The sequence below is a fragment of the Taudactylus pleione genome, unplaced genomic scaffold (genome assembly GCF_031769625.1).
Source record: "Taudactylus pleione unplaced genomic scaffold, aTauple2 ptg000707l, whole genome shotgun sequence".
NCBI classification, from domain to species: domain Eukaryota; kingdom Metazoa; phylum Chordata; class Amphibia; order Anura; family Myobatrachidae; genus Taudactylus; species Taudactylus pleione.
Window position 1 is genome coordinate 16,957,011 of NW_028285109.1, and position 52,165 is coordinate 17,009,175.

The window sequence follows — 52,165 nt, forward strand, 5'->3', positions numbered from 1 at the left end:
AAAGGATGGCCGGCCTATAACCAAATGTTGGCTTGGATGGCCTCGTAGGTCTTCCTCAGGGGCCTACCCATGGGTAGGCCTTCCTGTTGTTGATGCTTGTTTTTTCTCGGGCCATGTGACCCTCGTGTGCGGCTCGCTGTGGCGCCTCGGCTGTTTTGCCTTACTAGGTGGCCACGTGGTCTTCTGTCCACACCTTTTTAAGGTTCTAGGCATTGGTTTCCTTTGCCTCTCAGGATGCTTCCTTTTTGGCGACGGATTCTCCTCTCAGCACAGGAGCGTCCCCACCCTTGGTTGAACTGCTTTGGGACATCCCCAAGGTCAACCCTGTGGACCCCCTATGGACCCTGAAGTAGAAAACAAGAGATATGGTAAGAACTTACCTTTGTTATCTCTGTTTCTACGAAGTCCACAGGGCGCCCGCCCTGACGCACCTGGCTTCATATGGGCTGTGTGGCTGGTCACCGGTTTTCCGTCTCCCATTTCGGTGAGTATGGTTATTGAGTGTTCCAGTTTTCTCTCTCTTTTTCTCTCCTCCTCCGGCCTTTGGCTACTTACAAACTGAGGTGCCTCTGGCTTGGGGGTGGGGTTATAGGGAGAGTGGACCCAGTGCATCCTGGGAGCTAAAAGCTTTAACTGCGTGGTGCCCGGATTTGGTTCCCAACCTATACCCCCAAGGTCAACCCTGTGGACCCTATGGACTTCGTAGAAACAGAGATAACAAAGGTAAGTTCTTACCATATCTCTTGTTTTTGTATGGTTCCACAAGTGTAGCTCCTATCTGACTTGCAGATACAGCTTGTATTGGCTTTTCTTTTATATACCCCAAGAGATGTTTGTTAGGTGGCTGCCGCTGATGCTTTTAGATTTCTTATACAGGCCTCTTTTGATGTATGTTAGAGGTTTCCGGAGAACCAGATTACAGGAGGGTCAGCTACGTTGCTGGCTCTGAGGTCCCCATGCACCCCATTCTGGCAGGTGATTCAGGTACAGGAATTGACCTCTGCTACGATGAATCTTTAGTCACTCTCCGTGGCTAGTTCCTCTTTCTGTTGAGGAAATTCTAATGTCACTGGCACATCACATTATCATGTGGCTATGCCTGCCACATGGTCAGATATCAGGTGAGGAATGGGGGCATATAGGGCTATGGTTGGGCAATAATACAAATGATATAGTGTGGTCACAATTGGTGGTAGGGGGAGCTTGTATAATTTGTATAACAGCAGAATTGGTGTATGGGTTTTGTTTTTTGTATGACCTGAAACTAGTATTTCAAACAGTCCCGTCACACACTACCTGCCTGTCTCCCAGTGCTTTGTGTGCTGACCAGAGAGTAGTGTGTGTCCACTGCCTGCACTAGTTTCAGTTTGACAAGTTTTGCTGTCAGCAGCCCCCACAAATATTAGCCCAGCTCTGTGTTTCTATTGAATATATTCTTGGTTGCTAAAGCTGCAGGCAAAACGTAACTCTACAAAATATATATAATTTCTTCTTCAGGGTCCATAGGGCTCCACAGGGAGACATTGGGGTGTAGGTGGGACCTGGACGACCGGACACAAACAGCACAGCTTTTCAAACCCATGATGCTCCAGTCCTTCCCCCTATACCCCGCCCACAGCCTGAGTGCACTTCAGTTTTATTGGCGTCCGGCAAGGAGCTGAACCACCATTATAACAGGGGTCTGCCTTATGCAGCCCAAGCTTTTATTTTCAGTTATTGAATTTTTATTTCTACCAGACGGGTGAGCGGCACCAGACTGTCCTCCGGACATCTATGCTGCCACCCCATCGCCAGCAAGCTCCCAGGACCCCCAGACTGCAGCCCAGAATCCAGGGGACTGGTAAGGCCAATTCGCGGGGACCCGCATAATAGTGCAGTCTTGCCTCTGGTCTCCGGAGACAGACTGGAGGCGCTGATGTGGAAACTGGGGAGGCAGCCCACCACTCCACTAGACCACCGGGGCATTAACATACTGGTGCAGAGGCATAATTTAAGACCAGGGGACCCGGTGGTTAACGTCAGCCAGAGGAAAAAGGCCCTCTCCGTGCAGCCCCTCCCCCAGCTTAGGGTGCCGTTCCACTGCGGTCCTGGTGTTCCCTGGGCTCCTCCTTCACCCCCTCAGACACACTGCAGCTATTTTAGGCAAGCAGGCCTCCGGGAATCGCTGGGTCCAGTCTCCCTATATACCTCTCTCAAGGGCCAGGTCGTACAGCGATATTTCCTACCAGCCACTGTGGTCTGTGTAGTTATTAGTGCCCATTGCAGAAAATGTGATTTTGTTTTCTTTCAGATTTGTGTGACTTGTGCTAGCGCTAACTTCTCCTTTTTTATACTGTAAGGGTACAGTAGAAGAAAGGGCTAGATATAATTGTCATACTAAGGTATAGAGGGTCATTGTACCTCACATTTGTGAGGGCTATCGCATACTTGACACCGCGTTGCACACTACATGGTGCCATATCTAACGCGGTTGCACGCTCCCTGGTATTGGATGTAGTGCTTTGCAACTAACTTGTGCCTTATAAAGCGCTGCCACTCCAGAGGGGCTACCAGCAGTGCAGTTGCACACTAAATTGTGCTACCTTTATATACATATATTGTGCTGTTGCACCTTGTGCCATATATAGCGTTGCATACTAGATGCTGGCATTTTTAACACTGTTGTATTCTACATTGTGAGATAGATAATAAGAGTTATGGTATAACATACCTTTTGTTAACTCTTTTTTTTTTTTCTTCGAGGTCCATGGAGTCCACAGCCATTACGTTGGGGTATGAATCCTGGTCACCAAACAGTTAACACAAACGAGCTCTCTGCTCCCAGGATGCATCGGGGTTCCTCATATACCCCCCTCCTTGCCTCAGGTAGCCAGTTCGTTACCAAGCTCAAGCAGGCGGAGACTAACAAAGGGTAAGAAAGAAGAAACCCATAACTCATGAGTCCAGACTCTCAAGAGGAGAAACTACTGAAACCTCCCCCAGAACTACAGGTGCGTCTGGGTGGGTGTCCTGTGGACCCCATGGACCTCGAAGAAAAACTTAACAAAGGTGTGTTATACCATAACTCTTATTTTCTTCTTCGGGGTCCACAGCCATTACGTTGGGGATATCCCAAAGCACTAAACCTACGGGCGGGGACGCTCCTGACTCTCGGAAGAGAGGAGAACCCTACGCCCGAAGGAGGCATCCTGAGAGGCAAAAGTGTCAAAGGCATAACAATTGACAAAGGTGTGGACGGAAGACCATGTGGCTGCCCTGCAGAACTATTCAGCAGAGGCACCCCAGCAGGCCGCCCACGAAGGCCCCACTGACCGTGTGGATGTACCTTTACTGAGTCTGGCACTTCCAGACTAGTCTGACCTGAGGATTTGTCATATGAATCCATCTGACCTGCGTCCGCTTATCGGCTGGACAGCCTTATGACTGTCCTACAGTACAAAAAGGAACTTACTTCCTCATGCTGTTGGCGCGATCCACATAATTATGTAGCGCACGGCCAACATCCAAGGAAGCCTCACCTACCGAGAGGCTTGTAGTCTGAAAGCTGGGACCACAATCTCTACATTCATATAGAACCAGAATACCACTCTTGGAAGGTATTCCGCCCTAGTATGAAATACCGCTGTCTCCCGATGACTTATTAAAACGGGGAAGCGGGAAGAAAGTGCTGCTAGATCAGTGACCATCCAGTCTGACGAAAAGAACATACTCGACAAAACCTAACCCCCTAGGGCCACATTTTCTCAGTTCACAAAGCTTTGTAATAAATACAGCCAGAAGTAAGTTTCTTGTCCTCTGAATTACAGAACATCCTTTCTTCAAGGCGGAGGCCAAATCTCCTGAGAACATTTGCAAGTAACCCACAACAAGCGTCGGTTTACAGAAAACCTACATGTGAAGCACTCTAATCCCAAACTGCAGTTTAGGGGTTTCAGGAAAGTACATTTTTGAACAGTAGAACATTCATGCCTAACTAACCAGTTTTGCAAAATCTACCTGTAGATTTACCTCAATTGGTACTGAATCCAAGCAACAAAAGTTGGTAGGATTCCAATGTTATGCACTTTCCTGGGAACAAGGCATACTCAGGGATAGCCAACTTCCCTCCCCTTTTTTTTAGTTACTCGTCTGCAGGACTGCTCCAGCAGTCCCACTGTCTTATGTGGTCAGCACACCAAACAGGAAGAACTGGCTACCTGAGGCAGGGGGTGGGGTAAATGTGGAGGAACCCCGGTGCATCCTGGGAGCAGAGAGCTCGTTTGTGTTAACTGTTTGGTGACCCCAACGTAATGGCTATGGACCCCGAAGAAGATAGATAGATATATCTATCTCTTTCTATTTATTTAGCTGTTTCATATAATATTGAGTCATATATAGGGGATGCAGTCAGGAAGCCAACAGTCGAAATGCCGACCGCCGGCTTCCCGACTGTCTAATCCCAGCAGGGGTGGCAAAATCCTGACGACTATCATTTTCCCTATGCCGGGAGCCTGATGCCCGGCTTACCGAACTAAGGTAAGCCGGGCGGCGGGCGCGGACAGCTACGGGGGGATAGGGTTAGGAGCTCCTGTGGCAAGGTGCTCTTTCATGCTGGAAAAGGCATTGTTCGTCACCACACTGTTCTTGGATGGTTGGGAGAAGTCGCTCTTGGAGGATGTTTTGGTACCATTCTTTATTCATAATCGAGGCAGTGTTACCAATCAATATCCTGGAACTTCGAGCCTTCTACAGAGCTCTCACTTTGGCTCAGAATATTCTGAAAAACTGGCCAGTACAAATGCAGTCCGACAACACCATGGCTGTGGCCTACCTCAATCATCAAGGGGGCACTTGAAGTCAGTCAGCAATAAGAGAAGTGTCCTGCATTCTCCCAGCTATCTCCGCAGTGTTCATCCCGGGGATTTTCAATTGGGAAGCTTTTCTTCAACCGCCACGATCTGGATGTAGAGAGCATTCTCATGCATGCACAAGTATTTCAGCTTCCAGGGGACAAATGGGGTCTAACGGAAGTGGATCTCATGGCTTCAAGAAATAACAGCAAATTTCCAATTTATGGAGCCAGAACACAGGACCCCGATGTGGCCTTCATAGTTGCATTGTCGGTGAAATAGAACTTCATATCTCTTCCCTCCAAAATCCCAACTTCCTCGAGTGCTTTGAAAGTTCAAACAGGAGGTGGGCACATAGCTCCGACTTGCCCAAGACGTCAGTGGTCCTCCGATCTTCAATAGCTCTCCATAGACATTCCTCTTCAAATTCCTTTACGGGTAGATCTGTTGTCTGAGTCCATGTCTACATCCAGACCTAGCCCGTCTGTCTTTATCTACCTGGCTCTTAAGACATCCATCCTAACGGCTAAGGGTTTCTCCAGCTCTGTGGTCCAGAGCATGCAAACCGGCATCAGCCAGGATATACCACAGAATATGGCATTCGTATTTCCAGTCGTGTGCCACAAGAAACTATGACCCGCAGTCTTTAAGGTTTCTTGAATGCATGCCTTCTTCAGGCTGGACTAGATTTAGGTCTCCACCTAGCATCTCTGAAAGTGCGGGTCTCTGCTTTGTCTATCTGGTTTCAGAGCAGAATTGCTACTATACTGGATGTTCACACCCTCAAGGTGTACTACATATACAACCTCTCTTTGTCCCTCCTGTGGCTCCATGGGATTTGTGAGTGGTGCTCCAAGCACTTCAGGAACCTCCATTCGAACCCCTGGCAGCAGTGGATGTCAAGTGGCTCATTGCGAAGACTGTTTGTTTCTTGTGGCTATAGCATCTGGTATAAGATTTAGGGGCACTTTCATGTTGCTCCCCCTTCTTAAGCTTTGATCAGGGACAGGACTGATCTTCATACACACCCAGGTGTCCTTCCCAAGGTGGTTTCTCTTCCACCTGAATGAGGAAAATGTGGTTCCGGCATTTAATTCACCAGATCTCTCGGCAGGTGAGTCCTCGTTGCATGTGGTCCGTGATCTGAAGATCTACATGGACTGCACTACTTTCTTCAGGAGATCGGACTCCCTCTTTGTCCTATATGGATTCCACAAGAAGGGATGGTCAGCTAACAGTTATGCAAATCCATCTGGCCAGAGTATCTCACAGGCTTACACGCAGACTGACCTTGTTGTGCCGGCTTCAGTATCTGCTCATTGTACTCATTCTGTGGGCAGCCCGGCGTGAAGCCTCAGCTGAACAGCTATGCAAGGCAGCCACCTGGTCTTCTGTCCACACCTTTCTTTTATGCCTTTGATACATTTGCCTCTCAGAATGCTTCCTTCGGGCGTAGGGTTCTCCTGTCAGCTCAGGTGCGTTCCCGCCTGTGAACAACTGCTTTAGGATTCCCCTCCCCCCTTCCCTCCCTCCCCCTGTGCTGTAGCGCTTAGAACTAATAATAATTGAATTAGTTTAATATATTTATTAAAACAGAAATCTAAACTCTCGGGAGTATACGGCAATCAATACAATCATATAATATTCCTTAATCTCAAATAGGGAGTACAAGTTATTAGTATACTATTCTTATAGCGGATATAACCCACTAAGGGGCATATTCAATTCGGATCGAAAAGTTCCATACTTTTTTGCATGCCGGACTTTTCGCTTGAATCGAAAAAGTATCGCGCTTATCCCCGTATTCAATTAGAAATCAGCGAAAACGGGACCTAGCGAAACGAACATGCGAAAAGTCCTGTCAGATTTGGGGAAATCAGCTTGACACCCCCCAAAAGATGCAATGACACTGGGGATCACTGTAGATACCCCCCGAATAAGCCTGCTGAAGGTATTTGGGGTACTTAAATGTTCTCAATGGCTGCTATTTAGCGTCTTAGCATAAGTGGTGAAGAATAGCATTTAGCAGTATTTTTTGCAGAAAATAAGTAGTCCCAGCAAATTTGCAGTACATGAAAAATGGGTGCAAGCATATTTTAAAGTTGCTAAAGTGAACTTTTAAAAAAAAATGAAAAAAATAAATCCACCTGCAAACTTAAAAACATCTGGGGAATACTTAGGGGCCCCCCTGGAGTCTATTTCTCTAGTTTTTGACTTTTTCACTCCCCAAAATGAAAACATTTTTGGGGTGATCTAAAGTGTTTTTTTTTTTTTTTACTTTTTTGACACAGTTTACCTTTGGGAGACTGTCCTAAGGGTGCAGGGTGGTTTTCTGAAGTTTGCACCCATAAATCCCAATTCTGCACTTTTCATAGGCGAAACTTTTTTGCCGGTTCCATTGCATTGAGTTTCCACACCAACGAAAAGTCTCCGGAATTGAATACAGAGAAAACTTTTCGCATGGCGAAATGACGTCACTCATGAAACTTTTCGCACCTAATTGAATACGGCCCAATGAGTGTGCAAATATAGCAGTAGTATTCCAAGTGTTACAAACTTGCAATGGAAAAATGTGACACTTTAAAAATGTATCAAATTGACAGTGTTTTCTCAAAGGAAAATATTTTCTTTTTCCTCGCACCCTTTAAAAAAATGTAGCAATGTTCTCCAGAGAAAAAAACGTAGGGAAACAGGACAAGCATTTAAAACATTCAGCATTAGATCAGTCCTCCATGGAATAAATCTAGGTAATCTTTGTTAGAAAAAAATTTAAATATATATATATAGTCCGGTCTAATTAGACTCTGTAGAGGGATAACCATTCATATCAAGCTGCTAGTTGGATTTAGCAATTTATCCTCAGTGGTAATCCTCACTGGATTTAAACTCCTCCTTACTATCGCAATCTATAGAAAGCGGGAGCCCCAACTGACTACAACTGCTAGTAGAATGGATGTGGGGAGCGGACTTGCTCCTGGATGATCGCTATACCAGCAAATTGTCCCCAATAACACTCACTGGCTTTAAATCCCTCCAAGCCACACCGCGATCAACAGCAAGCGGAAGCCCCAGAAGACTGCAACCGCCAATATAGGTGCATGGGGAGGCTGGATAACTCCTGGGTAGTGAGCAGGCAATAGCCAGGTCCGTTCTGGGCGACCACGCCTATATTTAGTGCAAGGAAAGGAACCCCAGCGAGTCAAGCCACCAGGATAGAGCCGGCATACAGCTCAAATGTAAATCCCAGTAGGGGCACAGTCAGCGCAATGTTGTGCTTGTAATAGGCAGCACCTGTAATCCTCAACGCGTTTCTCCATATTGAACGTCTTTCTCAAGAAGCAGGTACATGGTAAGTTTACCATAACTCTTCTTTTTAGCCAGCTATGCAATACCCCATCATACTGCATGTAAATGCTGCAGCACTGACCTAAGATCTCAGGACAGGTGTGATCTGGATTATTTAGAGCAGTGATGGGTAACATGATTTACACTTAGGGCCATTTTCAATTTGGAGCGAAATGTCGGAATCGGCGATAATTTACGTCATTGTTGCCTATTTCAATTATCCCCATATTCAATTTCAGACTCTTCGCAGGTTCAAAAAGTCTTTGAAAAAAACGGGGATAACTTTTCACCATGTTGTACATGTTGGAAATAAAAGTGCAGAATTGGGATTTAGGGGTGCAGGCTTAAAAAAAAATAGCCTGCATCCCTGGGAATGTCATTTAAAAATTCTGTGTACTTAGCTGCGGCAGGTGCATTTTTGCAAAATTTTTAAAAATCATTTTAGGGACTTTAAAAAAAATGCTTAACCCCATTTTCATGTACCCCAAATTTGATAAATTTTTTTTTTTTTTTTGTAACAATAACTATTCCTAAGTGCTATTCTTCACCCCTTCTTCATAGCCGCAAATATGCACCTGCCGCGGCTATTAGAAACCCCGACTTCCTTCAGCAGGTAAAACTGGGGGTACCCATAGAGATCCCCCATGTCTAAACATCTTAAGGGGGGGTCCCTGGAATAATTCCTAAAAATTCCCGTTTTTTTCGGTGATACTTAACCTTTCCGCCGGCTCCCGTTTTCGTTGATTTCTAATGGAATACGGGGATAAAGCGGGCACGCGCCCGATACTTTATCCCCGGAAAACCTGCGATGTGGAGCGAAAAGTCCAGCACTAACTTTTTGCTCCCAAATTGAATATGGCCCTTAGAGCCATATTCAATTAGAGGCGAAGTTTTCGCCTGTCCGACTGTTCGCTTAATTCGCCTGTTTCAGAGGCGAATTTATTCCGTGCTCGTCCCCGCTTTTCGCCTAATTCAATTGCAAAACAGGCGAACACGGAAACAGGCGAATACGGAACAGGTGAAAAGTATTGAAAGAACTGGGGAAATCAGTCCGTACCCCAGAAAAAGATGCACTAGCATAGGGAATCAGTATAGATGTGTACTAATAACCCTAATAAAGCTATTTTGTGTACTTAAGTTGTGTAAATTGCTTGCTATTAGCGTTTTTGTAAAAGTGGTGAAGAATAGCATAAAGCTGTAGTTTTTGGTGAAAATAAGAATTCCTGTCAAATTTGGGGTGCTTGAAAAATGGGTGCAAGCATGTTTTTATGTCTCTAAAGTGAACTTTTAAAAAACGTGAAAAATCCACCTGCTGCATGCACCTGCAATCCCAAAAACACCTGACCCATACTTGTGGACCCCCAAGAAGTCTTTTTCGCTACTTTTAATGTTTATCCCCCCACTTTTTAAATTTACACCCCAAAAATATGTCTTTTTTGGGGTGTTCTTAGGTTTTAGTTTCTGGTTTTTTTGCGTATTTGTCCTTTGGGGGGCTGTCCCAAGGGGTCTGAGTTGTTTCCCCACGTTTGCACCCCAAAATAAAGATTTTGCATTTCTTTTCACCAGCTATTGCTTGGAGAATAATTTTTGGAGAATTGTTTCCACTTAGGCGAAATTGTCCTGGAATTGAATTTGGCGAATTTTTCTTTTAGGCGAATTTTTCACAAAAAAACAGGCGAATATGGCTTTTCGCCTCTAATTGAATTCCCCTCTTAATCTCAGTAATAGTTTAACTAAAAAAAAAAAAATGTAAACAAAATAACTACACCTATAATAAGTATTAGCAGAGATTTTAAACGTGTTATGGTGCATACACACGGTCAGATGAACGATTTTTACCAATGCTTTGAACGATTTCAGACTGTATTAAAATAAATGAAATTGTTCAAATCTGACTGCAAACACTTCAGATGTAATATGTTTCTAAATTATACCTTGTAGTCCTTGATACATGAATGATAGATGTGGTGACGTGTGTCTGCCTAGACAAGAGGGGTGTGACACTGCAGGTTTAGTTATTGGTGCATTTCTTTCTCTCTCCAGCTGTCATGAGCTAAATCAGGCTTGTACCACTAATGTGCTCTAGCTGCCACTTACTGATGATGAATAAAGCAGTAGTATAGAATCTGCAATTGTAAAGTAAGTTTTTATGGAGAAAAATTATTTAATTGCAGTAACTGATTTACATGCATAGTGTCTTGTTTGCCGAGGAATACGGACTCTCCAAACTGCAGTAATGTCACATGACTAAGAGTTGCAGACTGGCACTAGAAAGAGGTAACACAAAGGGTCCATCAAATTTCCAAATTGTTTCATTTATTACAGAGGAACTTTTCCACCAGTACTCTTGATTTCAGAGTACTGTATGTGGGCATCTGCTTCCTCCCGTGCTATTGTACAACAAACAGCAACAATGGAACAGAGCCAAGTGCTTTTGACAGTAGTTCAGGGTGATTTCCACATCCAAGCCATTCTAGATAATATCTTCATAGCTCTATACCGCCACCTAGTGGCTACACTTTTGGTAACAGCTGCTGGGGTTGTGGGATGGTTTTATTGGTTTGCTTTAGCACTAGATAAACATTTGAGCTAAATCATTGCTACAGCTGGTGTATATTTTTCTATAAAGCAACAATATGCTGAATGGGACACTCCTGGAGCTCTGTGTATGGAAACCTACAAGTGAATATATAGCCTATTGTGCTGCAAGTGCTAAAAGCTTCTGAATTAGTAAAAAATAAGTCACTATTGGGTCAGAGAACTGCCCCTTATCAAGTGAAACAATGAGGCTCAAAGGTAGTTAAAATATAATTTTACTATTGTTTGCATGTAAATTACAGTATATATAAAACAAATATTAGCTAGAAATCACTTGCTATACTATTGCATCAACTACACTTTTGGTCTTAAATATAAAAAAAATTTTTTTTTTTTTTATTTCTTGAAGTAATAGAACATATGAAAAACAATTGTCACTTTCTTCAATATATGTGTTCCAAATGGCAATATGTAAATAAACAAAAGGTATAGAACCTTTGTATAAAGTAGGGGTGATAACTCCCAAATAAACGCATAGGTTCTCTCCATAATCCTTGATGTGTACCATTTACTATATAACTGCAGGAAACTAATTTATATGAATACTACATTTACTGTTAACCCTGGCGACCTGACAGGAATTATTGGTGTCATACATTCTGGGACTCTCAGCTGAGAGCAATCTAAATTTAGAGAACAAAAGTTTCCTAAAATCCCTTGATAGGGATCGCCATCGACCATTCAAAATTATTATTTGAATGTTTTTGACATCGATGGAGGGAGAACGAGATGGCTTCCCTCCATCAATGGTAAAAAAAGCAAAAAGAAAACCCATTTGGTTATACTTTTACAAGTGCTGAGATATGGAGCATAGCTCTGGCACCTGTGCCCCCATGTTTTGATTGGCCTAGGGGCCAGTCTGTGAAAAGACAGATGACCATCGGTTGGTGAAACCATTGATGGTCATCCAGTGAATATTTTGTAATCATTGATGATTACTTGCTATTTTACTATCAATGATAACCATTGATGGCTATGCCTACCCCCGTATGGGAACTTCTGGTCACTGATATCTAGCTGCATGATGGCAGCTCTCTGGCTGTGATGCCAATCAGACATGGGGATATGCACCCAACTATTTTAGACCAAGGTGATATTTGTTTTCGTATATTTGAATGGAGTATGGACTCATCGGTAACTTCCCGTCTGTGGACTGGAACTGCTGCCGTTTTTTCATTGCTGGGCACTATTTAAGCTGGATGGCTTTTACTTCCCTTCATGCCTTATTAAAGAGAGCCCAATCTCGAAATGCGTTGGCTGGCAGGTGGGTATTGTTTGGGGGGGGACGTCGACCTTGCATTGGATTAAAGCATGTCTTTTTTTTTTTTTTTGAAAGTTTGCCCTCTACTAAATTTATAACCATACAGAAACCAAACCTGAGCTGTTGTGTGACACACTCATTTCCAGTGCAAATATTCTTGTCCTCCTTTACAATGCTTCAATTTTCATTTATATGTCAATACCTGTTATGTTTCATTATAGCAGTCTGTTCATCTGGACCAAAAGATACCTTTACACACTTGAATACTTCACATTAGGAGTATTGGTACGCACCAACACACTTTCTACAGAAACAGTTATATACACCATTAGCATTTTAAAAGTGTAAGCAAGGTTTGCTACCTCAAACTGCATTCATTATGTTATGATACAAGGAGAATGTTTCTATATAATAAAACACCTCCCAGAAATGTTCTCTCCCACTTAGAAGAAAATAATTTAAAAAAAGATACCATTATAGGAGTCCACCCAAACTCTGCTTAGCGAGTTTGTGTGCTCTATATATTCAACTTATGCTTTCATTGTAAAGCTGGTCACACACTAGACCAACTTACAGCCAACTTGTTGATTGGTTGGAATGAAAATCTGGTAACGGATGGGAGTAACTGATGATCAGCAATTTGCTCCTAAATGCCAGAAAACAGATGAAAATGGGAGTTCAGACAAGTTTGAACAAATTGTTTAGATCAAACAGTTTTTAGACCATTTTCCAGCGTTTGGGAGCAAATTGCTGATTGGTTGGAATGAAAATCTGGTAAGGTATACATACAATCAACTAGTTGGCTGGTTGGACAGATAATCCTTAGATGTGTGGCCAGCTTACCTCTTGAGACTGGTTTACACATTGTGCATATTTCACTTTTATCTTCCATGTCCTCATGAGAGAAATCTCAAATTGATGAATAAAAGGAACATATTCAAAAAGAGGTGCATTCACTCATTTTAAATTTTTTTTAAACTAATTTTAATATTTATTACAGTGTATAAATCCCGCATTTGTCACTCAAGAGTCTACACCACATTAATACTCACCACAGACATGATTCTGGAGCTTTGGGGATAGATCCACAGATGGTGAGGTTAGGCAGAAGCCTCTTGTACTGAGGCGCCCACTCTCACTCAACCTTTTTTCTATTTACCTTCTATATCTGTCACTTCCCACCAGTAGTCAGAATACTTACTGTAATCTCACTGAGTGAGCAAATGCTAGTGTCCCACCAGTGGTGGTAATACATCAATCAGCTTCCTATCCAGTACAGGGTGTAAGGCATTCAGCCCTCCAATATACTGTGTGGGCACCGGTTGGAGTATATTAATTAGAGTAGTGGGGTACCTGGCTCCTGCTGTAAGCTTGTGAAGGCAGAACAGGCTATAGTTGTAAAGTCTGCCACAACCAAAGCAATAAATAAGTGGTTGGGGCATTGTGAGTGTGCAGAGCAGTGTGACTGCAGTCAAGCAAATTATCCAGAGCACATGTGTCCTGACTGTAGGTGTCAATGTGTTTGGGCAACTAAAGCTGGGTACACACTAGGACAATGGATCAGTTATCTGGCCGATCCGCCGTCCTATCTGACAATTGGTAAGGGTGTATGCACTTACCAATCGTTGGCCCAATGTGCTGTGCCTGATGTCACAACTGGGTGTGCCTGCCCAGTTGAGCTGTCAGTAACCAGAGGCCTCTGCATCAAGTGTACAGGCGGTTGGCTGACCCATACACAATGCACCAATAGATCTGCCATTGCCTGTGCTGCACAGTTGTTGCAATGTCTGTAAATGACATCATTCACAGACATATTATCTATACACTCTGGCTGACGATATATATCTTCCAGTGTGACTCTCAAGACTGAATTACACCATTAGGGCCCAGTTTCATCTGGAGTTGGATTTTGAAATTGTTCCATTAATTAATGCCCAACATGATCACTGCACAAGCTGCAATGCATAGATTTAGCCATGACATTTATGGCTGTGCAGTGTTTTACACTGCATCATTAGCTGCCGTTTTGTGATAAGCAGTTGCTTAAAGAAGGAAAAACAAAAACCCTCTGCCATCTATCTTATACCTTTTCATCCGCTATTCAGTATCCTGGTCTCTGGCTCTGTACTGCATTCATTTTGCCCTAATTCATGAATAGGTAGTTGTCATCTGGAATGCATTTAGTCTTCCCCAATGCTAAAATGAAGATTACGTTTTAATCCTGTGGTGTGATATCACATGAGTGTAACATTAAGGAAGTAATACTTTGCAACAGTATTACAGCTCTACAATGTATATTATTTGTATCGAGAAGCAGGGGGTCTCCAAAACATGCATGCACCCCAGTTGGTGGTTTTGTCTCTAAACAATGTTCTAGTGGTAACTGCAATTACATTACTTTATCCATAAATCCTCCAACAAGGGTTACTTATATATTTTATTTTGCTTAAATTACTGTACTGATTGCACCTTCAACAGGGAGACTGGTGGGCACTTTACCATTTGGAAACTTCTAACGGCCATTAACAATGGCATTTATATCCTTTATGTGTAAGTCCCACATTAATGGTAAAGCTGTCATCTAGTATTACGGGGATGCTAAACAATGTATTACAGAGCTTAATGAGTTTACCCTTTAATGGGTCCACTTCACACACTAGGAACCAGTTGCTTTTCTACTGTATTAGTCGAACAGTATATGGTTATAGCACGGGATAGGTATGAATGACCGCCGGACAAAATCCCGAAGCCGGCAGGCTGAACAGCGGAGATCCTGACTGAGGCGAGTAAACTACCTAACCCTCTCCCTCTACGGGTGCCTTTCCTACCCCCTGGCTATGAGCACGCGTGGACCGTACTTGCCTCGTTCGGTCCCGCGTTGGGATTATGATAGGCATTGAAATACCGAAGCCTATCAATAATCCCTAGCCAGCATTCTGCCGTTGGGATTGTGACCTGCGGCTGCCGGTTACATCCTGATAGAACACCTGTTTTCTGCGCTATATCCCCTCAGGATACTACAGCAGATGTGTGAGGTAGGTCAGCTTTCAGATTCTGCAGATTATTTCTCAGATTTAGGTTTGTTCGTACAATGCAAGGATTTTTCTTTTGGCGGTGGTCAGAATTTAATTTACCATAACAGCTATGGCATATCTTGGTCAGTCTGAAACAGATTTCCCCTAGGTATGTGTATTATGGTCTCTGAATATCACACCAAGAATGATTAAACAATTTGGTCAAAAGTAAAAATGGTAGGTGCAGTGCCACATAAGGCCAGTACTTCAAAATTATAATTTCCAAATCCTGACAGAATGGGCAAAGGTGCGTAGCAGCACATCACTGACTTTCCCACACATAGGGATCCTGCAATGTGCTGTTCCTGGATGTACAGCAGACAATTCACCCTGACTAGATCAAATACTGCACAAGATCACTTCCTGTAATAACTAAGGTTGCTTTTTTTTTTTTTAATATAAATAATATACCCATACCTCTAATTCTATGATCTTTACCAAAAAAAAAAAAAGCCCTGTTAATCTACAATTATAGCCTAATTTCCCAAAAAATGTTAATACCAGCAGTATACTTTGTTTAGTATCGCAGTGATCCGAATATGCCACTGGTATTCATCATTACTTACCTCACCAGTGAGGTCCAGCAACATCACCCTTGTCGGTGGCATCCTCTGCTCAGCTGCTGGCAGCCTAGCGCTCCCAGTAATGGACGTTTGTGTCATGGGTGATGGCCAGCCTGCACATGTGCATTGCAGGCAATGGGGACCATATTACTTTTGCCAACAATAGATGGCGTAAGCAATATAGTGACAAACAGTAATTTTTAATGCTGTTTGTTAGATATTGAAAGGACATAATTCCTTTAGCAAGTGTCTCGATGAAAAAATGGGGCCCTTAGTATATTTGAATATGTGCAGAAAAGAGAATTGATATAAGCGGCCCACAGCCATTAATTGTTTTAAAGAACTGCTTTCAAACATTGAAAGTAAGAGCTTTTGTCTAATCACGTGACGAAAGATTCAGTTCAGGGTTTCAGAATATCCATGCTTAAGCACAGATGAGGTCATTAGTACCTCAGTCAATCTGATTATACACAAGCATGGATAAAACCTAGATTATTAGGGTGCCTTGAGGACCAAGTTTGAAAAACCCTAGGCTATTTTTGGGGGGATTGAAGGTGTACCACCAATGCATAAGGTCTACACCACAGAAGCATGCCAAAGGGACCTTCAGTAGTGTTCCTGGCTATGTTTAAGTTTTAGGTACAGAAATCATCCAATGGATAGAAGTGCTAATAAGCCAATTCACCCAAAAGTAGACATGTACCCAATGCGGATAGACCACTATACATTCACACCAAGCTTGTCAGGTAACACACAATATGTAAACAGTGGTTTTATTGCCAGTTGACATGGTCTGTTCAGGGTAATACATATATAAAAACAGTAATTAGAGTAAGGGTGACATAGCCAAGCAGAACAAAAGAAAAAACACAGAGTGACGTTACATATTGTCATCATCAGAGTCATCCTCTTCTTCTAAAGATTCCTGGTAGAAAGAGAACAACACTGGTTTAGCACCAACTATCAGATAAGCACACCACAACTGGAGGCAATGGATACATTTACCTTTGCATATTTCTCTGCTTCTTCCCGAATGTCTTTGGGTACCGTTTCATGTCTTCCATTAGTTACTGAAAATAGTTTTTTGTAGTAACAGTTAAAGAAAAGCTAGGCAATAATAAATCTGTAACCCAAGTACCAGACCCTCCTTCTACAGGGAGGGGTCACCACAAGACAGAGAATGGGTCTTTTTGACATACAAACATCCGCTGTGCACATGGCCCATATATAGAACCTTCATCATAACGTGTACATAGGTTTGGCAATGTAATCCATAAGCAATTGAGTGCAACTAAAAGGCCCCTACAAACTAGACGACCTGCAAACAATGCAATGTCGTCAATGATTTCCCCTGAACTCCCAGACAAACGATCTGGTGCAAACACACTGTGCAATGTAACAAACGACCAAACAATAAATCTTGCATCGTTTGGTGGTTAGATCATGTAACCATATCGCCTGGTCATCCAGTAGAGCGTACACTGCATGATCTGCGGGGAATCATTAACGAGATAGACAGATCTTCCTGTATGTACAAAAGATCTGATGAACGACGCCATGCATAGTGCGCACACTTGGCGATTTGTTGCTCCAATGCAACAAATCATTCCAAATATCATCTAGTGTGTAGGGGCCATAACAGTATACTATATTGTATACTTACTTTCTCCAACCCAGCTCAGTTCCAGTTCAAAGGCTTTATCTTTTACTTCATCATGGACAATATAGATTCTATAAAAGAAAAAAAAGAGTAACTCCAAAATTAAAAAAAAAAAAAAAACAACTAGTTCTGAAGATACTAAAACCACGAATACCTATTTTCCACCAAAAACCCAGGTCCGACCTGGGTTTTCAGACATGGTTCCAACCCTGGTCAGACACAGTTTACACAGCACCATCGATCTGGGTTATTCTCAGGTCAGCCCCGTTCACACTGAACCTGACTAGTGAGCTCATAAAAAGTGGGAGGTGACTGCTCCACAACCACCAATCACCTAATTTTAGGGATAACCCAGGTCCACCCCGGGTTGGATTGCCGGGTCACTTGACCCAGGTTATTTTTCAGGGACCCTTTTACATTGAGCTGCGACCCGGGTAGACCCAGCAAAAACCCAGGTTTATGCACTGGTGTAAAAGGGGTATTAGATGGCCCTGCTCCTGAGAGCTTACAATCTACAGCGGAGGGCAGACAGTGGGGAGAGTGTATGAGGAGCACAATTCTTGGTACCTCATTTGGGACCCATGTCCGCTGCCTAACACAAAGGTTTGTTGCTTTTATAAATTGTATGGTAATTGTTCCCACACTGCTCTGCACTCTATTGCTTCCATGCCAGAGAATCGCTTCCATATTTTCCCAGCACTACAGAATTCATCCTCCTGAAATCTAACACCTCTGTTCTTGTGTATTTGCCATGGTCTGTCATTATTCAGCATATGCATGTCGGCATATATATTCTCATGAATGTTTAATAGCCACTTTGCAAACACTTAAGGAACATGGCACTAAAACACTAGTGATCCCTACTCAGGGGCAATTCATATCAGCAGGAATTTCTGAGCACGAAATTGCAACTTAAATATTGCACACGTCGCAATTAATTTTCATGAAGTGCGCTCCTGCACTCCTCGAAAATCAACTGTAAACAACCATTCCTAGGAATTGCAGCCAAGTCGCATGATAATTCTACAAAGCGTGAGCTGGGAGTAATGCTGGACAAAGTGGGAAAAATCACCCTGAGCCCCCCAAAAGTGCCAAATAACATAGCAGAAGTAACATAGTATTAGAAGGCGGTTAGTAGCCGTAAGCAAAGTTCTGGATGTTCAAAGTTGTAAATGGTTGATTTTTACATTTTTTAGTAAGAGTAAAAATGGAGTGTAGGGAGGGTTGAGGAGCTAGCACTTAATAGGTTTTTTTATTTACGTTATATAAACTCCTTCCCTCCAACCCCTTCCTCAGTTTGAACTTAAAAAGCCCCAAGGGTAGTTTGAAGGAAATAATGACAGGCTAGCATCCTTCTCACACGCAACAACCCAGTAAGGGAGAGATCGTAGTGGCTCCTAGATGGACTCGTTAAATCTTTCTCAATCAGGGGAACACAATAAGCAGCACTCCAGCTGTTGAACTACAAATCTCAGCATGCCTTGCAACAATTTTATGACTAAATAGCAAGACTGTGGCATTGCATGCTGGGATGTGTAGTTCTACAACAGATGGAGTGCCGCTTATTGCCCACCCCTACTCTAGATGTACAAAAGCTGCCCCATGGGAGGGTATGTTCAGCCTTGGCTGAACCTAATACTTTCAATCAAAATGAAGTATCCCTGGACGCCAAGTCATGAAATCCGGCTACATGTACGCACTGAGGACCATAGAGTTGCTGTACATAACAGCTCTGCGGAAGCTCCATGCCGCGTCACCCACGAAGTTCCAACTCAACAAGTGGAATGAGCGGAGATCCTAGCCGAATTGTATTGCCCCCATAGTGTCAAGCCCAAAACTGGCTGCTTCCACTGCATGTAGCTGAGAGGGGAATGTCAAACAAAGATTTTTCTGCAGGGTTAAAATGGGCAATTAATACATTTTCATTGCAATCCCCCCAAAAGGAGTACTTCAAAGCTTGAGCTTTGACAATTTTGTTTTTCCTTTCTATTTTATCTTAGTGCATACTTACATTTTTGCTACTTCTTTCACTACTTCTCGGCATGTCATGTCCTTCATCTGAGAAACACACACTCACACCATGGGTTGGTTATACACTGATAAATGCACCCGTATCATGATCATACAGCATCAAAGTACAATTCAGTGACCCCTGCTTGCACTTTTTCCATATTTTCTTATGTTACAGCCTTATTCCAAAATGGAATAAATTCATTTTTGTCCTCAAAATTCTACACACAATATCCCATGACGACAACGTGTAAGACATTTGCTTTTGAGATTTTTGCAAATTTATTTAAAAAACAAACGAAATCACATGTATATAAGTATTCACAGCCTTTGCCATGAAACTCAAAATTGAGCTCAGGTACATCCTGTTTCCACTGATCATCCCCGAGACGTTCCTACATCTTAATTGGAGTCTACCTGTGGTAAATTCAATTGTTTGGACATGATTTTGAAAGGCATACACCTGTCTATATAAGGTCCCACACTTGACAGTGCATGTCAGAGCACAAACCAAGCATATAAGCTTACCATACTATCCCTTTAAACTGGGGCACTCATTGATTACATTTTTGGCTGATTAAAACCAGGTGAAATTCAGGCTTGAAGTCAGCCAGCCACCCACAGAACCTGTGTAATTCGTGAGTGTCTCGGTTTAAAAAGGATCATCAGGAGGGTGTCTGAGTGGTTCCAAATTTATTATGCAGCAGGAAAACTACCCCAAAACATACAGCCAATGTCATTAAGAACTATCTTAAGCGTAAAGAAGAACAAGGAGTCCTGGAAGTGATGATATGGCCACCACAGAGCCCTGATCTGAATATCATCAAGTCTGTCTGGGACTACATGAAGAGACAGAAGGATTTGAGCAAGCCTACATCCACAGCAGCTCTGAGGTTAGTTCTCCAAGATGTTTGGAACAACCTCCCTGCCGAGTTCCTTCAAAAACTGTGTGCAAGTGTATCTAGAAGAATTGATGCTGTTTTGAAGGCAAAGGGTGGTCACACCAAATATTGATTTGACTTAGATTTCTCTTCTGTTCATTCACTTTGCATTTTGTTAATTGATAAAAATAAACCATTAACACTTCTATTTTTTAAAGCATTCTTACTTTGCAGCATTTTTTACTCACCTGCCTAAAACTTTAATACTGTATATATGTATAGTTTTATTTATTCTTGCATAACAGTGATTTTTAAAAATTATAGTATGTTCATAGAGCAAGTGTTTGTGCCACCTGCAAGTAATGTGTGTGTGTATAGTCATTAAGAATAATTGCATTTTGTTAGTCTTTTGGTGGACTAGGTGGGATGGAGAGGTTGATGTAAATATCTTGTGTGTTTTGCTTTCCTCATTTGCAATAAAATAATTCAGGGATTGTATTATTACAGAACTTAAAGAGCAGACACTGAGTTACCAACACATAATCTGCATTACAGCCAGTCAGAAGTGTACAACACAACACATGTGCTGCTGTATATACCATTAACACACTCACCTGCAGTTTTTCGATCTCTGTTTTGGCTGCCTGTTTGGCTTTACCAATTGAGCATCCCCAATAGCCCTAGAACACATAGAAATGTTAATCTTTATTTACCATATCTTGGCTTTGAGCACAAAAAGCATACGCTGCTCATCTAAACCCTTTATACAGCACAGTCAAAAGTGGCAGCCAGATGACGATACTTCCCATGTTAACAGAAACTGGGTATGAACAAAACGATTAAAGGACCACTACATTGAAAATTCAAGTTGATGGTTTTATAATCAAACTTGTTCTTTTGGTTATTTCCTTTATTTTTAGTGGTGCTTAGTATGAATGAGGATTAAAGAGGATGGGTCATGTTTCAGGGGGGAGGGGGAGATGGAGAGTCCATTTTACACCACCTGGTAGAAAGCCCAAAATAGATCAGTGAGCTATAATGTGAAAGCCAGCTGCAAAGTCCTATGTGACTCCCTCCTCAAACAGGTCTGCATGCTCTAGGCAGGGGAGCGAGCGGTATCCGGCCATTAGGTCTACAGTAAAATGGTAGACAGACAATGTTTAGGTAGACAATACAAGTTAGGCAATAGGTCGACACACTAAAGGTCAACTAGTAAGAAGTTGAACACAGAAATGGTTGACATTTTTTTGTTAGGATTAGGCACTTACCCAGATGGCTAGGGGATAGGCACCAGGAGGGAGGGTTAGGGTGAAGATTAGGGCTAGAAAAAAAAAAGTCGACCTTTTTACATGTCGACTTTTAGTGTGTTGACCTATTGCCTGTCTAACTAGTATAGTCTACCTTTTCATTGTAGACCTAATGAGCCACACCTGGAGCGAGCTGGAGTCAGACAGCTCCTTCTGGCTGGCAGAGAGAATGTGTTCTTTTACTGAACCTACAAAGCACTATGTAATATAGACTTCGTCTGAAACATGACAAAAATTCTTTAATTAGGTTTCAATGCATGTTTAATTATATAAAATGTATAGGATAATACCAGGCAAATGCTTAAATGTACAGATGTGCCTAAAGCTGCATACACACCTAAAGATTTTCTATCCAACCAGCCAACTAGTTGATTGGTTGGAATGAAAATCTGGTAAATTATGAAAGCAAATGACAACCAGCAATTTGCTCCCAAACGCCGGAAAATGGACTAAAACTGTTTGAACAATTTGTTTAGATCAAACATTTAACAAAGTTGTCTGACCGACCATTTTCATCTGTTTTCTGGCATTTAGGAGCAAATTGCTGATCATCAGTTACTCCCATACATTACCAGATTTTCATTCCAACCAATCAACTAGTTGGTTGGTTGGACAGAAAATCTTTAGGCATGTACCCAGCTTTACATTTAAGCAACATACAGATTGCAGTCACACACAGGTATTCGTAGTTCTTACTATAAACACTAGCTAGATATCTGCTGGTTTTATGACCATTCATACACAATTTGAATTTCCCTTTTCATCACACAAAAATCATTCCATGTATTGTTAGGTTTGGGGTGTTGAGGCTGCCTTATAAATATTTGTATTTCTTATAACATTCCTTTTTTTAATGCGATATATGTTTGTTTATTGGTGACCAATACATAATACAAATGTCAAACCGTCACATAGAATACCATCCAATAAAGTATGGGACTTCTTGTAACATTCTAAGTGCCAAGAACCCTAGAGACATGTCCGCCCAATAACCAGTTCACATAATACTTATTTGGTGCATCATTTGGAAAAGGTCTTCATATACTGTAATATAGTATTCATTAGCTACATGAACATAAACCAAAATAAATGTAAACTTACATAGGATATACCAGATGGGTCAACCATATACAATTGAGCGCCATCGTCTTCATTATAAGATCCCAACATGAAACTGCAAGAAAAATCATGTGAAGACAAATGCAGAACAGGACTTTGCTATGGTTTAAAAATATAGTTGTATTATTTCATCAGTTTTGAACGTTTATAGTAATGTGTGCTTGATGGGATCAACATATGGTTTTTAATTTATGCCATGTAAAATTAGACTTACGCAACTTAGTTAGTAATAAAAAAGGTTTACGTTTTTTGTTTTATTCTTATTTAGTGTGATAAGAAATGCAATATCTTCTTTTAAAGGCCCAAGAGAAGTCAAATAAATGTGTTTGACATACGCTGGTGAGCGAGCACTTGATGCAGAGGGTTCAGTCTACAGCAGATCCTTCATTGTGCCTCGTATTCTTGTGCTAAAATCCATTCAATAGATTAGGCAGCATTGCAAATGCTGTCATCTGTAAGTGCTCTTTGTGTTCTAATCTCCTTTATATGCTTTTACTAGTATAAAAAGAAACCCGAGGCATTACACAGCAGTCACAGCTGTGATACATAGCTAAAGCTCTATTTTTCAGCTACCTAGATCTCCCCAATAGACAGTGACTTCTGTAGGCGGCAAAATGCGTTGTTCATTTTGAATTTTACAAAGATAGAACCACTACAATAAAAAACAATAGCTGTGATATCTTTTTAATTATGAAGTCGACAACCAATTCCTATAATCTGTACACATTTACTAGTGGTGACTGAAAGCCTGTTTCATTTCTTACCTGCAGCCAAACGGCCTGACAGCACTATACAGTGTATACGCATGTACGTACATGGCCACTCTGTCGGAGAGATGCTAACAGGAGGCAGAAGACAACTACATTAATAATTAACAAGGACAATAATCGGTTTTACACCCATCATTGATAAAAATGGAAGACTGTACCTTTAATGGAATGTCATAGCCATAATTTGATCTGAAGTTAGAAGCTTCCTCTCTAGCAATGTCTGCCAAGGAACGTGCATCTGCCAGGAGCCCAGCAACAGCCTGCAATTCATACACAGAGTGTCATTACGTTGGTAGGTTATGTCATTCTGATTTTACACCATACCAAGTTCTTATACAGTAGTATTTACTTTTATATTCAAGCTATTCTTTAGTTTGTGCTTGAAAATGTATAAACAATCATTTCACATGAGTAAAGTGGCAATTAAAGACTATCCACTGAGTAATGGAGAGTCATGCAACCTGTGGTTCTTCCATTACTGGGGAACCTCATGTCCCAGACAGTTTTTCAAATATTACAAAGTCTTAAGGAGCTTCGATCACTCATAGGGGTATATTTACTAAAGTGAGAGTTTTTAGAGGTGGAGATGTTGTCCACAGCAACCAATCAGATTCTAGCTATTATCTTCCAGAAGGTGCTAGTTAAATGTTCAGTCAAATCTCCACTTCTATGGGCAACATCTCCACTTCTAAATGCTCACCTTTAGTAAATATACCCCATATAGTCTAATGGCACACAAATTGTTCATGCAAACAGCTGACTTAATGGATCAGAGGTGCAAGGAATGAATCCAATTTTACTGTATTAATCCAGCCCACCCAATGGTAAAACTTCTACCATCTGTCTTTGTTTGAATTGAACAGCATAAACTAGTGCTGGATCTTTTACAGAAGTATCACACTTGCATGTACATGCTGTAATGCTCAGTCACCCCCCCTGCACAGAAGGAGCGCACACAGCACACGTAACAATTTTGTAACCAACGATTTTCTGTCAGATTTTCCCTTGAAAAAGTGAACGATTTCTTGAAGTGTAATGAACGATTTTTTGAACGATGAACGAATGTTTCTTCCCTTAATGAAAATCATCATGTTGGATAGTCTGAAATGGACGATGAACGATAACTACAAACGGGAGTGCGCATTTGTGATTATCATTCATAGTTATAAAAACTCATAAACTGAATGATTTTTTTGAACGATTTAACGATAACGACGTCGACGAATTGTTAAAAAAAAAAAAAAAAAATCGGTAAGTGTGTATGCACCATTACATTTAAGTACAAGCTCCTCTGTCAGCAATTGTTGTAAAGGGAGTCCTAGTGCATGAATTAGAACCACACTGCTGGTGTGCGAGTGACCCCTTGTACCACGGAGCATGAACAATCAATACAATATCGTTTGAAGAACAATTGTAATCATGGTTATATTCTATTATGTCACGTCCAAACAAAATCCATGCAGTGTACTAGAGACCTCACCATCCCAATGGCCATGGAATAAATGGTCACACATGAAATTTGAGAAGAACTGGAAGCCACCTCATAGGTGGGAAGTCAATTGTTGTTGGGTGATTAATAACTGAATATTGTTCAAGCGCTGTAACAAAACTGTGATATGTGGGATACCAAATAAATAAAACAAGATCCTTCACCATCCAAAACGATCATCAGCATAGAGAGGATATTGGAGGCCAAAAAAGCGGATGAGTTTACCTAAAGAGGACACCTACCATTAGAGAGGGGGGGGGGGGGCGGGGGGAGAAGAGAGAGGAGACAGAAGGAACGGTCAGAGAGGTAAGAGGACAGCCAGGCGAGGGCAGTATCACATAGACCAAGGGAGAGGGGTCGAGGAGAATGAGCATAGTACCCTATGGGGCCAATTAATTGCTTGGTCAGCAGGGCACATTTAGCCTTTTAATATCGGCCAGGGTGCGGCGTTCTGCTTAAAGAGCCTAGCAAGCAGGCTAACACAGTTTTCACACTACAGAATTAATGAGCAACATCTATGACTTGCTGTTTCTAATTGAACTGCAAGGGCATTGGCAGCGCACTTCATGAAAATATCCCACAAGATGCAGGTAATGTTAATTTGCAAGCACAGGGCACTGAACACGTGGCTCATTGAATCAGCTCTATGTACTCCACATGAGAATAATCTGGCCTCAAATAATGCTGCCTTAATACATTTACCAAAAAGAACATTTTACTTGATCAAACATTGCCAACAATTTAGAGCCCTGAGCAGCATATGAAGCATTATATTTCTCTACCAACAATTCTATCCATGTTTATAGGAACCAAAGCTGATTTCTACAGAGTACAACTTCCATCATGATCTATCAGCCCAGGTTATAACATGATACACTGCAGGTACAGAAGAGATATCGTGGGACTAGTTAACACTGGGAATATTAGGGAGAAGTCTTCCATACTTTATAATGCACCAATGAAAAAAAAAAGAATTGCAATTTTAGTACAATATGGAGAGCTGGAGTGTAGATTTAAAGAGCATTTGAATTGTACCACTTCTTTACAAAGACAATAAAACAACCAACATTGTTCCACTACAATATAGTTGTTTAAAAACACCAACAAACTACGAGACAGTGTTTATGATGCATTTATAACACCTGTAATTCCTATTTTCTGAGTGAACAGTCACAAGGGATTTTCTCCTTACCATTCCGACATGCCGATCCACATTAAAGATGCGCTTGTTAGAACCTTCTTCATAAAGTTTAGACAGCACAAGTTTTTCTACACCAAACACAACTCCGTCCTTACATCTGATGCCAATGGCAGTGCTGAAACATGAAAAGAATGAAGAGATGGAATTCCCAATCCAGACTACACAAGAAATATTGGGCTCGATTCAATTGAGCGCTATGTAAATTGCGCCGTGAGATAGCTCCCGGAGCTATTCAATCCATCGCGGTGTTAGGTCGGGGAAGGCTCATTCTCGCGCCTTAAACATGGCTTTTAGCTGCGAGAACAGGCATTCCCCGACCTAACTTCCCGGCGAGATGCTGTTTTCCAGGCACGGCACGAAGGGCAGAAAACAGCCTCGCGCCAGGACTTTTGTCGGATTTCTGCTCGCATCCCCGGAGGAATGCGAGAAGAAATCCTTAGTCGGGGTTAGCTGCGCAGTGTATTGAATAGCTCCGGGAGCTGATTCCTGGCGCTATTCACATCGCGTAGAATAGAATTGTGCCCTTTATCTGGTTAAAATGGTAAATACAGAAAGGGTGGCTACATAAAATAATTACTTATCAGTCTTAAATGTCAACATTGACCATGTCGACATCTATCATGTAGACAGTGGTGAAATATCGACATATCATCCCTGGTGGCCCAGCGGTGACTTACCTGCTCTGAGCACTGCAGCTACTCCAGTGCAGCTTCTGGGTCCAGGCGGTCATGTGACCGTCACTTCCGTGTCAGACCTCTGATTCACCTGTGTTAGGGTATTTTTCTGCTATCCCTAATGCCTACCACAAACCTTCCCTCTACCCTAACGTCAACACTAAGAATGTTGACATTTCATATGTCAGCATTGTGAGAATGTCGACACAGTGACGGTCGATATATTGTGTCAAATTCATAAGTGTCTACATTGTAGTATTGACATTACAATAGTTGACATGGTCAGCCTTTTGAATACATCCCATCAGGGCTAACCCATCTCTAACTTAGGGGGAGATGTACCTTGGAGAGAGATAAAGCACCAACTAATCAGCTCCTGTTAATTTTCAGACACAGCCTGTAAAGTGACAGCTAGGAGTAGATTGGTTGGTAATTTATCTCCAAGGCTTAGTTCATCTCTCCTTTAGTCATTACAAATAACCTAAAGGCTGTTACACACTAGATGCTGTCTAGTGTATGTAAGACCTCGTTAGCGACGGAACCTGGCGGGGGTGCCGGCATCAGCAAGTGCATACACACTTGCCGATGCCGGCAGCGAGGGCGGGTGGACATGCTGATAGCCCATCGGACCTGCATCCATGTTAGACGGAGAATGTCGCTGACGAAGCACCAGAGTACGAATCATCAGCGACATAGCGGGTACACACAGGCCGATGTGGACAATATATTGGGCGACATATCGTCTAGTGTGTATCCAGCACAACTCAGCAAAGCTTGGGATATTTTTGGAAAACAGTTTGATACAGTTTACAAGTAGCCCCACGTGTAAGATGGTACATTCAAATTCTATATTCCAAACAGTATTAAAGTAATGATGTGTAAATTTTATTTAAAATGTTAATTTCACATAAGTAAGAAAAAAATAATCTGTGATTTGATGCAGTTTTAATTACAAAGTTTCCTCGAACCGCCAATTCTAATAAGAGTGAAACAGACTACAGATGGTATTTTAATGAATTTGGGGTTGCTGAATTCAAAAATGAAAGTATTTTTTTTCGAATTGTCTCTAGTTCTTGAGAGAATAGATGCCCTCAAGTCATAATGAACTTTTCCATATGCACGCATTATGGCTATCTATCGGAACATTCTAGAAGGAGAGACACGCAAATATTCTAGGTGCTCACTCTGCAATCATTCTAGAATATTCCCGCTCTGTATACCAGTGATCGGCCACCCAGCCAGCAGTCAGATGACCGTTGTCTATTGTGTTTTTCTTGTTTCATATCAGTGTAGCTCAAAAATTCGAGCCAAGCTAGGAAAACAGATGTCATATTCACAATCAGTACCACAAAGTTACCCCAAAATTGCTCTATGATTGGCAATAAAAATTAGTGTTGATCAGGTTTATAAATCTTACTGTAAAAAATAGTTTCATATTACAAAGGTGCAAAAGCTGCTGTTTGAAAACAAATACAATAAGGGATTGTTAAAAAATTTTCCCAACTAAATGAACACAAGTCACATTTTAAAACTGGCTTGGTCATGAAAGGAAGGGGTGACTGGACCCTCCAATCAATAAGTCATCACAATCTTTAAGATGAAAGGTAGGCATACTATACTATTCAAGCAGTCATTCTGTTTGTGTTTAACATTACACAGAATGCACCCCCCCCCACACACATACATTAGATCAATACTGAAGTCATAAATATCACCTTGAGAGAAAATAAATTAACTATTTCCTTACCTACTGTTTTCCACTGCTTTAGCAGCATATTCAACCTGAAACACTCTGCCATCTGGAGAGAATGTAGAGGCCGACAGGTCATACTGTAATCATAACAAAAAACAAAAGCCAGTGTATGTTAAAGGTTAATTTCCAGTACAAAAAGACATCCGTAATAAAGGTAAACATTGGCAGGTCAAAAAAGATACCATTTATAAGACCTTCCATGAAAGTCACTGGTTCATGCTTTTTACATTTTCAAAATGCAGTCTATGGTGGGAGAGACATTACTGTGACATTTTTATGCCTTATAATCACACAGTGATGTTAATTTATTATATTGTAAATGTTTGACTGTACCACAATGACTATGCACATCATATTAATATCTGTCATAGGGGGAATTCAATTATCTGCAATGTTCCACTGGAACCTCATGCGTTACTATTAAGAGGGCTATCTGGGCAGGATTACCTTGCTTGTTTTGTCCGCACCCCAGTGAGGTGCAAGTGAGGTATTCCCTATCTTTATTATCTGAAATTTTATCATCTGCACATCAGTTAAGGTTCTGACAGAACATTGAGCTCAATTGAATGTTCCCCCATATAAATCAAGCTATGGCTAATTCTATCCGATAAATCGCTCCATTCCCTTCGGTACACTGTGTGGGCTTCTGTTGAAATCGGATTGTTGCATTAGGTATCTCATCATGTTAATACAGACCACCACACAGCAGTATCCAAACTGAGCCATCATTTGGGCCCAATTTCTTCAGGGACTAAAACAGATTTGACCCCGAGAGTTCCAGTGGAATGATCCATACAGTTCAGGGAAAGGGGGGTGAGGTTACTATTCAAAATAACCCTTGTGCTGCAACCTGGTCATCTACAGGCTAAAGGCTTGATTCAGAGATTTACACAATGCAGATCGAGCGAATTTTAGCCATTGCACATGCTAGGAAGCCATAATGTGCATGCACAGCGATTGGTTTGCGATTATGCTCGCACAGGGGATTCATTTGCAAAGTGAGTGTCATGTAGTCAGCATTTGGGAGAGCCAGCAGGGGGGGGGCTAGGCAAACGCAGGCGTGATCTCCTTTGCAGCATGAGAGTTCTCAGTGTTAGGAGAGACACAAGTCAGACTTACTCAGCAGCTGTGTGGCTGCGTTAATCTTACAAATGTTTACGCTGTTGCATGTCATTCAGTGGATATGAGAAGGCAGCAGTGGGCGTCCCTAAGTTGCCGACATCTCATGGCTATCTGTAACTTGCAGGTTATTATATTTACCAAATTAAGTTTATACAAATAGCAAGAAGGCAGGGCTGTGCAGTCTAAATGGATAACCAAAAATTAAAGCAGTATTTCAATTGCATGGCTCATAATTTATAGAGCTCAATATTAGTGGTCTCTCAACACTTTGTTGGGCGGTCCGCCTGGCAAAAGTCCCCTGCCACCCAGCACCATGACACGGATGAAAGTTTTGCTGCACTGACCCCTGCCGTCCGGCACTGTGACAAAGATGAAAAGTAAGCTGCACTGACGTATCATATAGACGTGCCGGGCAGCATCAGACTGGAGAACAGAGAAGATCTCTCTATCTAGGGCACTGTTAAAAAAAATAATTTGGTTTCAAAAAGAAGAATATATAAAATGTTCATCTCGAGTTTAAATCAATATAAGGCCATCCATTTCATGAATTTTTTGATAAGCTTTCGTCTTTAAAGCGGTTCAGAGTACTACGGGCACGTACGAGTCGCTTGAGGGTTAGTTTTCTTCCATCTGCTGTGCGCATGCTGAATGCTATGAATGTATCTCTTAGTTAATTTAACATCATTATTTTATGTAACTGTCTGTAATAACCTCTACCATGGATTGCTATTTCACTGGTTTTTTAGCGTGTTTTTGTCAACGTAATTTTGTCTGTCAAACTTGTTTTGCTGATGATAACAAATAAATACAATTCAACATTTTCATTATTAATGCCGCTATAACTCTTCCTGCTACGCCTTTTACCAAGGCGAAGCAGAAAGCACTACTGATGAGATCTCATCTGCTGGAGTGAAAACTCATCCCTCCGGCGATCCCTGCCTGAGCACACAGCTTTGTCTCCCTTGCTGTCCGACTCCACTGGGCAAGCGCTAGATCTCGCGTGCAGCCCCCTGGAGACATCAGCCGCCACAGCTGGGACAGTGCTGTCCCTGCTCTGGTTGTAGGGCAATGATACTGATATCGAGCTGTCAATATTGAAAGCTGCAGCTGTCGGGTGGTCAGTACCACTGACCGTTCATATATTGCCCAGCACATCAGTGCTATTATCTTACCGATAATGATAAGAGCGCATTGCGCCCCTATCATTTACCACCATACCCCACTTTAAAACATTGGGGAGAAGCGGTATCAGTGCTGATACCACTCCTTCCCCAGATCGCAGGTTACCCCAATGTTTGTAACTGGCAGCATTCTGATGAATTACTTAAGCTACACTATTTGTTATCAGTTACTTATATAGCGCACACATATTACACAGCGCTTTACAGAGAATATTTGTCCATTCACATCAGTCCCTGCCCCAGTGGAGCTTACAATCTATATTCCCTACCACATGCTCACATACACACTAGGGTTAATTTTTGTTGGGACCCAATTAACCTACCAATATATTTTTTTTGAGTGTGTGAGAAAACCAGAGCTCCCAGAGGAGCACAGGGAGAATATACAAACTCCACATAGTTAGGGCTGTAGTGGGTACAATACTGAAGATCTACAAATGCAGCATATTTTGATGCTACATTTAACTAGCCAACTAATTAGGGAGCTCTATGGTAAACTCTTTCATTAGAACACAGGTTCTCAAACTTGGTCCTCAGGACCCCAAACAGTGCATGTTTTCCATGTCTCCTCACAGAATCACAAGTGAAATAATTAGCTCCACCCGTGGATCTTTTACAATGTATCAGTGAGTAATGAAACCTGTGCACCTGCTGGGTGACCTGGAAAATGTGAACTGTGTGGGATCCTGAGGACTGAATTTGAGAACCACTGCACTAGAAGGTTTCTCCACCAAGACTGATCTGTGCAGGATCCATTAGACTAATGGGCCCCATCCATCTGCTATGGATTGCCACGATGCTGCAACCCAGCATCGCAGAAATCCAACATGTTGGAATTTGCCAATTTGACGATCGCAAACAAAAAATTATCGCGATCATCAAATCTCCAACATTTAACATGCCAAATGTCTGCGATCCGACGATGGATTGCAGAACATCGATGGTGGGCGATCGGACATTTCCGATCGCATCCAGACGATCCGTCGCAGATGTATGGCCTCCTTAAGCTCTCATGTGCGTCCTTATATAATGCCTCTTGCGTGTTCTTTACATTTGTTTGCTATATGTATTGTTGTCTATTGTACAGTAATACGCTACATTTATCACTACTCTTGCATTTATGCTTTTTGAGGTTGGTGCTGGTTAGTCTTCCACAATTTTGCTTTACTCCCTAAAGCTGGGTACACACTAGACGATATCTTGAGCGATTTGGCCAATTCCGATGCATCGGAACGACAAATATGTACCCACTATCGAGATTCCGATGCGCGCTTTGTTTTCTGTACATGCAGAAAGATCTGAGGATGTCGCTAGCAATGCCATGCTGCCGCATGCAGCATGGACCCCACTACCTGCCACCGTCGCTCTGTCACTGCCGGCACCCCCGATGGGTCTGACGCTTAAGAGGTCGGAACACGCTAGACATTGTCTAGTGTGTACCGGCCTTTACTGTAAAGCACTGCAGATTTTTGTGCTACGTTATAAATTAAATAATAATAATGATGCAGGCGCACCAGGAGGATTACCGAGCCTATATCAAACACAAATATCTGCCAGCATTCTATACAGTTGTAACAACGAAGAGCATGATTTCGGGGAAGTTACTATGTATTAACAGTTATTTATATAATGCACACATACTATGCAGTGCGTTCCAGAAGATATTTGAGCCATTCACATAAGTCCTCGTCCCAGTGGAGCTTACAATCTGTTGGGAAGATGTACTATAGCAGCACTTACCGTGCCGCTATCGCTCTTCCGGCTTCGCCTCTTATCAAGTCATTAAAAAAGCAGGATACAACAACATTGAGAAGTATTAAAATCTCACCCGCCAAAGTGGGGGAGAGAAAACTCCAACCCTCCAGGGAGTCCCTTTAAGACCTAGAGTATAAGCCTAGTGCTGATGTGCTGTGTCATACCCACTGGCATGCCCAAGATCTCGCAATCATTGCAAAATCTCATGCGCAGCAGACACGCTAGAAAAAAAAAAAAAAGCACGCTTATCATTTTTTAATAACATCTGGAAGATTTCCATTCGCCAAGCAATAATATGGCAATGGCAAAACCATTAGAAGTTCACAGATAAAGTAGAGAAAAGCAATTTCTCTCCTTTACATTGAACATCTGTATGTATGAAAGTAGGCAAGCGTCAAATAATGCATGGTTATAGCGCATTTGCCACCTCTTACATCTCCCCCTATATTCTACTTTTTAGATTGTGAGTGGAAATCGGAGAACCTGGAGTAAACCCTCACACAGCAGAGCATACAAACTCAACGCATACAGCATCCTGGTTGCGAATCGAACTCAAGATGGGATGAACTTTAAATCCTGGCTGTCAGGTTGCTGGCGCCAGAATCCCATCACCAGTCACAATCTCAGCACCAGCATCCTGCCAGTAAGTAGTGGGGTTAGGGTTAAGGTTAGGCACTGGGGGGGGGGGGGGGGGGTTAGGATACTTACTGACAGGTGGCGATATCCTAACCCTATCGGAATGCCATTGTCTGGTTTCTGACCACCGGGATCCCAAGCGCTGGCATCCCATACCCAACCCCCGGAGTGAGGCAGCAAGCTAACCACTGTGCCGCCGCACTGCATTAAATGCACAAATCTAACGAGGAAAGGAGCTGGGATATCTAGAATCAAGAAGATGGAAGGGAAGTGTGCCTATGATATCCCATACATCCTGACATTTCCCAGAAAAGCCGGGACAGTTGGGAGTTACGGATATGCAGGGACATACAGTAATGTGCACTGAAGCCTGCGCATCCTGCACCAGCGTCCCCGGCTGCGCCCTCCCGGAGACTAGTTTCACTTTCACCTGCAGCCAACGAGTCAGCACCGTGTGCACTCCCGGCCGGGCCCGCTGCACATACACTAGAGGCCGGGGTTCAGTCCTTCCAGCTCCCGCCGCACACAGAGGAAGGGAAGGGAAGGGGGGGGGGGGGGGCGCTGGGAAGCCCCGCATTATGAATAAGCCGCTGCACCAGGCTCGGGCAGAGCAGCCAGCTGGCCCCCAGGGACACACCCCACTACCCAGTTACAAAGCAGCCACTCACCCCGGTCCCGATGGAGCTCATGTCTGACAGTACCCGGCGGCGGCAGGCGGTGATACTGCACTTTCACACTCCTCACTTCCTCCGTACACACGCACCAGCCAGTATCCCGTAATGTGATTGGCCAGCCTTAATCGAATCAGCAGTTGCGTTCACTTGCGCAGGCCCAGTATATCGCACTCTAGATAATAATGGGGGACGGAGCTCAAGAGACAACCGATCAAGCCGCAGGTAATGTATCTGGCAGCGCCCCCCTGTGGCCGGAGGCCTGTAAGGCTGGCTGTCAATTGTCAGTCACTGCATTTTGAAAGAAGCATTTTGTGTGTCAGCAAAAAGCAACATAAAGGGTTCATGTCCGGCTAATTCCTTAGTTACCTTCCCAGTACAGTGGGTAGACAAATTTAAATATTTGGGTCTTAAATACATTATATTCAGTTGGACGTTAAAAGCCAATTGGAATATTTAAAAACAAAGGCAATAAGCTGAATAAAACTACCCTTATCTCTGACGAGTCGATACTCCTGAAACTATTGCATGTTTTTTGTAATTCTCCTATAGATCTCCCAATAGCAATCTTTAGATAGACGGATAGTTTGGTTTTGTCTCTGATTTGGGCTGAAAAGCGGGCCCGAATAAAGCTTAACGTACTGACAATACCTAGAAAACGGGGTGGACTTGCGCTACCCCATTCTTGTTTATATTATTATGCCGCCCAGTTGGCTCACCTATGGTAGTGGATTAGAGATCTGGACCCATTAGCATTGCCTAAGTTAATGGTTGCACAGCTATGGATTTCTCACACACCGTTACAGATGTTGTTGAGCGGTAAGGTGTTTCATAATAACATTCCTCTTATTGCTCAGGTGACTCGAGTTTGGGAATCTGTTGGGAGAAGGGGGCTTAGATTCGGCATTCCAAGATGTTGCCCGAATTACAGGGTTTTCAGGTCCGTGAGGTTTAGAGTGAGTGGGGACTGGTCTGATAAAGCCAGAATATGTGACCGTACATATTCCTTCAGCAATTCACGAATATATGCATGTTTATGTCGTTCATTATTTTCATTGCAATTAAGAGTACATAGAAATGATTCAGAATATATATTAGTTGTAAGTTGCGGAGGACCGTCACATGTGTCGAATGGCCTCAGGCCTAGAGATGAGGTCTACCCTCTCTCTAAAGTGGGCAGGTGTTTGTCTGAAGCAACAGTTATTATTGGTTAATATTGTATAATCTAAAGGTATAAGTGTTATTACAGGAATAGGTATAAATTAGAATTGATGAAACAATTTCTTCACTAGCAAGACAGAATCATGGGTTAGTTTAATACTAGCAGACTAGAAGACAGCATGTCTCAGATCTGTCTAAACAAGAAGGGAGCTAATCAGAATAGCCTTGGCCTATAAGCGGTCACCAGTATTTTGAGAACATAGAAAGGAGTTTGTAGGTTTTGTTATGATTAAAAACATAGTATCAGTGAAGTGTGTAGTGCGCATGAAGATTCACTTAATTAATTAATATTGTCCATTTTATAATATGTCAGTAGCAGAGAGGAAAAAAGTATAAAAGATTGATCAAAAAGGGGAGGGGTCGGTCAGTCGGGTTGAGCAGGAGAGAACATAGGTAGAGTCGCGGGGCGCTGGGCTGTAAGCATAAACAGGGCTGACTGTCACCTTGGGAGTCTATGCCAGGCATTGCAAATAATTATTTTGTTACTGCTGTTGTACTAATGTTTTTTTATTTTATAAGTCTGCTTTGTCAGTAATACAGTGGTGCATGTAGAATTGATTTGCTTTTTAAGTAAAACATTGTCATTTATTTAAAAGTTGGTATTGGTGTGAATTATTCCATTTCTTCTTATAATAAGTAAGGTTTAAAAGTAATATCCAAAACACCTCGCGATATCAGGTCTCAGTGGGTCAACTATACTCTTCGGGGGTGTTGAAATCATTCTCCCAGTTACAATGAGAGTTTAGCATTCCCACTGCTTATTGTTTTTAGATTTCTTCAGTTAAGGCATGTATTGTCTGCTCAATTTTCAGGGGGGGTCCCCCAGATATTATTGACTCCTCTTTAAAAAAGTGTATAATGACTAGTAACTCTTTTTGCTGGATGCTTATCATTCAGAGGAGTTATTGGATCTTAGAACTAAATGGAAGAATGATTTGGGGGCCCTATGCAAGGATGAATGGAAAATGGCATTGAAATGCTCACTGGTGTCTACAGTTTCCATTCTATTTAAAAAAATACAACTGTTTATATTCCATAGGGTATACAGTATATAACTTTTTCACCTTTGCGGTGATACCCTAGCGCTTACCTTGTGTGTCTTGAATTTATACCTATATAATTAATGCATACATGTTTATGTAAAAAATATAGATTTACTGTAATAAATCTGATGGTCTTATTGTGTCTAATGGTTACAATACAACACGATGTGCTACACTGATAATAAAGACTACACGTTATGTCTTGAAAAAAAACAATGTCATTTATTTTAATGTTACAAAAATGTCTCAGAGCAGTATAATTTGTATCGACTCTTTCATATCTGTTTTAAAATATCTAAATGTTTTAAGCTGTCTACAGTATCGTGAACACATATATTAAAAAAGACAAAGTGGACCTATGAGGGGTGGGAGTGAGTGAAAGGTAGTGTATTGACACAGGATTTTTAGTCAGACTGTTTAGTGTAGGGATGGGATTAGGAATGAGGGAAGGGGTGCGGGATGAAGGTAGGGAGTCCCGTATGATTTCTGCAAGTGCTTGTCTTCTTATTGAAAAGAGGGATGTTTATATGTGTGCTTTGTGGTATACCCACGGGACCACCGGAGGTTCAGTACTGATGTGTTTTGGCTTGAGACTATGAGTGTACTCATTGCGATCCATTGGCCGGCTATCTGAATGGTGTGGTGGCATTGTGGCAGTGTCAGACTGAGCTGGACACCACAGTAAATTCTACTTAACCGTCCTACATCAGCTGGAGCTGAAGGGATCAAGTACATCTGGCGTGCTTCAACTGTCAGCACGGAACAACACAGGCACGGCATTCACAGCGCGCCTAGCGATGGCAGCCGCCGTATGGAGAAGAAATCAGCAATGACATCTATACCTCCATTCCCAGGTACTGTACATGGAGCCCACCCCTCGAGGACGTGGTTAAGTACTTGAGAACGAGATCCGCAAACAGCGCTGACACTGCCGCAAAGCCACCACACCATTCAGACAGCCGGCCAATGGATCGCACTGAGTGCACTCATAGGGGCCCATTTATCAAAGGGAATTTGAGGTAAATTCCATGAAAACACCTGTTTTCGGGGGTCTACCTCAAATACTAAGTATCCCCCGGATGTATGAAGGAGGGACCGCAGCAGGTATCTCCGGCCACATCCTGCATGTGCTGGATCATACATTCGGCCGCTGTGATCGCATTTTGCAATGCGATCATGGGCGGAACTGCATGCCCTGATCGCATTGCAAAATGCGATCATTAATAAATGGGCACAATAGTCTCAAGCCAAAACACATCAGTACTGAATCCCCGGCGGTCCCGTGGGTATACCACAAAGCACACATATAAACATCCCTCTTTTCAATAAGAAGACAAGCACTTGCAGAAATCATACGGGACTCCCTACCTTCATCCCGCTCCCCTTCCCTCATTCCTAATCCCATCCCTACACTAAACAGTCTGACTAAAAATCCTGTGTCAATACACTACCTTTCACTCACTCCCACCCCTCATAGGTCCACTTTGTCTTTTTTAATATATGTGTTCACGATACTGTAGACAGCTTAAAACATTTAGACATTTTAAAACAGATATGAATGAGTTGATACAAATTATACTGCTCTGAGACATTTTTGTAACATTAAAATAAATGACATTTGATTCTTTTCAAGACATAACGTGTAGTCTTTATTATCAGTGCAGCACATCGTGTTGTATTGTAACCATCAGACACAAAAAGATAATCAGATTTATTACAGTAAATATATATTTTTTACATAAACATGTATGCATTAATTATATAGGTATATATTCAAGACACACAAGGTTAGCGCTAGGGTATCATGGTATACAATCAGGAAGCCGGCTGCCTTAATACCGGCAGCCGGCTTCCTGACTGTCATATCCCGGCGAGGGATGAATCTAGATGTAGACGACTGACATTTCCCCGACGCCAGGAGACCGGCGCCCGGCATCCCGATTGAAGGGATGCCGGGTGCTGCGAGCGGACAGCCGCGGGGGGGAGGGTTAGGTTTAGGGCACCCGGGGGGGACTTAGGGTTAGGCACCCCTCCGGGAGGGTTAGGGTTAGGCTAGGGGGAGAGTAGGTTAGGGTTAGGCACCACCGGGGGGGAACTTAGGGTTAGGCACCCCCCCGGGGGACTTAGGTTTAGGCAGCGGGGAAGGGGGGGGTAAGGGTTAGGCACCCCTAAGAAGGGTTATGGGGTTAGGTTAGGTTAGTTAGTACTTACCTATCCACGATCGGGATTTCCAGCGCTGTCGGGCTTCCGCTGCCGGGATCTCTGCATTTATCGGGTTGTCACTGCCGGGAATCGATCTGCCGGCGGTATTTCATACCGAATCCGGGTATCACCGCGAAGGTGAAAAAGTATTATTTTTTTGAAGATTTGTATAAGTGAGGTTGGTGACCTTACTCCCAAGCAGCTTCCGCCGTAGATGTCAAAAGTTTCTTATGTTGTGCAGGGGCCCATAACCTTTTGTCATAGGGTATACATTTGCATAAATTTGGCGGTAAGACAAACTCTAAGGGCCGTATTCAATTAGCGGCAATAATATCGCCTGGCAATAGATTTTTCAAGGATATTATCACACCCGTGATAATTTATTGCACTTTTATAGTGAGAAACAGGAGAAAAGTTTTCTCCATATCAGACCTGGAGCAAAAAAAAAAGCAAAATCCCTATTTTTGCCTAAAAATGTGGGGATTTCTTTCAGAACCCTTTGGACACCCCCATAATGATAAATGGCCACAAACATTTTTCGTAAGTGGGGTACTTTGGTGATTAATTACTGCGCAAATTTTTCTAAAAAAAAAGAAACATTGAAAATGGGTTTAAAGTATTGGGTCTGGTTTTTCAGGGGGGCCGTATGGTTGCGACAAGTGTTTTAAACATCGCACGTGGCCGCAACAGGCATTTTTTTTTTAATGGTTTTTAAAACCTAATCTTAACCTCCCCCCGGTGGTGCCTAACCTTAACCCCCCTCCCAGCAGCCTAACCCTCCCCGGTCGGTGCCTAACCCTAACCCACCCCAGCAGGTCCCTTAACCCCCCCCCCATTCGGGATGCCAGCATCGACATTCTGACGGGCGTTGGGATTCCAGTATCGGTATACTGTGGTCCGGCATCCTATCCACCGGCATCCTGACTGGATCCCCTGTTGGTGATTACCAGAAAATAACTACTAAGGGGGAACATCATTTGAATGAGGGGAATATTTATTTGAAAAAAATGGTTCCCCCACTTGTGTACAGGTCAGTATGTGAGGAAAAAGAGCACAATGTGCCCTTTCCTCATCTATTGAAAACATAACTTTTTTGCAGCACTGGGATATTGTCTGGTGATCACAATAACTGATAAGTGTCTGCATAATTTGAAAGAGGAGACTCTGTCTTTCAAATGTGGGTGTCATCACTTGTGCAGGTGCTAATATGGGTCATGAAAGGGCACATTTAGGGGTCTATTCATCATCACTTAATTTCTACAAAACCAGGTGAAAATTAAAATTTTCACCTGCATTCATAGAAATGTAAGTTATCGGGCCATTCATCACAAATATCTCCTGCTTACCTTTCTCTCGTGGAATGGCCCTCTGTCCCTATACACTAGTATGGGGACAGAATGAATTGCGGGAGCATTCACCATTCGCCATCTTCAGATGGTGAGTGCTTCCGCTTCCCTGTGGGAAGGAGTCTCGGGTCATGAAAAGGGCTCCTTTCAGATCCCTCCGCCCTGTCTGGCTCATTCCGCTGGACGTTGGGGCGGTAAATTAGTACATTAATTATCGGGGGCTGTTCGGACCCTGATAATTAATATAACGAATAGACCCCTAAGTGCCCTCTCCCCATCTATGGAAAACATGTTTTCCATACTCCAAGGTAAAATTGTCTGGTGATCACTAGACAATAATAGCTAAGTGACCATGACTCCCGTCTTCCAAACAATGCTACCCCCATGTTTTTGCGAGTATGGCAGGTATATGCAGATGACAAGTACCACTTGTCCACAGTGAATGGGTTAAGAGTGTATAAGTTATATTGCTATAGAAGACAGCTTATTAGCTCTTCCTCCTCAAAAACGACAAACTTGTACCATTCATCCCTGAGAAGCCACGGCTTATATATAAAAAAGCAAATAATCTCAAATCCAAACTTGTCAGCAGTGCGTTTGCACCAAAAACAACGATGAATCCAGAAACTTGGCTCAAAGAAAACCAAAAAGGATTTTATTATTGCACTAAATATTGCACTAGGTTGCCTATTTTCATGAGCAACATGGCTGCAAAGAGGAGAGATTATTGGAAAGCAAAGCTAAACAGGTGGGCAACTGGGACTGCAGCATGGGCAGACCACAGCACGCAATATAAGCTACATGTCACTGTTCCAAGTGACACTCGTAGAGAAAGGTGAAATACTGCAATCACAGATACTACAGAGGCAAGGCTCTTTCTGGTAACAGGGAAGGCAAGATGAACCTATGACAATAAGATAAGAGTGTTAATCCAGTTTCAATGAGAAAGAAGTATTGACTTCTTTAAGGGTAAATTTACTATGCCTTCAAAACCGCCATGTCTACTAGTTTCAGCTGCTGGCTTTAGAGGGGAAATAATATTTAATACAAAACCAGGTGTCTTTTAAATTTAACATTATTGTAAATTTGCTCCTTTTGTTTCTCAACCTCAGGCCAAACACACAGTGGCGGAACTAGCGGCGGTGCAGCCGTTGGCTTGCATCGGGGCCCGCTGTGGTGCAGGGGCCCATAGCCCCTGCAGCCAACAGCGCTGCTGCACCCGCCACCAGTGTCCCCCAGGCCCCACAGTGTAGTGCGGGCTGCAGTGAATGCGGTCTGCACTACACAACAAACACCGCCGCCGGCCCCGGGTAGCACACACGTACTACCCGGGGTAGTGTGTTTGTTTTGGCAGCCAATGAAAATCAGACAGAGGAGGGAGCCGAGCTGGAGCTCACCCATGAGCTCCGCCTTCCCGCTCCCGCAGTGGGCATCGCCACTTAATACACAGTTACTTTTCACATCACCTTTTATGTTTGTTTTTTATTCATGTAATTTTTTCACATATATTTTAACCCCTTTTTCAACACTTATTAACTACTCGCACACATCTATACTTTACACTGCGCTGTCACCCTTTTTCCATCTTTCGTGGGATGCCCTGGGGGGGGTCCTGGGCTGGACATTTTTTGGGGTGCCCTGTGCCTCGGATGTGAACCCCTTAGTGTTAGGGACTGCTAGTGATAGAGAAGCCGGGACGTGGCCTAGCAGCTTCCCATGTATTTGCAAATGCATGCAACTAATATCTCTGAATTTCTATTACCATATAGTCTTCATAGATTGTTGCAGGTATAATTCAGTGTGCTGAGGAACAATAGGGGGTTAAAACCCCCCTTTTTTCTTCTTTGTATGACCCCTTCCTTTCATACACCTGAAAAGTACTGCCAGATTGATTGAGCAGCTGCCGTTTTTTGTGTGTTGTCATGAGATGCATGAATGAGCCAGCATTAGAAGGGCATGCTAGTTCTAGTAGTGCTAGTTGGAGTTCCCAGGGGTGACTCCAGGTAAGCTGGCTCTCAATTTGGATGCATTTATGTATGTGCCTTTATAATGAGGCCTTACATTTGACAACATTTGTATGGGCCTTTATCATGAGGCCTTATAATTGGTATATATTACATTTGGGGTGAGCGTTTGGACGTAGGGCCCCTGGGGCTACTCTGGAGGGGCCTCCTCAGGGCATCACCACTTAATACACAGTTACTTTTCACATCACCTTTTATGTTTGTTTTTTATTCATGTCATTTTTTCACATATATTTTAACCCCTTTTTCAACACTTATTAACTCTTCGTACACATCTATACTTTACACTGCACTGTCACCCTTTTTCCATTTTTCATGTGATGCCCTGGGGTGGTCCTGGGCTGGATGTTTTTTTGGGTGCCCTGAACTTCAGACGTGAACCCCTTAGTGTTAGGGACTGCTAGTGACAGAGAAGCCGTGATGTGGCCTAGCAGCTTCCCATGTATTTGCAAATGCATGCAACTAATATCTCTGAATTTCTATTACCATATAGTCTTCATATATTCTTGCAAGTATAATTCAGTGTGCTGAGGACCAATAGGGGGTTAACCCCCCCTTTTTCTACTTGGTATGACCCCTCCCTTTCATGCACCTGAAAAGTACTGCCAGATTGATTGAGCAGCTGACGTTTTTTGTTTGTTGTCATGAGATGCATGAATGAGCCAGCATTAGGAGGGCATGCTGGTTCTAGTAGTGTTAGTTGGAGTTTCCATGGGGTGTCTCCCAGGTAAGCTGGCTCTCAATTTGGATGCATTTATGTATGTGCCTTTATCATGAGGCCTTATAATTGGTATATATTACATTTGGGGTGAGCGTTTGGGTGTAGGGCCCCCGAGGCTACTCTGGAGGGGCCTCCTCAAGGCATCACCACTTAATACACATAGTTACTTTTCACATCACCTTTTATGTTTGTTTTTTATTCATGTAATTTTTTCACATATATTTTAACCTCTTTTTCAACACTTATTACTACTCTCACACATCTATACTTTACACTGCACTGTCACCCTTTTTCCATTTTTCGTGTGATGCCCTGGGGGGGTCCTGGGCTGGATGTTTTTTTGAGGTGCCTGGTGCCCCAGATGTGAACCCCTTAGTGTTAGGGACCGCTAGTGACAGAGAAGACAATGATGTGACCTAGCAGCTTCCCATGTATTTGCAAATGCATGCAACTCTCTGAATTTCTATTACCATATAGTCTTCATAAATTGTTGCAAGTATAATTCAGTGTGCTGAGGAACAATAGGGGGTTAAACCCCCCTTTTTCTATTTGGTATGACCCCTCCCTTTCATACACCTGAAAAGTACTGCCAGATTGATTGAGCAGCTGCCGTTTATTGTTTGTTGCCTAATGGAGATGCAATGTGTCGAAGCTGGATTATTGTCTGAGACTAGATCAGTTTAAAATTGAATCGCAGCGATGCCATCTTGCGACTGGCCGCAAGACGCCATCTTGGAAATGAGATCGCAAGATGCCATTTTGTGAATGGCCGCCCAAGCGCCATTTTAGATAAACTCACACTTTAGTACATGTGGCGATATTACTATTAGCATCATGCGATTGCATCTTTCACCATTTCTCATACACACATTAATACGCACAATTGCGCTGTTAACTAGTCGCAAATTAGCGAATGCCTAGGTCATGCACACGCATCTGCCCCAAGTTAACTAGCGTCTTTACATCAAATCCCACATACTCACACATTACATATTCACATACAAGATCCCATAAGCTTTAAGGTATAAGATACTATAATTGCTATGAAATAAAGATTATTTTGTAACTGAGGTTTTATGCGTGATAAGTAAGCCATGTTTGGTATTGTACTGATGCGTACTCTCTCAACAGTATTCCGGTAACATCGATGTAGCGATCGCAACAGGCATTCTCAACTTATGGACCGCAGAGACTTCAAGCAACAAAATGTACATTATATGACCAACTGTTAGGATTTGCTTGAGGCAGGAAACCAGAGACCACCAGTTGTTAGAAGCTGGACTGTGTTTATTTGAACCAACTTGTTAGATGCCTTGTAACATATGCCCTCTCCTTTAGGACCAATGGTATTAGCAACAAACTTCTCTATTGTGTTGTCTATTTCTGGGGGGTATAAATATCTGTGCTCTGACCCTGGGTTTCTAGTCTTTGTGCTGAATGCTGATTGACAAGGGGTTTCTTGCTGATGCCTACATCTGGTCCAGAGCGCTGCGTATGTGTAACTGTACTTGGGTCTGTATAATTCCTTTGCGCTAAATTGTACTTATAACTTGCGTGTAACTGACTGTACTTTTACTTGAATAATACTTTGTGCTTTGGAACCACAGGTTCTAGGTCTGGAGTCTTTATTTACTGTATGACTGCGTACGCAAAATTAGCGTCATCCTTAGAGGTTTATAGGCAGGATATTAGAAGGTATAGGCAGGAGTGTATAGAGGTTCAAATATAGTTTCCTTAGTTGGGGGCTCATAGTGAAGTCACTTACCTACTCACACAGCACATACGGTTATCGATATCTCACCAAAGGGTGGAGTGGCCACATGCAGGGTTTACCTGCAACCGCTCGGTGCTGAGAGATCGCTATCCGTTTTCGTGTGAGCCAAGGACGCTGACTAGAATCCAGGGACAAGAGAGGAAAAAGTTTTCCTTTGTTGATAGAATCTAACGTTTAAAGGGGTGCCGCAGTATTGAACACGCAGTTTTGCGCACAGTCAAGACGCACTTTTGTGTACGCAGCTAAAGGTTGTTATATGGTTGTGTGGTAGTCGCATTATTGTGTATGCGACTGGTTGCACAATAACGTATACGTACTTCCGGTTGTGCTGCCACGTGTTTAAACAAAGCCATTGAGGTTTACATTCTTTTCAATTATTGCCAATAATTGGGTTAACGTGTAGTTTTCTGCGCAGGAAAAGAGTGTGTGATTGTGAGTATTTGTTTAGGGCGTAACACGGGACCTAAAGGTTAAGGGTATTAAGTAATAGGCGCAGGAGTTGGCCTAGTAGCTCGGTAAGTAGCTTACCGTTCTATACACATCAGCAGGTGTACATGTTGTCTTTGTTGTATGGACCGGCTCTCAGTGTGATTGCAGTGTTCAATAATTAGGTTGGGTTATTTGAGCATTGTAGTTGAGCCACACTAGGAAATTTGTGATTGTGAGCTGAGAGATAATAGGTGAAATTTCTTTCGTAGGTGAGCGGGGGCATCTAGAAATGTCTTCCATAGGTGAGCAGGGGCATCTAAAAAATTCTTCCATAGGTGATCGGGTGCATCTAGAAATTTCTTCCGTAGGTGAGCGGGGGCATCTAGAGATTTCCTCCGTAGGTGAGCGGGGGCATCTAGAAATTTCCTCCGTAGGTGAGCGGGGGCATCTAGAAATTTCCTCCGTAGGTGAGCGGGGGCATCTAGAAATTTCTTCCGTAGGTGAGCGAGGGCATCTAGAAATTTCTTCTGTAGGTGAGCGGGGGCATCTGGAAATTTATCCTGTAGGTGAGCGGGGGCATCTGGAAATTTCTTCTGTAGGTGAGTGGGGGCATCTGGAAATTTCTTCCGTAGGTAAGTGAGAGTATCTAGACTGTCTTTCACCAATTTAAATCTTTATTGAAAAACTTAGGGTTCTCCCAGGATGAGGGCCAAGCGATCGGTAGAGATGTTAAATGATTTGCTGCTGTTGGGTCGGCACGGCATATTATGCATATTAGGTACGGTGCCAATGCAACCAGGTATTGTGATTTATGGTTTAATATGACGAGGAAGAGTGTTAAACCGTTTCCTAGAATTGGTAGTTTTGATAAAGATGTATTGAATAATGTCCAAGACCACATCAGTCTGATGCGCTCTCGAGGTAAAAAGGTAAAATATTATGAATGTTTAAAGTTGGGGCAGCATGAAGGGGATGCGTGGCTTAAAAATACGCAAGCGACGCAAACTAGCGTTGCGAGCGCATTGCCAGAGAATGCATCCGCGCCGCTAAATTGCAATACGAGCGAGCCGCAAAATGGCGCGCACGTGTGGCAAGGTAGCGTTGTAGAAGGTATTGCCAGCAGTTCACGCACACCAACTCCACCTTATGTGGATGAAGGTGCAAGTACAGTTATCAAAATACCCATAAAAATGTAACAAGTAATTTATACCCTCTCTATAAAGCAACTATAAAGAAAATGTTCATGATGTGGATGATGAGCCTATTGTAATGTCTGCCATTTCCCATGCTGTACAGATGATAGATGCTGCACCACAACAATCACGAGTGGTGCCATCATCTCCATCAGTAACAGTAAGGGAAGTGCTAGCCCCCTCTGCACCCGTAGAGGAAGTTGTTAATATCATACGTAGCAGCAGCAGACTAAACCCCCAGCCAGGTAACAAGGTCAAAGGTAGCAGCGCTACCGGTCTGCATCCCATTCGGACAATAACTGTTCCGAATGGAAATGCAGATGCGAACGGTGTAGTGCCCACGAGGGAAGTGGTAATGCATTGTCCTTGGACAAGAGCAGAACTAAATTCCATCATAAATGATTTCCCCGATTCCAAAAAGGAACTAGCCAAATGTCAAAGATTTTTGAGGAATTTGGGTAGTTCTCATGAGCCAACTAATAAAGATTGGCAGGTGGTGTTAAGGGCCTGTCTACCACACAATACCGACGTGACAAAATTTATCACGGATTGTGTATTGGATGGTGACGTTCCCTTAACAGACCAAGTAAACCAAGATAATATTTCCCGCATCATAACTCAATTGGGTATATATTTTCCAGTAGTAGTTAACTGGAACAAAATTTTCACCATAAAGCAAAAGGAGAGTGAATCTGCAGAAGATTATTGCGACCGGACTCTGCAGACTATCACCCAGTACACTGGGTTACAAGATATTAAAGATAGCACTCATCACAGGGGAATGATTGTCACCATACTCATGGATGGCCTTAAAGAAGACTTAAAGACCCGGGTTCAGACCTCACAGCCTGGCTGGAGGGGAGTCACAATAGATACCATCATAGAATCTGCCATAGAACATGATAAAAACATCTCAAAGAAGAGAGAGACCCAGAGCGAAAAACTAATAGCTGTCGGTATCCAAGCTCTGGAAGGAATGACTGTAACATCACAGCCAGTAGACACACCTGCACTATACACACACTTGCACCTGAACAGTTACACGTCCTCACCAATCCCACACCACAACAAACACATCCTTACCCCACATATCATACACAACCACAGGTCCCATGCTACCCACAAACTTCATACCTCCCACCATACCCTTATCCTCCATATTCCTACCCATACCCACCATCTTTCCTTCTTGCTCAACTCCCACAACAATCCTTTCATCCACCCCATTCAAAAAGATGTTTTAACTGTCACCAAGTGGGACACATAAGTAAGTACTGCAAAGTGAAGACCACCACACATGAACACGGGTTTCCCATGGGTTCATAGACAACCCCAGTATCTTCTCCCAGGCCTTATAGGACTGTTTACAATCTTTTTAACCTGCCAATGGATCTGTTCTAATGTAAAATGTGGACAATTTATTGTTGTATTTAGGTCATGTTTAAATGATATTAAACTGTTGTGCTTTATCTCTCACACACAGGACGCTAAGGACAAATGGCAGCCATTCCAGGCTAAGGTCAAATACTCGGAATACTGTCCAACCCAGGGGTCCAGGCAATATTTAGAGCAGTAGATATTGATAACAGAATTTAAATTGCAGGAATTTGTGTACAAATACAGTATCCCTACAATAATTGAATATAGGAGGGATACTCATTTCACAAGTAATGTCTTCTATAACCTGTGTAAAGTGATGGGTATTAATATCAAGATCATCCAGACCATCTATCTACCTGTCCCCCTTTGAGATACTGTTTAACAGGCAGCCTCATGTGAAAATATGATAATGAGGTTACTGTGCAGTGTCTCACGAAGATGAGTAAGAACAACTGAAATTGAAAATTTTATTTTCCAACATATCTGATGCAAACTGTCATGATGTCAAAACCTGGGGAATTTGTTATGATCCAAATTTTTTTTAGCTCGGGTTGTTTGACTGATCGGTGAAAGGTCCGTATCTGACGTTGTTGACAAAGTACCACATCCTCAAAAGGTGGCCGGGGAAGATACGTGGGTCCATTCCACTCACTATAGGGAGGTTAACCAACCGGTGGAGATACAAGGCGGAGACGAGGCTGATAACGTGGACCTGTCGATTGCGAGCTTGTGCCGGGAGGATTAAAAAGGTGACAGTGAGAAACCTGAGCTAAAAGAAAACTGTAGATCAGTGTCGCAGCAAGGGATTGCTCTGCTGTGTTCATTTTTGTATTCTTCTTCCAGAGTTTCCGTCATCTTGGTTTGTTTGGGGATACCCAGTTTCTGTGATGGAGGACCGATAGAGGAGATGGGAGCTGATGGCAGTGCTGATGGAGTGGAGTCAGGAGGAGGAGTGCTATGCCAAATCAGGAGAGTGTCTGGCCAATCTTAGTACCGTAATTGTTATGTTATTTGGGAAGACTACTTCCAGAAATTATGACCCTTACACATGGTGAAATGCTTGGTATTTATAAAAACACACCATCACCATATCTTCACACGCAATATGAACACAGAGGTAAATGAAATATGATACCTGGTGACGTGCATAAAGTTACTTAGTGAGACAACTGGCTTTCAAGTTTTAGTCGCATTGGATCCCACCAGGATCGCTCGGGGTACATTCAATTTTAGATATATTCAGGAACTTGCTAAATTAATAGATAATATCACCGACATGTACGATGACACATTCAGGTATACAGGGAGAGAATTGCAAGCATACAAGAAAGAACTGGTGCAACACAGGCTAGTGTTAAATTATTTAACTGCTGTTACTGGAGGGTATTGCGTAATGTTGGCCACCCAATTTGGAGTAAAATGTTGCACCTATGTCACCAATGATACCAGCGACCCCAAGGAGGTGATAGACCGAAAGATGGATGAAATTCTGCAGCTAAAATGGGAATTTCGTAAGAACCATAATGCTTCAGTGGCTGAAGTAGGGGAGAAGATAGAAGGATGGGTTTCATGGCTGAACCCAGTGAAATGGTTCTCAGGTCTAGGGGAATGGGTCCAGGAAGTAATCGCCAGCATAGGCAAATTCTTAATCCTTATACTGATTGTCATCATAGTAATTGGCCTATGTGTCCGGTATGTTCCTATTGTGTTGAAAAGTACTGCCAGATTGATTGAGCAGCTGCCGTTTATTGTTTGTTGCCTAATGGAGATGCAATGTGTCGAAGCTGGATTATTGGCTGAGACAAGATCAGTTTAAAATTGAATCGCAGCGATGCCATCTTGCGACTAGCTGCAAGATGCCATCTTGGAAATGAGATCGCAAGACGCCATTTTGTGAATGGCCGCCCAAGCGCCATTTTAGATAAACTCACACTTTAGTACATGTGGCGATATTACTATTAGCATCATGCGATTGTATGTTTCACCATTTCTTATACACACATTAATACGCACAATTGCGCTGTTAACTAGTCACAAATTAGCGAATGCCTAGGTCATGCACACGCATCTGCCCCAAGTTAACTAGCGTCTTTACATCAAACCCCACATACTCACACATTACATATTCACATACAAGGTTCCATAAGCTTTAAGGTATAAGATTCAAGTATGCACATTTACTATAATTGCTATGAAATAAAGATTATTTTGTAACTAAGGTTTTATACGTGATAAGTAAGCCATGTTTGGTATTGTACTGATGCGTACTCTCTCAACAGTATTCCGGTAACATCGATGTAGAGATCGCAACAGGCATTCTCAACTTATGGACCGCAGAGACTTCAAGCAACAAAATGTACATTATATGACCAACTGTTAGGATTTGCTTGAGGCAGGAAACCAGAGACCACCAGTTGTTAGAGGCTGGACTGTGTCTATTTGAACCAACTTGTTAGATGCCTTTGTCACGCTGGGTGGCGGGTTTTTGAAAGCCGAGGTCTGAGGCTGTGGGAGGAGGCGAAGGCGAGAGGCCTGGACGTATGATCTCCACATCCACAAGTCTTGGTCATTGGCTAGACCTAGTCAATGGTGCGGAGTCTAACTCACAAGGAGGTGTTCACCAGTGACCCCTCCAAGCGGGATATGGGCTTGTGCGGCTCCCTGTATGCAGGTCATGGTCCTTTGACTTGGTGACCAAGGCCTGCAGGGAAAAGAGAATCAAAACACCCATGGCCCAAGGGTAATGCCTGGAATAGGCACGTGGGGAGTGGGATAGAACTCCTGGCTGGAGAAAGGCACTTGAGGTGCTGGCTAGAGAGGTGTGGAGATTTATTGGTAGGCTAAGGTAACAGCTGGATATCCCATGAGTATATACCGGATTGCCGGCCGGAGATCATGCACTAGGGTGCAATGAGATGAAGGGTTAACCTGCACACAGGCTGTGATGGTGAAAGCACTGCGATGAGATGAAGGGTTAACTTGCAAACAGGCTGTGATGGTAAAAGCACTGCGGTGAGACGAAGGGTTAACTTGCAAACAGGCTGTGATGGTAAAAGCACTGTGGTGAAATGAAGGGTTAACTTGCAAACAGGCTGTGATGGTAAAGCACTGTGGTGAGATGGAGGGTTAACCTGCACACAGGCTGTAGCTTAGTAAAGGCACTGTGGAGAGATGAAGGTTAGCTTTCACACAGGCTGTTGATAGTAAAGGCACTGTGGTGAGATCGCTTAGAAGCTTCTGGAAGAAACACACTGGAAGCACGGGAACCTGGAACGAGACTCCTCTAGTTACACTAGTGGCGACAATGATTGTTCAGGCAACTACCTGGAGCACAGGAGCCGGATAAATACCCCAGGAAGCCTGCTGATAGGCCCACAGCATCAGCTGACCAACCAGGCCACCCAGGGAAGGAAGTACTGACATAGGAAAAGTGTCATGGCGGCGCCCATGATGGAAACTGTGATCCCCGCTCACCGGGTCGCCTGACACCACAGCTACAGGGTGAATGCTCAGCTCCTCCCACGTCGCCGCGCCAGCCACCCGACTGCCCGGGAAGTCAGAGGAAGCCGGCGGGACGGTAAGGGACGGCCGATCCCTGGCTGAACTCTGACAGTACCCCCCCCCTCTCAGGGTGGACACCGGACACCCACCAGTCTTGCCAGGAAATTTGATGTGGAAGGCTCGAATTAATTGAGGTGCATGAACATCTGTGGCTCTGATCCAGGCCCTCTCCTCAGGACCATAAACCTTCCAATCAATGAGGTATTGGAGAATGTTGGATCTAAACCGAGAATCCAGAATCTTCCCAACTTCGAATTCTGTACCTTGAGAAGTTTGTACTTGAGGTAATTTAGGAGAGGTGGTTTGGAACCAATTTAACACCAAAGGTCGTAATAGAGAAATATGAAAGGTATTAGATATCTTCAATTGAGGTGGGAGTTCCAATTTATACGCAACAGGGTTGATCACTTTGTGAATGCAGTACGGACCAATGAAGCGTGGGGCCAGCTTCATACTGGGAACTTTCAGTCGGATGTTCCAAGTAGATACTCAGACTTTATCTCCAACTCTCAGCAGAGGAACCGCGACCCGTCGTCTGTCAGCGAATCTTTCATAATACTTGGATGATTGTTTCAACAAGGCATGGATCTTCTTCCAAATGGTTGAAAAAGATTCTACAACGTCAGTAACTGCAGGGACCTCCACCGAAGGTAAATGTTGGAAATCTGGAATCCGGGGATGTTTACCAAATACAGTATAAAAAGGTGTGGAATTGGAGGAAGTGTGGTACTTAACGTTATGTGAAAACTCGGCCCAAGGTAGTAAGTCCACCCAATCATCCTGTGAAGAGGACACAAAAAGTCTTATAAAGGTCTCCAGTTCCTGATTAACCCTCTCGGTTTGCCCGTTAGTTTACGGGTGGTAAACTGATGAAAATTTTAATTTGGTTCCACAAGCGCTGCATAAGGCTCTCCAAAACTTGGCTATGAATTGAACTCCACGGTCGAAAACAATCTCTCTTGGAAGACCATATAATCTAAAAATCTCTTTAACAAAATTTGTTGCCAAATGGGGAGCAGATGGCAGACCTACTAATGGTATAAAATGCGCCGATCCACCACTACCCATATGGTATTATGTCCTTTGGAGCGTGGAAGCTCAGAGATAAAATCCATGGATATATGGGTCCAAGGAATAGTAGGAACGGGTAACGGGCGTAGAAGACCTGCACTTTTTTTGCGAGAAACTTTATGCTGTGAGCATTTTACACATGACAAAATAAATTCTTGAACATCTTTTCTCATCGAGGACCACCAATAAGAACGCTGAAGAAACTTGTATGTTTTGAAAATACCAGAATGCCCAGCAAATAGAGAACTATGAGCCCAGATTAACAACTTTTTCCGTAATTCGGGAGTCACAAAAATTTTCC

At 42.8% G+C, this 52,165-nt stretch overlaps 1 protein-coding gene across 1 annotated transcript; it reads right to left on the reverse strand.

Annotated features, from left to right (window-relative positions):
• Positions 1-16,429: 16,429 nt before the first annotated feature.
• On the reverse strand, positions 16,430-34,067 carry PSMA3 (proteasome 20S subunit alpha 3). The gene is made up of 11 exons (XM_088456584.1): positions 33,897-34,067; positions 28,529-28,611; positions 26,099-26,222; positions 23,576-23,677; positions 23,412-23,485; positions 22,630-22,702; positions 20,836-20,901; positions 19,342-19,388; positions 17,334-17,401; positions 16,676-16,740; positions 16,430-16,595 (listed from the first exon to the last, which is right to left on the reverse strand). Exons 1-11 carry the CDS (start codon positions 33,915-33,917, stop codon positions 16,551-16,553), a joined length of 768 nt encoding a protein of 255 aa, XP_088312710.1. The 5' UTR covers positions 33,918-34,067; the 3' UTR covers positions 16,430-16,550.
• Between the last annotated feature and the right edge of the window lie 18,098 nt (positions 34,068-52,165).

What these genes read in the sequence shown, in the direction of transcription:
- PSMA3 (XM_088456584.1), bottom strand. Translation starts at nt 33,917, where the DNA reads ATGAGCTCCATCGGGACCGGG. An exon ending in GTCAGGCCGTTTGGCTGCAG is followed by an intron (nt 22,703 to 23,411) that starts GTAAGAAATGAA and finishes TTTTTCTTGCAG; the next exon opens with TTTCATGTTGGGATCTTATA. An exon ending in GTGAAAGAAGTAGCAAAAAT is followed by an intron (nt 17,402 to 19,341) that starts GTAAGTATGCAC and finishes TTTCTTTTATAG; the next exon opens with AATCTATATTGTCCATGATG.